At 55.6% G+C, this 68,047-nt stretch overlaps 3 protein-coding genes across 8 annotated transcripts; 1 reads left to right on the top strand and 2 right to left on the bottom strand.

Annotated features, from left to right (window-relative positions):
• The first annotated feature begins 12,079 nt into the window (after nt 1–12,079).
• Nucleotides 12,080–23,703, top strand: DBNL (drebrin like). Of its 2 annotated transcripts, none has more exons than XM_058296711.2 (13): nt 12,080–12,243; nt 16,061–16,116; nt 19,004–19,116; nt 19,605–19,679; nt 20,281–20,427; nt 20,604–20,681; nt 20,812–20,963; nt 21,087–21,135; nt 21,496–21,580; nt 22,029–22,136; nt 22,215–22,333; nt 22,610–22,715; nt 22,981–23,703. In XM_058296711.2, exons 1-13 carry the CDS (start codon nt 12,161–12,163, stop codon nt 23,118–23,120), a joined length of 1,311 nt encoding a protein of 436 aa, XP_058152694.1. In that variant the 5' UTR covers nt 12,080–12,160; the 3' UTR covers nt 23,121–23,703. The 2 variants fall into 2 exon arrangements, with proteins under 2 accessions (XP_058152694.1, XP_058152695.1); XM_058296712.2 differs by lacking the exon at nt 12,080–12,243 and adding an exon at nt 12,257–12,280 and having other exon boundaries at nt 22,981–23,260.
• A 441-nt stretch (nt 23,704–24,144) lies between these two features.
• PGAM2 (phosphoglycerate mutase 2) lies at nt 24,145–25,870 on the bottom strand. The gene is made up of 3 exons (XM_004461789.5): nt 25,402–25,870; nt 25,154–25,334; nt 24,145–24,348 (listed from the first exon to the last, which is right to left on the bottom strand). Exons 1-3 carry the CDS (start codon nt 25,813–25,815, stop codon nt 24,182–24,184), a joined length of 762 nt encoding a protein of 253 aa, XP_004461846.1. The 5' UTR covers nt 25,816–25,870; the 3' UTR covers nt 24,145–24,181.
• A 1,927-nt stretch (nt 25,871–27,797) lies between these two features.
• Nucleotides 27,798–40,179, bottom strand: POLM (DNA polymerase mu). 5 transcript variants are annotated; one of them, XR_011648777.1, is made up of 13 exons: nt 39,832–40,137; nt 37,521–37,704; nt 36,806–36,904; nt 36,527–36,697; nt 35,908–35,979; nt 34,323–34,443; nt 33,252–33,384; nt 33,030–33,132; nt 32,658–32,894; nt 32,505–32,588; nt 32,086–32,319; nt 29,257–29,348; nt 27,798–28,659 (listed from the first exon to the last, which is right to left on the bottom strand). XR_011648777.1 is itself a non-coding variant. In XM_058296707.2 (11 exons), exons 1-11 carry the CDS (start codon nt 40,026–40,028, stop codon nt 32,233–32,235), a joined length of 1,488 nt encoding a protein of 495 aa, XP_058152690.1. In that variant the 5' UTR covers nt 40,029–40,179; the 3' UTR covers nt 32,032–32,232. The 5 variants fall into 5 exon arrangements, 4 of the variants coding, with proteins under 4 accessions (XP_058152690.1, XP_071071157.1, XP_071071158.1 ...); XM_058296707.2 differs by lacking the exons at nt 27,798–28,659; nt 29,257–29,348 and having other exon boundaries at nt 32,032–32,319; nt 39,832–40,179; XM_071215056.1 differs by lacking the exons at nt 27,798–28,659; nt 29,257–29,348; nt 32,505–32,588 and having other exon boundaries at nt 32,032–32,319.
• Nucleotides 40,180–68,047: the final 27,868 nt, after the last annotated feature.

Raw genomic sequence — 68,047 nt, 5'->3', positions numbered from 1 at the left:
CTCCCCCCACAGCAACACTCTCTCCCATCATCGTGATACATCCATTGCACCTGGTAAGTTCATCTCTGAGCATCACTGCACCCCATAGTCAATGGTCCACATCATAGCCCAGACTCTCTCACGTTCCATCCAGTGGGCCCTGGGGGGATCTACAGTGTCCCGTAATTGTCCGTGAAGCACTATCCAGGACAACTCCACGTCCCGAAAACGCCTCCACATCTCATCTCTTCCTCCCGTTCCCCACACCCAGCAGCCCCCATGGCTACCGTTCCCACATGCTATACATCTTGAAAATTTTCACCTCTCCTATCTTCAAGTTCATTGATTCTTCTGCCTCTTCAAATTTGCTGTAGGGCCCTTCTAGTGAATTTTTTTTTAAGATTTATTTTTTATTTATTTCTCTCCCCTTCCCTGCCCCCCCCCAAGTTGTCTACTCTGTGTCCTTTCACTGTATTCTTGTCAGTGGCACCCAGAATCTGTGTCTCGTTTTGTTGCATCATCTTGCTGCGTCAGCTCTATCTATGCGCAGTGCCATTCCTGAGCAGGCTGCACTTTTTTCATGCTGGGCGGCTCTCCTCACAGGACGTACTCCTTGCACGTGGGGCTCCCCTACATGGAGGACACCCCTGTGTGGCATGTCACTTTTTGCACACATCAGCATTGTGCGTGGGCTAGCTCACCACATGGGTCAGGAGGCCCTGGGTTTGAACCTTGGACCTCCCATGTGGTAGACGGATGCCCTATCCATCTGTTGAGCCAAATCCACTTTCCTCATTAATTTTTAATTTCAGTAATTATATTCTTCTTTCCAGAATTTCTGTTTGGTTCCTTTTAAATTTTCTAATTCCTCCGTCACGTATCATTTTCCTAACTTCCTTTAGTTCTTTGTCCGTGTTTTCCTTTAGTTCTGTGGCTTTTTTTAGGAAAGTTGACCTAATATCTTTGATTTGTAATTCCAGTGGTTGAGCTTCCCCAGGGGTAGATTCTTTCACTTTATTTTGTTCCTTTCAATGGGCCATCTCTTCCTGTTTCTTTGTGTGTCTGGTGATTTTTTTTGTGTGAAAGTGTGGTTTTTTGATTATTTGTATGTGTAACTCTGAAAGTCAGATTCTACCCCTTCACCAGGTTTTACTGTTTTATTTTTGGTTTTGGTATATATGTGTGTGTGTTTTATTGCTGAAGGCTGTAGTGTAGAGAGGCTCTGTCTCCAGGCACTCTTTCAACACTCAGCCCAGTTTACACCAAGCTCATAAGTTAGCCCTCAGTGAACAGTTAGATTCTTCTCAGGTCTTTCTGTGTATCTTGCCCTGGGTGTGTGCAGCAGATTTCAAAGATTCCCCAGAATACATGTTTCCTAGTTTCCCCTCCAAAAAATAAAAATGAAAAATAAATAAATTTATATATATATATATATATATATATATATATATATATATATATATATATATATATTTCCCAGCTTCTCTTCCTGTGCCCCAAGTGCTGAATTTTACATCTCATGTCTTTCTCTTTTCATGCTTCTCCCCTCCTGTAATTTCTGGATTAGGCAAAACTAATTACCCTGAGTCAGCCTTTCAGGGAGCAGGTTTGGGCAGACAGACAAACACACTAAAAAGGACCCACACTGGGAGGTCCGGGCATGGCCCGGGGGTGCAGCTATGGGGGGTGCAGCTATGGGCGGTGCACCCCTGGGCAGGCCAGGGCAAGGGGGGCCCGACAAGGGGAGGGGGCCCGGCAAGGGGAGGGGCCTGCCTCAGTCCTGCCACTTTAGGCTGGGCTGCACCTCGCTCCTCCGTGCCTTCCAGAGTCCAGGAAGGGTTCGTTCTGGGCGGTCCGGCTTGTGCGGGTGGTGTTTTGTCGGCCAGGGTGAGGAGCGTTCACCCAGGGCGCCTCCTCTTCCACCTTGCTGACATCACCTGCATGAGATCAGTTCTGGGCAGAGTTCAGGTAAGGAACCCTGGACAGGCTTGAGGCCATCGCCAAGTCTGAGCTTGGTGCAGAATCATGCCCCAGACCTGGGCTTGGCCATCCCCCGGGACTTTTCCTGTGCCTCCTTCCTTCATGTTAGAACCCTGAGGGAAACTCCGAGGAGTTTATTGAGGTCTCCTTGAGTCTGGATGGGAGAGTATTGGGAGTCCAGGAAACATTCTCATCCATGCAAGCCCAAGACCAAGAGTCCCTGTCCCAAAAGCTTGGGCCTCAAGCCCCTGCTGGTCAGGATCGCCCTTAGGGTTGTGACCAGCATCACATCCCCTGAAGGGCATCCCATTGCAGTGTCAGTCTCAGACACGGGCAGCGCAGCAGGCCTGGGGAGGGGGTTCTGCCGTTCTCCAGAGCACCCAAGTCGCTCTTTGTCCAGCATCCTAAGACCCCAGGGCGGAGGGGGCTGTCGTCCTTCCTCACCCTATGGCCACTGTGGTTCTGTGACCTCGGGTCAGTAACTTGACCTCTTTACATTTCCATATCCTAATTTATAAGGTGGAAATGAGCCTGTCGACCCAGCAGCCTCAGCACACAAGTCCCAGCTCTGGGGACTTCTCTTCACTCGTGTTCATTAGCCAAAGCTAAGCCCTTCCCGGGGCCTGGCCCCCCACCCCCACCTCCTAGAAGAGTCCATCCCTTGCGGCCAGGATTGGTGCTTGGAGCAGCATGGCGGACTGGAGGCATTTCCTATCCCCAGCACAGGAGAGCAGCTCCGCGTTCCCAGGAATTAGCTGACTGCAGAGTGACCCTCCTGCCAGGTGTCCAGAGGGACGTTGGGTGACGATTGTAAGTATTTTTTAGGGCTTCAGATTAAAGAAGCCTTTCAATGAAGACCCCCAAATGTATCAGCCCAGCCAGGTTATTTGTTTGGTTGTGTTTTAAGAAAACCAGAACCAATCCATTGTGTGTCGGCCCCCCCATTTGCTGTGAGTTGCCTTTTACTAGAGGCAGTGAGTGCAAAGGTTGGGTGGCCACCAGGCTCCCCTTCAAAATGGAGCGCCCCCCCAAAAAAAGAAAAAAAAATGGAGCACCTGCCCTCCCTGGCATCATCGGGAACCAGGGCATGGAGAGCCAGCCTGCCCTGAGGCACATTAGCTTCTGAGAAGAGCCCGCGTCCTCTAAAGCCTGGGGTGTTCCTTTAAATTAACCGGGCCCCCTGTACCTGGCCAGGGTGACTGCTCGTGTACCCCTCACCCCACCCTGTGGGCATCTTGGGCTCAGGGACGCTCACCCTTCACTATTAGGCTGCAGTGGTGCAGCTACGGGAAAATGAGCGGACCACTGGGAGGGGGGTCTCGTCAGAGGGTGGTGCCCGTGTGCCATGAGGAAAGCTGGGCCCCCAGGGCCCCGGAAAGGCCTGCATAGGCTTGTGAGAGCTGAACTTTCTCCCGGCACAGAGCGGAAACGGAGCCAGCTCGCCCAAAGCTGAAGAGCCAAGGTGGCTGTAGCTGCACTGTCCTGGCCCAACCTAGCCCAGGCCCGCCAGTGCCTGTTTCCTCGCAGAGCCTTCTTCATAGAACGTTCCCCTTACCTGTCACTTCCCATGACGTCAAGGTAAACTTGGGGTGACTGCTGAGATCGAGCTGACGCTGAGTCAACCTGGGTCTCCTGGTTGATTCCCCAAAGGGGAGCCCCACCTCCCCTAAAGGACAGCTGCTGCTGGGGCCTCGGCACAGACCCTCCTTGAGACGGCCCAGTGCCCCTGCTCCGCTCCCCTCCACAGGCCCTGAGTCACCCCCAGGGGCTCTCAGCCGCCCCCCACTGGGCGGGGCTGCCGCTGACTGGCCTCGGACAGCCCGGCGCCCACAGCGCCCGCGCCTCGCCCTCCCTGAAGTCGGGGCGTCAGAGAGGTGGGGTCTTTCCAACCGCAGACGGTGGAGCCCGGCCCGGGCCAGGCTGCGGGGTCCCTCCCTTTCCGGGCCTGATTCCTCTATACTGAAAACAGCGGCGCCTCGCCCGGCCGAGGGGCGGCTGCAGGACGGTCATCACCAGGAGGCCGTGGGGACGGCCGGGCTGCAGGGCGGCCGCACGACTGTGGCGTCTGTGCCGCCCTGGGCAGCAGCCCCACCTGGGGACCCTGCCCCGCGGGCCGGGCAGCGGGAAGCCTGAACAGCAGGGGGCGCTGGCGAGGCTGCGAGGGGCGCGCCGAGGAGGGCGCGCGCAGGTGCTGCGGGCGGCCGGGGCTTGGCAGGTGACTCGATGGCCCCAGTGCCCCCACGGGGCCCTGCCGCCCATTCCTGCCAGCGGCCTGGTGAGAACATTCACGCTTAAAAAAAAAACAACAACTTTTATTTGGAAATAATTTGAACGGAACATTCACCTCCTTTTTGACATTTTTTAAATGTCATAGCCTTTCAGAGCTGTGTAAGCGTACACAGGAAGTCAGTCTCCCTGCGGCCTCCCAGAGACCACCACTTGGCGCCACCACCCCCCCACCTCATCCTACACCGCCAGCGGGTCTTCCTGCCCTCCCTCCCTCTCCTTCTCCCTCCCTCTGCCTCTCTCTCTTTCCCTCCCTCCCCTTCACTTCCCCTCCCCCTCCCTTCCTCTTCTTTCCCTCCCTCCCCCCTCTTCTCCTCCCCCTCTCCCTCCCTCCCCCCTCTTCCTCCTCCACTCTCCTTTCTCTTCCTCCCTCCCCCCCTCTCCCTTCCTCCCCCCTCTCCCTCACTCTCTCTCCCCTCCCTCCCCCTTCTCTTCCTCCCTCCCCTCTCTCCCTCCCTCCCCTCTCTCCCCTCTCTCCCCCCTCTCTCCCTCTTCCAGCAGCTCCTGTGCTGTGAAAGGGGAGGTGGGCTTGGGGGGTAACGCCCACACGGTTCAAGGAGGGTGGTGCTGGGATCCAGATGGGCCAGACCTTTTTTAACCGTTCGCATAGAATTATTGCAGCCTTGGTGGGACGTCACAGAGACTGCGCAGAGCGCCCAGAGCCCTGCGGGGCCTCCCCACCGCTGCGCCGGGACCCCAGTGCCCCGTCAGGGTCCCGGGATGGCAGGCTCCGCGTGCTGGGCAGCCGCGCCCCCGCAAGCGCCTCCGCCTCCTCGTCTGCGTCCGCTCGGGGGTCCGTGGTGTCTCTGTGCCGTGCCGCTGGCCACGGCGGGCCGGACCCTCCTCAGCCCGGGCCGGGCAGAGCCCTCTTTCTGGCCTCGCCGTCCTGCATCCCGGGATTGGGAATCATGGCCCAGTGCGGCTGGGATCCGGAGCCCTGTCCAGCCCGTGGCTGGGGATGGGTGTGCTGGGGCGGGTGGCGGCCAGCGCTAAACCAGCTCCCCCCGCCTGGCGGGCACGGCTAGCAAGGGGTCCCCTGAAGACGCTCAAGCACCCACCCCTCCTCTGCCCCTTCACCTATCGAGAGGCAGGGTCACACCTTCAGAGAGAATCGCGGTGTCTCACAGAGCAGTAATTTCCCAGCTTATCTCCTCCATTAGGGTGTAAGCAACTGAGGACCTTCCTTAAAATAAACAGATAACAATGTTTTTACCTAATTACTGAAAGCAAATACCAAAGGCTGATGTCTGTATATGGGGCAAGGGGTCAGTTTGATACATTTTTCAATGTTGTTTTCTTTTCCTTTTTACCAGCTATTTTGCATTCAACGTGAAAATTGTAAATGTTTGAAATAAATAATTTCTAAAAGCAAAAAAAAAAAAAAAAAAAAAAAAAAATGTGGTCTTGTGTAACTGGGTAGCTTTAGGATCTTCAGCTGCTGAAGGACAGAGAAAACAGTGACATTTTAAAAGCTAAGAAGCTCTGTGAACAAACCGGATATTTATTTAAAAAGCTAAGAAATAAACTCTGAAACGAGCTGGAAATTTATTTTAACAAGGGGAGATGTAAATAAAACCTCCTTCCACAGTAGAGTGAGATGCACTGATTTATGTTGCGGCAAGAAGTTTCCAACTCTATGGGGGACTCTGGCAAGATTGCACACTCTCCCTTTCAGGACACGTTTCAGAGTGAGGCAGACACTTACTGTTGGATGCGCTTTTTTTTTTAAGATTTATTTTTATTTATTTCTCCCCCCCACTCCCCCCACCCCCCCCCCCACCCCCCCGTTGTCTGCTCTCTGTGTCCATTTGCTGTGTGTTCTTCTGTGTCCATTTGCATTCTTGCCGGCAGCACCGGGAATCTGTGTTACTTTTTGTTCCATCATCTTGCTGCGTCAGCTCTCCATGTGTGGCACCATTCCTAGACAGGCTGCACTTTTATCGCGTGGGGTGGCTCTCCTTATGGGGTGCACTCCTTGTGCGTGGGGCTCCCCTATGCAGGGGACACCCCTGCGTGGCATGGCACTCCTGTGGGGACACCCCTATGTGGCATGGCACTCCCTGCACACATCAGCACTGCACATGGGCCAGCTCACCACACGGGTCAGGAGGCCCTGGGTTTGAACCCTGGACCTCCCATGTGGTAGGCGGATGTTCTATGAGCTGAGCCAAATCCACTTCCCTGGATGGACCTTTTATGGGAAAATTACATGGAAATAGATGATCACCCTCCCATACAGGCAGCCCTCTTCCCCCGTGTTCTGAAGTAAGCGTGTACCCCGGAGACTCTGCCTGGCCCTGCTCATTAGGAAAGTCACCCCTCCTCAGGCTTCAGGGCTCGAGCTGGCTTGAGAACTAGTACACCATCACACATCTGCTCCTTAGCTGGAGAGCCTTGTTCAGAAGTGAGCTGTGACCCACGTGGGGGGCGGCGTGCTTCCGAAGGTGAGTCGCAGGCGGCAGTGGGACGCAGATCTGGAAGCCGATCGCAGGCAGCGTGTGTGTGTGTGTGTGTGTGTGTGTGTGTGTGAGGTGGGGGGGAGTGCTTCTGAGCACTCGATCCGTGAAGAGCACGTGACCCCTTGGCTTTGAGGAACGAGGCTGAGATGGTAAGCCTTTCTCAGCTTCCAGGAAGATCCGGGAGACCCAAGGACACGACAAAGAATCAAAGTCTCGTGGCAAAGGATTAAAATGCTAGAATGCTAACATCTGGCAGGCCTGGCCACGTGTGGGCGCAGTTCTGGCCCTCACCCCCTGCTTCTGTCTCCAAGGACCAGGAGGAAGTCTCTAGAAGTGGCCAGAAGGTGCCAGCAGAACTGGTCTGCTCAGCTGGCCTTGGTATCCAAAGCAGGAGACAGAGGAGACCCAGGCCCTCGCCCCTCTCCAGCCCCTTCCCCCTGTATGTCCCTTCCAGGGCTGGCTCTTCCTGTGAGCCCTGGGCCCTGCTGGTGCTGGGAAGAGCTGGGGCGCGGATCGCACCGCGAACACTGCCCCTGACAAATGGAAGGAGGTGGCTGCCAGCACCCCGAGGCAGGCAGCAGCCGGGCAGTGCGGTGAGGGGTGTGGCCGGGCCTCCCACCAGCCTGCCCTCCAGAGCTACCTGTGGGCTGAGACAGGAAGAACCTGTCTCACCAGTCCAGGCTCCAGAATCCCTCTTTCCTGGTTGACAGAAAGATCTTATTTAGAAGAATCTTCTCAAGAATCTGCAAAACTCCCTATCAGACCAGACAAAAACTTCCTGGTTTTTCCTAAAAGATGGGTTCCTTCCCTGCCTCCCCAAGTCGTCCCAGGTCCCACTGCCCGCCCTCCACATGCATATGTCTGGGGCCCAGCTCCTTGGAACAGTGCTTCCCTTGGAGCAGGGCAGGGCAGGGGGGCCTCTCCTTTGGAGGGCCTCAACAAACCTGTCCCGGTCCCTGGCTTTCAGCCCTGCCCCCAGCCTCCAGCTCATCCACGGTGGCTTGAGGTGGGGCTGGTGGCAGTTTATCTAGTCTTGTGAGTGACTTTCTCCTAGAACTGACCGAGCACAGTACTGTGTGCAAGGGGTGGGTGGGTGTGGAGAGATTATAAGCAGCTGCCTTCGGGGAGGCGTAAACCAGCCCCAGGAATCCCCGGGGGGCACCAGTCCAGGGCAGCCTGCGTTCACACCTAGCCAGGGCTTCCCCCGGAAGGCCTCTGGATGAGGGGGGCTATGGCAGGTCCCGAGGGGTGAGCGGAGAAGGAGGCCCTCGAGGACCAACGAGCTCTCAAGCAAAGGCCGGGGCTCAGGAGTAACTGCTTGGGAAGCTGCTGACGCACCTGAGAACTCCCCTGGAGGGGACTTCACCTTGGACCCAAGTCCACCCTTGCCCAAACTGGGGCTCTGTGACCTCCTGGGGGCGATGGGGCGGGGGGTGGGGGCAGGAGCAATCAGTGAAGCTGTAGGTTTGTCCTTCAGCACACTGGGGTTTGAGGAATGGTAGGACGGAGGCTTTAGTATTAAAACACGTCTGGATAATGAACTAGGAGGTACCAGGCACACAACTGGCACCTGCGACCTTTTCGCGTTAAGTCTCTGTTGCACCCTAGGACCCCAGGGAAATTTTGAGCAGTGGACACCAGCTCCAAGCTGCCTCAATCTTTGCATTTCTCCTCTACCCTGTGAAGGAAAAGGGAAGAGGAGCCGCTGGCCTGGGCCCAGCCTGGCCTCAGCTGCTCCAGGAGCAAGCATGCCCTGGCCAGGCACACGGAGCCCAGCTCCAGGAACAGGGTGGGGGCGGACATGCCGGTTGGGGCTGCGGGCAGTGGGCACGGAAGCCAGGGCTCGTCTCTGAGAGCAGCTGCCCGTTTCTCCACGCGGGTCGAATGCCAAGGAGCAGCAGACCCACGATGCCCTCTGCCTGTAATGGGAACCAACGGCCGGGTTTGTCGATCGCTGGTTACGACGTCAGGATGGAAAGCCGTGCTTTGTGGGAGCCTCAGGAGACACAGAAGCCCCATCGCCCATGTCTCCTGTTTCCTTTGGGTCCATCTCTGGTGAGCCTTGCTTGGGTTTCTGCGGCCTCCTTTCTGGGTCCGCCAAGCTACAGCGGGGAACTTGGCCCGATTCCAGGGTGGAGGCAGCAAAATGCACTTGAGAAGCCACAGACACTCATGGAAAGAGCTGTGTGAACAAGAACGACCTCTCTGAACTTTGGAAATGATGAGGGAGTCAGGAAAGGGCGTTCCTCAGGCTGCAGGAGGCAGCTCTGCCTTTCCCGCGAGCCCACAGCCCTTCAGAGTGGGGCCTTCCACCTGCAGAGTCTCAGGTCAGGGTCTCTCCTGGGAGCCCCACCTCCATCTCCCTCCCCACCATCCCGGGCATCTGCTACTTAGTTTGTTCAAACCATTAGCCAACACTTCACTCTGAAGGCTAGTTTTGTTTTGCTTTAATCTCTCAGGATGTGAAGTATTTGTTTACTAGACTCTACTTACCATGCAAGATAAACAAGTTTCCTTTTTAGGATAGAGAAAGCAATGATTCCGATTCCCGAGCTCTGCAGTAATGTGGCCACGTGGTGGCTGGAGGAAAAACTTGGAATCCTGGTGTGTTTTTCTTAAGTAAATGCTTTTCCTGCTAATTGACACTTCCATCGATGAAAGTGTCATTGGATAAGCAGGGAACTGCTCTAACTGGTCTGGCTTTGCTTCTCAGCACAGTTCCTTTTTGATGCTGTTGGTTCCTTCCACAGGGATCCTCCTTCCAGGGACAGATGCACGGTGGGCCCTCAGAGGCTGGGGGGACACTGTCCATCCAGGACTCTTGGTTCCCTGGCCTGATCTGTCGTCGAAACCCAGCAGGAAAGCATCAGGCATAAAGCAGACCCGAGTTCCCCCCAGAGGAAAAAATCATAAAAGGTTGGTGCTAATGCCAAGAGAGTGCATTAAGAGAGAAGAAAGAGTTCCAGGAAAGACCTCTGCAGACAACTCAGGGGCAGTCAACCTCAGGGTATGGCTGACAGGAAATGGAAAAACACGGAAGTGGACGGAGGGTGGGGGGTAGGCGACATGCAGCAGAGGGGGGGGTCTTTTAAAAATGCCCATCGGATCAATCCTCTCTCTTTAAAACCAGCAGGGATGCCCTGTTACACCTTAGGTACAGCCCAGGGCCCTTCTCCTGACCCACAAGCCTCCACCATGTCCCGACCTGCCCCTCCCCTCCTCCCCAGGCCCCATCCTTCAGGCCCATTAGCCTGGTCCCCACCCCAGAGCTTTAGCACTTCTTGTTCCCTCTTCCCAGAACATTCTGCTGCCTAAAGCTTTCTGTGGTTGGCTCCTTCTCCACATTCAATCTCAGTCAAGTGTGACCCTCCACGCTGCCAGGCTGAACAGCATCCCCTAAACTAGAGCAGGAAAATGGCATCCTCGTAGCCCCCATGCTCCCACCACCAGGAACCCCTCATCATTTTTTCCAGGACGCTTGGGTTTTGAGAGACTATGTTCACCAAATAAAGTGTTTATTAAGAAATAGTTTTCTTGTTTTATTTTCCTTCATTGGAGACAGTAAGTGTTCATCGGCATGCAATACACCTGGCTACATTCTGGGAGAAAGCAATGTGATTTCTGGTGAGGGTAGGGTCTCCTCAGGTTGACTAAAATGTTGAAAAGTGCTCCCAGACCTTCCAGGGTGAAAAGCATCTCAGTCTGGGGACTGGTAGCCAAGCAGATGAAGGAAACTTGTAACTGGAAGGTGTTTAAATAGGGACATTCTCAGAGAAAGGAGAGAAACAAAAACAGATGGGGAGCCAAAGAGAAGAAGGCAGAAGAACCCTAACATTGAGGACTGAACTCCCCCAGAACATGGAAACTGAGGGAAGCGTGAATGAAACCAAGAAGTCACGTTAAGGTCAGGTGAGGAAAACAGCGAGGCAGAAAAGATGTTGCTGAAGGTTACAAAAGATGTTGCTGAAGGTTACAAAAAAAAAGAGAGAGAGACTTGGGGGGGGGGGGGCCTACATTTCAGTGTTCATTTTTCGAATGTAAACATAGTAGTGAAGTCAGTGTGGAGAGGTGGGAGACCTGCACTGCCAAAGAGTTGATTCAGGATGGGGGTGGGGAGTGGCAGACTGGAGTTGCTGAAAGGGGTTGTCTTCCCAGGACCGCAGCCTTCTCCAAGTTGGGATGAGGTAACTCCTCTCACTACCAGAGGTGTCAGCAAGGCAAGCAACAGTGATGTGAAAAGAAATAGAAATAGTCACCACAAATGAACAGTGTGCGCCCTAATAAGGTCTTCAATCCCTTACCTGCAACCCATAACCCTCAAAACCTTACGATTTTGGAAAGTCATTTGGCAGCGCAACCCAACTGCTGTGACGCTGCTAAAGTCTTTAAACGTCTCACTTGGCTGATTATTCACACACATCCCTGCGGGAGTATGAAAGTGTCTGATGACCAGTTAGTCGCTGCTCCGTCCTGTGGTGGGGCTTACAGAGTACACAGGACATGCACTGTTATTAATTTCTAAGATCTGAAAGATTCTGAAACCCAAAGCATATGTGGCCTTAATGGACTGTGGATCTGTATTTTAAGGAGGTGGGGCAGGAAAGGAAGCTACAGCTGCCTTGGGCCTTGGCCAGAACAGGATAGAATCCCCATTCCCTACCACGTCTCCCTCCAGGTCCTTTGGTCATCCACAAGCATATTTGTGGGTGAGAAAAAGTGATGCTGCCGGGGGAGGGGGGCCTGGAGGAAGGGAGCCGGATGAGGTATTTCCAGGGTCTGGAAAGGCAGCGGGCGAGGCCCCCAGCAGAGCAAGCAGACTGGCTGCGGGGTGAGCACAGGCAGGATGTTTCCTCCACTGTCCGGTCCTCAACCACATTTCGGAAGGAAAAATGCAGGTGAGGCCGGACATTGTGAGCTAGGTCTGCAGCGCTGCGCTAGCACTGAGCGCCGGTTCACACGGATGCATTCACAGCTCAAACCGAGCTCGGGAGATCCCGCCTGGGAGGGACACTGGCGAATCCCGTTTCTCATAAGAGCATTAACTGCCACAAGAACTACAAAGCGGCCTGGTTCTCTGAGAGGGCTGGACTTGATCCAGCTACACCACTTCTGTCCGCAAGCATCTGCAGGTGGGAAACGCGACAGCGACGAGCACGGTCCTGAACACACCCCGCGTCAAGACGCCAAGTGCCGCGCCCTGCTTCCGGTCGTGGGGGCGGGGCAGCTGGCCGCGAGGGCGGGGCTTCCGGGGCGGGGCGGGGCTTCCCTCCGGGGACGAGGCTTCCGGCGGCGGGGTTTCCGGGGACGGGGCTTTCCGCAGAGAGGCGGGGCTTCCCTCCGGCGCCGAGGCTTCCGGCGGGGCAGGGCTTCCGGGGGCGGGGCTTCCTCCAGGGGAGGGCCGGGCCAGCGGGAGAAGGCGCAGGCGGCGGCGCGGGCTCTGCGGAGCGCGGGCTACCATGGCGGTGAACCTGAGCCGGAACGGGCCGGCGCTGCAGGAGGCCTACGTGCGGGTGGTCGCCGAGAAGTCCCCGACCGACTGGTGGGTGCTGAGGCGGCGCGGGGCGGGGCCGCCCTAGGTGAGGAGCCGGCCCCACCCGGCACCCCTTGCCTGGCCTGTGGGGAAAGAGGGTAGCCCGGCCGGCGGGAAGGTGTGGGGCCTGGGGCCGCCCCCCGGGACCCCCGAGTCGGGACCCCCGGCCTGGCTGTGCTCGCGCCGCCGCCTCGCTGGGAAGGGGGCCGCGCCGGGGTCCTTTTCCACGCGTCTTCCTGGGCTGGGCCGCCTGGCTGGGAACCCGGGGCTTGCCCTGGAGGCCCCCAGGTCGGGGGTCTGGGCCGTGGGGGGGAGGGGGTTGAGTGAGCGAGGAGACCGCCCGCCTGTTAGAGACAGGTCCTCTCCTGCCTCCGGCAGGCGGCTGCCAAGCCCAGCGTACGTGACCTCATGCACCCGGTGGTCCTGGAAGTGAGATTTGGGGATAACCCTGGCAGCCCGCACTTGGCTAGCGGCGGGTCTGCGAGCACGCAGCTGTGCCACCTTTCCCATGCGCTTAGATTGCCTTTGCTGGCTTGCTGGGGGCACTTTTCAGTGAGAAATAGGCTGAGTATGGTAGACTCAAGCGACCACCCTTGGGGAATAGAAACTGGATGCTGAGTGTTGGAACCGGGAGATTCTGGTCCAACTAATGCGTGCATAGAGGAGCCTCTTCACCCTTCCCCGGCAGGATGCCTCCAGCCGTTGTCACCCTCTGCTAATCTCAGGGCTGCTGCTTCCTCATTTCCTCTGGTTTCGCTGGTGCCTAGGCCCCACGGGCTCTCATGCAGTGCACTCTTGTAGCACCAGGGAAGTCGGTGCCTTTCCTTTCCTCCAGCCTGTCCAAAGCACCAACTTTCCAGCAGAGTCTTTGCTGATTGTCCCGACAGGGTGGGTGCCAAGGGCACCCTGGGCAGCAGGTGTGTAACAGCACTTTGCTCAGGGGGCAGGAGGGGGGGCATCTTGTAACTGGGGCTTTTCTTCCTCTTAGCAAGTTCACTCCCACATCATTCCCTCTTGATTTTTCTTTAAGGAGAGTTTCTAGATGTCAGCCCCTGCCCTGGCCTCTCTCATGCTCCCCGTTTATGTTTCTTGGAGGACGCTCAGGCCCCCTCTTGTTAGTCCACACCCCATCAGAGTCTCTCCACAGCATGTGACATTCTGACCTCCACATAGGCTCTGGTCCTTCTGTGGTCCTGCCCAGTGATGGGTGTCGCTCCACTTAAAGCTCTTGCCTGGTCACACTCACCTAGATGACCCAGGTCTTCTCCTTGGTCCCCTCCAGGCTTCTTTTCCTCCTCAGCCTTCCCAGGAACTGCCGATGGCTAGAGCATGAAGCCCTGCTCCATGCCAGGCCCCTCTTGGGGTCACCTGTGCTTCCACCCTTCCTGGACTGGTGCTCCCCCCCCCACCATTGACCTTCTGGGGTGCTGAGCCTCCTTTTTCCTCCTGGCCAGGTCCCTTCCGGGCTCACGCACCTGCCAGTGGTACCTGAGCCTCACACACTCTAGTCGTTTTCTATCCATTAGAACATTTTTCACTCAAAAAAGACCGGGCGGCAGGGGCCCACTCACTAGTTGAGAAGAATATCTGGATCACATCACTTCCCTACTTGAAACTCTCCCTGGCTTCCTGTGACACACTGATTCCCTGCCCAGCCGCAGGCCCCGCGTGTCCCGGCTCCTGCCCGCCCCAACCTCTCTCCGCCACCCCTCCTGGAACTGCGCTGCTTCGCACACTCGCACAGCGTCCTCCATCTGGCCTTGGCTCGCGCTGCCCTGACTGTCTGCAGTGTGCTTCCGCCAGGCCGCCCCCCCCCCCCCCCCCCCGAGGGCCTCCTGGCTCTCTGACCTTCCTCACACTTTCCCACCGTGGGTTTGACTTCCTTCACAACCGCACCACTGCCAAAAGCCCTTGCGTTTCTTGTCACTCCCCTCTCTTCCCTGGCTGCCTCCCAGGATCTCGTGCACAGGCCGGTATGGGCAGTGGGCGCTCAGACGAGGGGCAGACAGGGAGTACAGGAACAGCGCTAGGGACTGCCTGAGGGAGAAGACGTGGTCTGCAGTAGGCCACTCTGGAAGGTCTCCCGTGCAGGGGTGGCACGGAGCTACCCCGAAGCCTGGCGGGGCTGGTCCACTGGAGATCGCGGAGCAGCTCCACCACCGCTGCACGTTGTGGCTCTTGCTCTTGGTCCCACCCAGGCTCTTTTTCCCCTAGGTCTCGGCCTGGCTGGCTGTTCACTTGGCTCCCAGCTCACCTCCTGCCCCCCACTCTCACTTCTCATTTTGCATGTTTATTTTTGTCTCCTCCATGGGGCAGGGCCAGCAGGTGATAGTTTGCTGCTGCAGTGCCGTCACCAATAAGCTGCAGGTCTGAGGAAGTACTTTTGGAAGGAATGAATGAATTGCATGGTGTCCAGGCCAGCACACCATTGCTTTTTCATGCCACTGGCCTGTGGGAATGAGCCTCTGAATGGGAAGGTTTGGGGAGGTGGGGGAGGAGGCCAGACAGGTGAGGGGCAGGCATGGAACTTGGCACCCACACCTGCTCGCTTCCATTGGCTGGGAGCTGAGCCGAGTGGCTGTCCTTGGCCATGCCCTGCTGCCCAGACCGGTGTCCGCAGCTTCCGGTAGCCATGGCTTGGTGACCGTCAGGAGGCATGGGTTCTTGCCTCCACCAGTGCTCAGCTCGCGCCACTCTGGATGACCACCACCAGGCTCCTCTCTCTTTCTCCATGTGGTTTTCTCTGTCCTTTTTTCTCTGAGTGTTTCCCAAACCCCAGTCTGTTCTGTTTCCTCTGCTGGTAAGCAGTTTTCCTGGCAGCCTGTCTGTTCTTACCAGCGGGATCTGCCGCGGCCTGGCTATGTCTTCCCTCCCCTGGGGCATAGCTGCTATGCCCTGTGGTGTGGGCAGGGCCTTGGAGAAGAAGTGAGCAGTCAGTTTGGTCCCTGTTGTGCTGTCCCCTGGAGCTCCCGCCGTCTGCTTTGGGAGTCCTGTATTTGGAGCCTCAGGAAGCCACAGACACTGGGCAGGGCTTGCCTCTGACTTGCTGTGCCGGGGTCAGCATCTCCAGCCCTGGGCTCCCCATCGCTGCCCCCCTGGGACCCCTGGGAGAGGTGCTGCGGCTGGAGGGGTGAGGGAGGGGCTTCTTACGCCACATCTTCCTTGTAACCCTGGCCGTCGTCATCGGACCTTCAGTGGCCAGCTTCAGCTGTTTCCACGTTCCTTTAAGCACCTGAACGTTTTCCAGGTTTCCTTTGAATCATCAATCTTTAAATATGGTGCTTGTGGATAGAAGAAGGAGGTGGCCCCAGAGTCACCTCCAGTGCTTTGAAGGCTCTGCGTAGAGTCTTGCCCGCCTCGGGAAGCGGCTTGGTGAGCGCAGTTCCCGACAACTCCGCGCTGAGTCCCTGCTTGGGGTGCCCGTGGCTGTGTGCACCTGTCCGGCCAGCAAGGCCCACGCTGTCCCTTGGGGTTTACGGGAGGGCAGAGCAGATGCGTGCAAGAAGGTCAGGCAGCGCTGTGCGATGCCCTGAGTGGGTGTTTCTTCTCGGGGGCCTGGGGTGCTGGAACACGTAGGTGGCTTTGGTCTTTGCAACCACAGGTCAGGTGAGCATTTTCGGAACGTGCTCATGCCATTTCCCCCATGAAGCTTTACTGCTTAGGTTTTCTCTGTGGTCATGTGTGCTCATGATCTGGGGTTTGTCCCTCATGAGCCTGGGGGAGGCTGGGCCGTGGCGGAGCAGGATGAGTCCGGGTGCCGCATGGCTCAGCAGTTGTACCAGGTGGCGGACAGTGCTGGCGACAGAGGCCCTGTGCTCTGTTCCAGGGCCCTCTTCACCTACGAAGGCAACAGCAACGACATCCGCGTGGCCGGCACCGGGGGTGAGTGTGACCAAGGCGGGTCCCTGTGCTCCCGGTGGGCCTGGGGCAGGAGGGGGGTGGGCCAAGCACGGGGGCCGAGGGCTGGCCTGACCACAGGGCTTGGGTTGTGACCTTCCATGGTCCAGCTCAGTGGGAGCAAGAGGGCCAGGGAGGTGGCTGTTGGCCGGGTATGGCTGTCAACGTGGGCCTCTTCCAGGTAAGAGTGGGGAGTGGGCCCCAAGCCCCTCCCCTGCCAGACTCACCCGCCTTGCTCTCCCTCTCACCCTGTCTGGGCCTGGAGGCTGCAGCAAACCCGGCGAGCAGGCCAGGAGCCCCAGCCCCTTCAGCTCCTGGGCAGCACGGTAGCTGCAGCTTTCTGTATTCCGTTACATGAAACTTCTCCCTTGGCTCACCGCCACCTGGTGAGGCAGAGCCGTGCTGGTTTCTGTTCTAGTCAGGGAGGACAGATGGGGAAGTGGCCGCTGCGTGCCTAACCCTGGGCTGCAGCCACAGGGGTGCCAGTCCGTGCTGGGGGCAGGCAGCTCAGGGCATGGGGAGAATCCCTGGGCCGCCCACACTGAGTGAGGGAGCTCAGCCGTCTGTGCGCCTTGCCAGGCGACAGGTGCAGCAAAGCCACTGCTGCTCGACTGGGGTGGGGGGGATTTGTCTGGCTCTGGAGACAGATGGGGGTGGCCTCAGGTACCCGGGGCGTGGACCAGTCTGGGGACTGCAGGAGCCCTTGGGGCGAGGGGCTGGTACAGTCAGAGCTGCGTTGTTGAGGCGCAGCGTTTGGGCCGCGGTGGAGCAGGCAGGGCAAGCTGCTGGGCCCTGCCCCGAGTAGGCCCTCCTCTGGACCTGGCCTGGTGCTGCCCTCTGCCTCCAGTGCCGACCTCTTCCAGAGCAAAACACAGGGCCTCTGACCGGCCAGCCAGGTTTCCCCGAGTTGATTGTCCCCAGGCTGCCCCCTGCCCAGCAGCCTGCAGCCTCACTGTGAGCTCACTGAGGCCAGAGCCTGTGTGCCTGGCCAGAAGGAGGAAGCAGCAGCAGAAGCGCTCATGTTACCTGCGGTAGAGCCATGTAGGGCAGGTTCAAACCACAACACCCCGTGGGGGAGCAGCGAGCTCTGCCGCCAGAGGCCAGGCTCGGCCCCCCAGGTCCCGTGGGCAGAAGGATGCCTGGGCCTCCCTTTGTTCCCTTCCCCAAGAGGCTGGGTGGGGCTAGGGCAGAGGGCACAACTGGCCACCCTGGTGGGTAGTGCCAGCGGCTTCTCCAGAACCTGGCCCCCTGCCACAGGGCTGTCCTCTTTGCAGTTCTTGCACCTCACTTGGAGCCTCTGGGATGTGCTTTCTGGGCCCACCCTGACCCCTGGGCAGAGCTGGTATCCCCAAGACCCCTGGCGGCTGTGCTCAGCAGAGGCAGGGAAGCTCTGGACTGGATCACATCCCCATCAGCCCGCTCCTGCCCTTGCCTCCCCCAGCCCCACCAGCAAACAGCGTGGGGAGGGAGGCTGCCCTCACCGCTCACACATTCCGCTCTCCTGCCCTCGCTGTCCTGCCTCCAGGTCAAGCTTTGTCTACAGCCAGGGGGCGTCCAAAGAGCAGGGCCCTAGGCGAGGTGGAGAGGCTGCCCGGGCACTGGGTGGGCGTAGCCTGTGGGCCGGGCCCAAAGCCTGCACCCCCAGATGCTCCAGTGCTGGTGAGGCTGGCACCTGCCGGGACTCCCCGAAAGATGGGACCCCACCTCGCTTCCCACAGGCTGCTGTGTGAGAGCAGGCACCGCGCCAGCCACCATGCCAGGGCGGCCCCTGCTGCCCTGCACACTCTGTTGCGCCAAGAGCAAGGCCCTGGCCGCGCAGGCTGGAGGCAACACAGCCGCTCCCACTAGCCTTTCCACGCAGGGCTTGGGGCTCTGAGGAGCATGGCCCCGGAAGACCCGAGCTTGAGTTGCTGCCTCAGCATCTGCCTTCATCCCAGCCAGGGCCTCCTCGGCCCCAGGGCCTCCCGAGAGGCAGGGATAGTCACTGTCCACCAAGACCCCCGGCAGCCTGAGCAGGCAGGGGGCCTCCCGGAGGAGGTGATGTGTGTGCGAGACTGGGCTGGGAAAGTGTGAGGGTGAGGACGCCGGTGAGGAAGGTGCTGGTGGGTGGACCAGCACTGCGGGGGCGTCACGAAGGGGGCGGGGCAGTGGCCAGCAAGAGGTGGCACTATGGCCCGGGCACCGTGCACCGCTGGCTCCTGTCCTGGGGGCCTCATGAGCGCTCGCACCTCCTCCCGCGTGGTCTTCTCGGGCAGGGGTGAGAGTGGGACAGTGGTCTCCTCTGCACAGAGGGGCATGATGCTGGTGACCCAGCTGGGAGGAAGCCTCGAGGGACCCTGCCTCTAAAGACTGGAGCAGCAGCCGCAGGGTCCTGGAGCTGGAGGACCTGGCAGGGCCTGGGGTGTTTCGTGCCGTCCCCACCAGGACCCCAGGACCCCCGGACCCTCATCCCTCTCGGCGCCTGCCCAGTCAGCCGGCCAGTTGCACGCTTTGGGGCTCTCAGGAGCCTCAGGAGATGCAGGGGCATGCAGGCCCCACCCCAGAGCCTTTCCAGGCTCCCGTGAAAGGCTGGTGGCCAATTTGTAACAGAAATGACATTTGATTTTTATTTCCAGGATTAGCTGTGGGTTCAGGGGAGTAGTATTTAAATGAACACCTGTAAGGTTGTGTGTTAAACTGAAAACACACCTGAGGGGCCTGTCCGGTGTGGACTCCTGGTCCCACCATGCTCTGACGGCCAGGTCAGCGCAGGCGGGGCGGGGCTTCACAGTCTCACACCCTCTGCAGGTGACCCTGCGGGTGGCGGAGGGGGGGGGCTGCTGCAGAGCCCAGGTGGGCTGCAGGGCTCCGCCCACCATCCTGTGCTCTGCAGAGGGGGGCCTGGAGGAGCTGGTGGAGGAGCTGAGCAGCGGGAAGGTCATGTACGCCTTCTGCCGGGTGAAAGACCCCAACTCCGGCCTGCCCAAGTTCGTGCTCATCAACTGGGTACGTGGCCCCTGAGGGAGGGGAGGGCAGTCGTCTCCTGGGCCCCTAGCTTTGCCCTTGCAGGGGCAGCACACCAGGGCTACGCACAACGCAGGAGGGGCAGGGCCCTAGGTCCTCCAGGCGGGACTGGGAAGCTTGATTGGTTTTTCCTCCTTTGTGTTTTTTTTGGGACTGGGAGGACAGACTTCAGAGTAGTCAGTTCAGGAAGCCAGAGGACAGCCTGCTGCTGAGTGCAGCCAGTTCATGGTGGCCTCGAGCAGAGCTGTCCTGCTGCAGGCCAGATACTACCTGTGCAGCGGAGGTTAGGAGGTTAAGTGCCTGCAGAGAACGGTTGCCATCACGCCCTCGGTATGGTCCTGAGGGCACAGAAGGGCTGGACCTGGGCGGTGGAAGGCTGTGGGGGGCCAGGAGTGGCTTGGAGGCGCACAGCAGGGGAGGAGATAGACGCCCTGAGGGGGCGGGAGGGTCACGCTGGTCTCCTGTTGCAGACTGGCGAGGGTGTGAACGATGCGCGGAAGGGCGTGTGTGCCAACCACGTCAGCTCCATGGCCAGCTTCCTGAAGGTGAGGGGTGCGGGCCAGGCTGTGGGCCAGAGCCGCTGCATGCCCGTCTGGCGGCCGGGGGCCAGGCGACCCCGGGAGGGCTCGCTCCACACACGCCCCTTGCCATCATCTCAACACGCTGGTACCAGCTATGGAATGGTAGCGTTTTTAGTCCTCTTAATTTAAAGCAGTGTTCATCTCAAAAGACCGTTCCGTTCACACTTCACGGCAGCGCGTGCATTTCCTCAGCCCCTGCCAGTGCCTTTCAGCTGTGCCTGTTTCTCCATGGAGGGCTTGAAGCTACTGGGGTGTATAGTGATCGTGAGGGAGGCCTGGGTCTGATTCTTCTCAGGAGAGGGGCTCATTTCCAGGCACCCCTTAAAGCCCAAGCAGCAGGGGCTGGAGGCTCCTGAGCTGGCCGCCCCACGGAGGCAGGCCCTGGGATGCAGCCCCGCGCAGCAGGGCCCCGCCCTGGGCTCGTGGGGTGCACGAGGCACTTGCTCAGAGAGCCAGCATCAGGTGCTAGGAGCGGAGGAGAGCGGAGGCGCTACCCCCGAGCTGTGGGGGGCCACCTGTGCTGTGAGGAGACCCCGCCCACCCAGTGCCCCCCCCTCGCCTGCAGGGCGCTCACGTGACCATCAACGCCCGAGCGGAGGAGGACGTGGAGCCTGAGTCCATCATGCAGAAGGTGGCCAAGGCCTCGGGTGCCAACTACAACTTCCACCAGGAAAGCAGCCGTTTCCAGGACTCCGGGCCGCAGGCTCCGGTGGTGAGTGCCGGGAGCCGCAAGCAGGAGGCTGGAGCCTGGGCAGTGCCCTCAGGGCACGTGGGAGCCCCTTCTCCAGCAGCCTGCTGCCCGAGCCCTGTGCTGGGTGGGGGGGCGCTCAGAACTCGAGGTTCCTCCGCCCCTGGGCCGGGCCTCAGGCAGCGCCCCGCCCCCTGCAGGGCTCCGTCTACCAGAAGACCAACGCGGTGTCGGAGATCAAGAGGGTCGGCAAGGACAGCTTCTGGGCCAAAGCTGAGGTGAGCGCTGCCGGAGCCTCGTGCGGCTGGTCCTTAGCCCCGGGGGGGGGGGGGGGGGGGGGGGGGCGGGGAGGCCCCGCTGGGGCGCTGGGGGGGGCGGGCCCGGCCTGAGCGCCCAGTCACCCGGCAGAAGGACGAGGAGAACCGCAAGCTGGAGGAGCGGCGGCGGGCCGAGCAGGAGCGGCAGCAGGTGGAGGCGGAGCGGCGGGAGCGGGAGCTGCGGGAGGCTGCTCGCCGGGAGCAGCAGTACCGGGAGCGGGACGGCGAGGCCGGGCCCCCGAGGTGAGGCTGGGTCCCCGGGGCCAGAGCAGGTCTCCGCTGTCCTCCCTGGGTGCCCCCTCCCTGGGAAGGTGTGAGGGGCCTGTGGCCGCACCGCAGCTTTTGCCCCCACCCTTCCCCCATCAGGAAGCTTGAGCAGCCCCGAGAAGCTATTCCAAGGGCCAGAGAGGAGCAGGTAAGACTGTCCCGTTGGCAGTTGTGGCTTGGGCAAGGTCTTGCCCCCAAAGCAGGGCAGAGGCTGCCTGTAGTGTCCCAGGAGTGGGCTGTCCACATAGGGGCCTTCACCTAGCTGGGGCAGGTTTGGACCTGCGCCACATTTGGGGGCATCAGAGGGCAGTGGAGGGAAAAGCAAAGGGCAGCTGACCTCCAGTGGGCCTGGAAGAAGCCCGGTTTTTGGCTTCCTGGCCACCACGCATCTCTGGCCCCATCTCTTGGGGGAGTGAGGCAGGGCGGGCTGGAGAGGCTGCTGGCTGGGGATGGCGGGGCGAGAGCGGGTCACAGGTGCTCATGGGTGCCGGGTGGGTGTGTCCTCCAGGAGCCCACCAGTCCACACCCGAGGGAGGTCTTCAAGCAGAAGGAGAGGGCCATGTCCACCACCTCCATCACCAGTGCCCAGCCAGGTGCGTGGCCAGCCTCGATTGGGTGCACTTGGCAGCAGGGTGATAGGTTCCCCAGAGGGGGAGGAGGGGAGATTGGGTTTAGGAGTGTCCCCAGGAGAAGCTGGGACAGCGAAGGCATTTCCTGCTCTTGACCTCATTCTGCAGAGGCTGGGGGGGCGGGTAGGAGGGGGGCTGCATGCAGTCTCCAGAGAGGAGACCTCAAGTCCCAGGCACAGCTCGTAGGTAGGCTGGTGACCCGGGTCCCAAGGACTGCACCAAGCACTTCTCTGTCCATAAAGCACCCAGGGCTGCCCCTGGCCGCAGCCCATAGGCCACACTGTAGCCGGGGCCTGCTCCTGCCTACATATCCTGGGGTCCCAGAGCCAGGGGTGGTCCCCCGTGCCTGTCCTGGGGCTGACAGGCCTGTCCCTGCCCCGGGCACCCATGCGCATTTTCTGTTGCTTTGCAGGCAAGCTGAGGAGCCCATTCCTGCAGAAGCAGCTCACACAGCCGGAGACGTCCCTCACCAGGGTGCCGGCTCCCACCGCCTCAGGGCCCAGAGCAGGCACTGCGCCCGGTTGGTTCTTGGGGGCCTGGAATGGGCGGCCAGGGAGGGAAGTGGGCCGAGGCCAAGCAAACACCGTCCTGTGTTCAGGTTTCCACGCAGAGCCAGCGCCCAGCCTCCCTCAGTCTCCAGCAAGGGCAGAAGAGGAGGGGGAGACCGTCTATGAGGAGCCTCCGGAGCAGGAGAATCTCTACGAGGAGCCCCCGCCGGTTGGTTGCCAGGGCTGGGGGCTGGGGGTGGAGGGTGGGCATAGGCTGGCACGCTGACGCCTTTTCCTGAGCACTCTGCAGGATTGTTGGTTTAAAAACACGCCTGGATCTTAGGTTTTCCTGGCGCTTTGGCTTCGGGGTACCTGGGGGGCTGGGGGCTGCGCAGCTTCCGGGTGGGCTGGGCCCCTCCCAGGTTGGCTGGAGGTGGACAGCCTGGGGCTGGGACTGGGGCCATGTTGGGGTAACCGGCTCCCTGTCTCCCGCGGCCCTGCACAGGTGCAGCAGGAAGAAGCCGGCTCAGGGCATGCCGACCGCTATGTGCAGGGGCCAGCACTCGGGGGCAGCGGGCTCTGCGCCCGGGCCCTGTACGACTACCAGGCAGGTACAGCGCCGCGCCACCTCCTGCGCATACGCCGAGAGGCGGGACGTCTCTGTGGGGCGCCTGGAGTGCCCAGGGAGGAGGTCTGGGGATAGAGGGAGGCTGGGGCAGGGACGCCCACTGTGAGGGGCCCCTTTGCTGCCCATTCTGGGGCCTGGGGTCTGAGTGGACTCCCAGGCTGTCAGGGCGGGGCCCCCAGCAGGGCAGGTAGGAGGGGGCGGGACCGCGGGGCGCCCTGTGCTGCATTGGCTGGCCCTTCTGCTCGCAGCTGACGACACCGAGATCTCCTTCGACCCCGAGGACCTCATCACGGGCATCGAGGTCATCGACGAAGGCTGGTGGCGTGGCTATGGGCCCGATGGCCACTTTGGCATGTTTCCCGCCAACTACGTGGAGCTCGTCGAGTGAGGGCTGTGGCTGGGGGACTGAGGCACAGAAGAGGACCAACCCCACGGGCGAGGGTCCCCCAGAAACAGGTGCCCCGAGGAAACGAGGTCTTGGGCATCCTCTGGCTGGGCTACTTGAGCCCATTACCCCAAACGCTGCAATGACTCGGTGATTCCCCAACACGCTTCCAGTGGCCCCCGCCCCTCCAGCAGCCCGCCCCACATACCCCGCAGCTGTGGGCCAGGGGTCTGAGCAGTTGCCCAGCTGCCCGGAGCAGAGCTTATGCCTCATGAGGCCCAGCATGGCCGTGCTGGGGCAGGGGCTGTCTTCTGAGCCTGGCGGCCCTCCCTGCCCTGTGTCTCCAGTGTCACCGTGGCCCTGGCACACTGGCCCTAGCTCTGCCTTGTAGCTCACTCAATTTCGGGAAAGCGACCAAGTGCCCCGCACTGGCCACCTGACCCCACCTCACCCTGAGTCTCCAAGGAGCACACCTGCTTTGGGCTCAGAACTGCCTTTGCCCTCCCAGGGAGCAGGCTCCTTCCAGTTCTGGACCTGCATCATGCCCCAGGGGTTCCTGGAAGGCATAAACCCACACATGGCTCCACTTTGCTGCGAGTCTTTCCATCCTTAAAATGCGAGGGGTCTTCGGCTCCAGAGTGGGGGTGAGGGGCATCGTGCAGGAGCCTCCGGTCCCCTGCACCCAGGGAGACGCTAGGGACACACCTTGACATGCTGGCCACTGCTCATGTGCCCTCCAGCTGGGGGAAGGCTTGGCAGGACTGAGCTGCAGGCAGGCCCTGAGGGGTCCCTGAGCTGCCCCGGCCCTGCATCTGGGTGCTGAGTGCCCACGAGCCAGCCACCAGGGTCTCGGCCTGTTCTTGGGGGGGCTGGCCACAGAGCACCCTGGTGGGTGTAGCCAGGCAGCCCAGGTCCCGTGCGGCCCCGGCGCCCCAGCTCCTGAGCAGTGCAGAAAAGTATGCAGCCCTGGCTGCCACTGTGGCCCCAGTGAGCACGGGAGGGTGTCCCAGAAGCAGGACTGCAGCGGCAGAGTGGGCGGTACCTTTATTGCCCAGAACCCACCCTCACTTGGCCTTGCCCTGGGCAGCCACGGCTTCCATGGCCTTCCGCACGGTCTCCTCGTCACCCAGGAACCGCATGGGCTTGGTGGGTTTCAGCTTCTCGTCCAGCTCGTACACAATGGGGATCCCCGTGGGCAGGTTCAGCTCCATGATGGCCTGGTCCGACATGTCTGGGGAGGGGGCAGTGCTCACCTGAGGCCACGCAGCCTGGCCCACCCCACCCCAGCCCGCCATGGGGTGGTCAAGGCCCAGGCAGGGTGGGCAGTGCTGGGGCTCCTGACCCCAAAGCTCAGCAGGCATGTCCTAGGCTAGGAGTCAGCAGAGAGCAGGTGTCAGATGGGTGAACAGGGGACGCCAAGGAGGCGGCGGAAACCTGACCCCAGCCAGGCCCTGGCCTGGAATAGCAGCCGACCTCTGGCCTTTGCACAGGCAGCCAGTTTGCCTTGCCCAGCACCTTGAGGGCCAGGGTCCTCGGAGGATTCTCTGGGGGGGGGGGGGGAGACAGATTTATCAGGGTCGAGGACCCTGCAGACAGGTGGGGGGGTGGGGAGGTGGGCACCGCCAACCTCGGGACTGGGGACAGAGCAGGGGCTTGGGCTGTCCCCTGCCCTGCCACTCTAGTTGGGTGGACTCAGCCCTGACAGTGGTCAGCCAGCTTGTCCCTGCACCTGAGAACCGAGGCCCACCTGCCCTGGCATCCCTGCCTGGCCCCTTCATGCTGGCCTGGGCCTTGGCTGAGGGTAGGGGGGAGGCCCAGCCTCACCAGAGGTCACCAAGCTGGTCCCTCTCTGGCTAGTGCTGCCTCTGGGCCTGGGAGTCAGGCCCCGACAGTCCAGGATAGCCCACGCTGGTGGCCGGTAGTGGGGTGTACACCCTCGTGCCTGGTTCACGCACATAAGCGTCACCTGCAGACCTCCTGTCAGCCCAGCGTGCACACCCGCGGTGCCTGGGCTCACTGAGCCCGGCAGGACTCACTCTCCAGGTGCTTGACGATGCCGCGCAGGCTGTTCCCATGGGCGGCGATGAGCACCCTCTTGCCTGCCTTGATCTGCGGGGCGATCTCATCGTTCCAGAAGGGCAGGGCCCGCGCGATGGTGTCTTTGAGGCTCTCGCAGGCCGGCAGCTCCCCCGCCTTCAGGCCCGCATACCGGCGCTCCTGGGGGGCACAGCGTTTGCACCCGCAGCCCCGCCCCGCCCGCCCCGCTCCCGGGCGCCCGGCCCACCTTGCTGATGGCGTTGTAGTAGGGGTGCTTCTCGTCCATGGGGGGCGGCGGCACGTCGAAGGAGCGCCTCCAGACCTTCACCTGCTCCTCGCCGTGCTTGGCGGCCGTCTCCGCCTTGTTGAGGCCCGTGAGGCCGCCGTAGTGCCGCTCGTTGAGGCGCCAGCTGCGCACCACAGGCAGCCACATCTGGTCCGTGCCGTCCAGGATGGTCCAGAGCGTGCGGATGGCGCGCTTCAGCACCGACGTGTAGCAGATGTCGAACTCCATGCCAGCGTCCTTGATGGCTTGCGCGCCCCGGCGTGCCTCCTCTGCCCCCTTTTCGCTCAGCTCGGCGTCGAACCAGCCGCAGAAGCGGTTCTCCTGGTTCCAGGTGCTCTCGCCGTGCCGCACGATCACCAGGCGGTGGGTGGCCATGGCGGGGGCTGGGGGCTGCGGGCTCGGCCGGCGGCGCCGCCCGGCTTTTAACAGTCGCCCGCCCCGCCCCCGCCAACTGCCACCGCCTTTCACGCCCGACCGACAGCGGCAGGTGGCGGGGGTGGGGGGAGCGTGCGGGAACGGGCGTGCGCTGGCGGGGAGGGCGTGCGCCGGGGGAGCGGCGAGGGGCCCGCCTGGAATAGTTGCGTGCGCGGCAGCCGGGCCAGGGGCCCCCCTGCCCGAGGGGCCCTCCGCGGCCAGCGCCCTTCCCTGCTCCTCCAGCGCAGGCACAGGACCCCAGCCCCGCTCTGCTCCCTCGACAGGCTGCGTTGGAGTGCCCGGGGGCCCGGCTCTGCGTGGGCCCTCCTCCCGCCCCCACCCGGGGGCCTCTGCTCCAGCTCTGCCCACAGGCCGGGAAGGGGTGAGGTCATCTCCGCAGCCCCCACGGGAGGCAGAGGTGACGCTTTGCGGAGGCAGGGGTGCCGCCAGGGAGAAAGGTCAGAGTTCACGGGAAAGGGCAGAGCTGGACCTCTCAGCCCGCAGGCGCCCCGTGCGCGCTGCCCCGGAGGCGGACGTGTCCGCCCTCCACCTTGGGAAGGGCCTTATGGGGCGGCCTGGGGTGTGTGGGGAGGGGGGTGGGGCACAGGCCAGGACTCAGCTCTGAGGTTTGGGGGCGCGAGGGTCGCTGCGGCAGGGGTCACGAAGAAATCACAAGGAACCCGGAGGCCAAAACGCAAAGCCCGTGGCTGCCGTCCCCACCAGGGGTCAAGCAGGGGGTGGGAAAACCGGGGACTTGGTTTTAGTGGGGAGAAGGGTGACACCAGCGAATACCATTCCCGGCAGGGCCGAGTACTAGGAGGGACCAAGGCAGGGGCGGCGGGGGAGGGAAGGGGGTCGCGGGCGTTCGAGGGCCCCTGAGTTCAGGGAAGAGCAGTGCCACGGAGAATCCGGCAACGGCAACGCGGCAGTGCAGGGAGGAGGCGAGGCAAGGGGGCTGCGCTGCGGGTCCCTGCAGGCCCGGGGGGCGTGGTGCAGGCCAGGGGCCCACGGGGACTGGCTTGGGGGGGGGGGGCGTTTCTCGGCTGAGGCGCCACGGAGGAGCAGCTCTACGGGAGGTGTGGCAGGAGTCAGGGTGTGCTACGTGTGAAGGCCTTGCGTCAAGGTCGGGAGAGGTCAGGGCTGGGGGAGGGGCCTAGCGTCTGGAGCTTGGCTTTTCTGCTATTCATTCAACAAATACTCAGCGCACTTCCTGTGTGTCTGGGTCATTCAAGCTCAGTGAGCACCAGACAGGATAAACTAACAAAAATATGGAAAATCCAAGCTCAGACATAGCCTAATCAAATTACTGGAAATCCACTAAAGACCCAGAAACAAACCCTAAAATCAGACAGAGGAAAAGGAAACATTGCACAGAGGAGAGGAACTCTTCAAAAGAATATGGGTTTCTTGGCCGGGAAGATGTGTGGAGCGGCCCCCAGAATTCTATAGCCAGCAGTTATGAAGATGAAGGGCAATCTCAGGTGAAGGTAAACTAAAGAAAAAGCCTCCTCATCAGAACACCTGCTCTAAAAGATGCTAAAGAAAGTCCTTCAAACAGAATGGAGATGATGCCAGGGAAAACATCAGGAATGAAGGGAGAATAACAAAAGTGGTAAACGTCTGGGTAAACCTAAGAGACTATTCTTTGCCTCTGGAATTATTTAAAATATATGACATCGAATGTGAAGTTCATTGATGCGGAGGGGGCGTAAACATATGTAGATGTGCTATACCTACAACTTGACCAGAGAAAGAAGGGGGTGAGGTTTCCACGTTCCCTTTGAAGGAAGTAAAGTTATTAACCCTAAGTAGACTATAAAAAGGTAAGTATGTATATTGCAATCCTTAGAGCAACCAGGAAGAAATAAGAATACAGACTTAGAGTCAGGAAGAAAGAAGAAAGGCAAGAAACATGAAAAATAAAACAAAAAGTAACAAAATGGTAGACCTAAATTGAAACATTTTAATGGTTAACATTAATGGTCTACAACCATTGATTGTCATTGACCATTCATGGTACAACAATGGTCTATGATATGCCAATTAAGACAGATCATCAGAATGGAATTTTTTTAAAAGACCCAATTCTACGCTGTCTACAAGAAACTAATTTGCATATAATGATACATGTAGGCTAAAGTATAAAAGGTTACACCCCATTCTGTGAGGCCAGTATTATCCAGACACTAAAACCAGACAAACTACAAAAAAAATCACAGACCAGTATCTCTTAGGAATATACATACAAAAGTCCTCAACAAAATACTGCCAAATTGAATCCATCAAATAAAAAATAGTGTACATCATGTCAAGTAGGATTTATACAGGAACGCAAAGTCATTTTAACATCCAAAAATCAATAGAATAAAGGCCAACAAAATCACACAATATTCTCAACAGATGCAGAAAAATCATTGCAAATCGATGCAAAATGATACAGGCACTCTGGAAAACAACTTGGCACTTTTTAATAAAGTTAAAACATGTACTTACTGTGTGAACCAGCAGCCCCTTCCTAGGTATTTACCCTAGATAAATGAAAACATAGGCCCACACAAAAACCTGTCTACACATGTCAAAACCTGAAAACAGCCAGATGTTCAACAGGTGAATGGCTAAACCAACTGTGAAGGATGTTAAAGAAAAGCACTGGGCAGTAGTTCAAGTGGCAGGACACTTTATTCAAAATGCTGCCGCAGGGGAGAGGTCAACAGCAGTAGGTCTGAACTCTTGATGAGCCCAGAGGTAGCTGGTTGAGTAACTGCTTCCCATGTATAAGGTCCTGTGTTCAATCCCTGGAGCCTCCTTTTAAAAAAAAAAAAAAACCTAAGAAAAGACTAAAAGGAAGGGAAAGGGAGAACTGGAAAACTGCTGAGAAGGGTCTGGAAAAGATCAGGGATCAGGCAGTTTGCAGTCTATCTGAGAACAATCTGTCCTGCGGGTTAGTAGTGCCTCATCTCAGGTGAGAGCTCAGGATGGGGTCAGGGGTCCACCCAGGGATGGGGCCCAACACAGGGAAGTCCACAATGAAGTTTGGACCAGTCTCCAGGGCAGTGTTAGGATGAGTACCAGGACAAGCAGGGGTCTCTTGCAAGGATTTACAAACATTTGTAGCATATGTTTTAGTGTGTCAGGCTGCTTAAAGTAGATATCATGAAATGATTCTGCTTACAGAATAGAAATTTATTAGCTTACAGGCTTACAGTTTTAAGGCCATGAAAATGTCCACATTAAGACATATCAATGGGCCCTTAATACTGATGACTATGCTTATGAACCTGTGTGCTTGATATTTCAACTAGGCCTAGAGCTGCAGGGTGCCTAAGAGTAACCTCCAGAAAGCCTCCATGTTTTTCAAGTGTGGTCACTCTCTATGCCAAACTCAGCATGTATATGCATTACCTTCTCCCCAGCATGGGACATGACTCCTGGGGATGAGCCTTCCTGGTGCCAAGTTTTGCCACCATCATCAGTTGGTGATACTAGAAAAAGGCCTTGAATAAAAGGGGGAAATGGTAAGGACAAATGAGTTTATATGGCTAAGAGACTTCAAAATGAGTCGGGAGGTCATCAGAGGGGTTGTGCTTATGCATGTCTTAGCAGGATTCCTAGAGACAGCGAAAGTAAATACAACCCCAGGACTGGTGCTCCTGAGGGCTATAGAGACACAGGTTCTACGGTCATGACAGATGGCTCTGGAGTTCAGTGCCCTGCCAGTGGGACCTACTGTGGAATTTGTGTTCCTGAGTGTGATGGAGTTGGACTCAGATGTGACCTCTCTACATATGCCTCTTCTGTCACCTTTACTGAACCTGCGATTGGTGTTGGGGTTTGTGTGGGCTCAGGAGACTTGAATCTCTGGATGGCCCATGTGCTAGCTGGGCCCTGAGCCTTAGCAGAGTTGCAACACCTACTCTCTGGTTTGTTGGACTCAATTAGGTCAGCTGACAGGGAGGTGAGAATGGTCAATCACCACACCAGGGAACTAAGAGAGTCTACAGCTGCAAGCAGGAGAAGTGCATTCATCAGCCATGTGGGATTTGAGCCCCCTCTTGATTTAGAGGTTGAGTAGACATCGCCATCCCAGGGTCCACACAATGGAGGAATATAATATGGATTGGAGTGGACTTGCTGGTATTCTACTATAGAACTGTTGTGACTAGTAATGGAAGAAATTGTAGCATTGATGTGGAGATGGTGGCCATGAGAGTTGCTGAGGGCAGGGAGAGGGAGAAAGAGGTGTTACATGGGGCATTTTGGGGACGTGGAGTTGTCCTGAATGACATTGCAGGGACAGATGGAGGATATTGTATGTCCTGCCATAACTCACTGGATGGACTAAGGGAGAGTGTCAACTACAAAGCAAACTATGGTCCATGCAGTGTGGCAGTGCTCCAGGATATAGTCACCAAATGCAATGAATGTGCCTTACTGATAAAAGGGGATGTTGATGTGGGAGGAGCAGGGTGGGATGGGGAGTGGGGTATATGGTAACCTCATGTTTTTTAATGTAACATTTTGTGTGATCTACTTATCTTTTTTTTTTAATGACAATTTAAAAAATGGGGGGGGGGGGGGGGGGGGGAAAGTAGGGATGCCCAAAAAAAGACATCATTAAGGCAATGCTTTCTTCCCAAAACTGGTTTCAGGCGATTCCTGGCTCCTCAGTCCCATGGCAAGGCACATGGCAGTGTCTGCTGGTCTCTCCCTTCCAGGTTTTGTCAATTTCAGCTTCTTGCTTCCCTTAGTTTTTTCTCTGTTTGAATTTCATTATTACAAAGAACTCTGGTAAGAGTATTAAGACTCCTGATTGAGGTAGGCCACACCTTAACTGAAGTAGCCTCATCCAAAGACACTACTTACATCTAAATGGATTAGATTTAAGAACATGTTTTTCTGGGGTATGCACAGCTTCAAACCACCACAGCAGGGAATATTCAGCACTAAAGAAGAACTTCACATGCAGGATAATATGCATGGCACAAAGGTATTAGCTGAGGTGGAAGAGGCCAATCTCAAAAGGTTACCTATAATATAATCATGGATATGATTTTCTGGAACTGGCCAAACTGTAGGGCCAGAAAAGGAAGAGATGAGTGGGTTAGGATGGAAAAGTATGTGACCACAAAGGGCTGGCCTGAGGGGTGCTCCAGGGCGATACCTCTGTTCTGTTTCTCCTGGTGGCAGTGTTAAAACTCCTAAAACCACACCAGAAAGAGGGCCAGTTTTCTGCTTGCTAATTTTAAAACACCTTCTTTCTCATGGTAAGGGGCCTGGCTTTTGGGTCCCTAAGATACCTAGGGTGGGCCGTTCCAGGTGGGTGGCACAGCCAGACAGAAGCCCTGGGGCTGGAGTGCACCTGGGGACTTGTGCATCATTGAGGACGCTGTGGGGCCAGCCCGCCTTGGTGCGTCTGTCCCAGGAGAGGATGCTTGACTGAACCTGAGAAGTGCAGAGCTGGCCAGGTGGGCACCCAGTCACAGCGGGCACAGGACACTGAGGCTACAGCCTGCCTGGGGGCCCCTGTGGCCGAGGGAGGGGGGCTGCCACGAGGACGCTGGCTGTCACTGGGTGAGAAGGGAAGGCTTGGAGGGCTCCAGTCCAGGGAGCCCTGCCTCAAGTGGCATGGAGAACTGCCCTTGGGGGCGAAGGCAGGTGAGGGGCGCCTGGGCCAACTCGGGGCAAGGCCTCGTCCCCACCTGCCTGCCCGGCTGATCCTCCTGGAACCTTACAGCACACCGGGCCACCAGCACCCCAGCAGCCACCTTGCCACCCCAAAGCTGACAGGCATGGGGCAGAGGCTGTGCAAGCCCATCCAGGTCTGTGGCGGTGGCAGAGACGGTGCCCAGCACTCAGCACTTTGAGGTCAGTGGTGTGGGTGGCCCAACAGTTGCCCTGGACACTATGACCCAAGGCAGGTGCCACACGGGTGCCTTCTCAGGGCCAGAGCCCACCGCACGGTGAACCCACGGCCACACAGCCAAGACTCCAGGTAGGCCCAGCACAAGGCCATGCGTCCCCCAACCCTGCTTCCCACACCCCACAGCTGGCCAAGGTCAGCTGACAGGTGGGCAACGAGCACCCCAGCGACGCCCAAGCCGGAGAGCAAAAGGGCCAAAGGTGGCTCGGGCGCCCTGCGGCCCTCCCAAAGCCTCAGCCCCAGCCAGAGGCAGCACGTGCAGAAAACAGCTTCCTTTAATTCCCTGAGCTCTGTGGGTCCCGCAGGCCCACCTGGGCGTGCCTGGGGACCTGAGGTCCAGCCTCGTGGGGACAGGAGACGGGGCAGCAATGCTAGGTCTGCCTGGAGGCTCAGCCGGCAGGGGCGCGGAGGCCCTGGCACCGGGGCTGCACCCTGTGGCCTGGGAGGCGGCGCCGGGGTCAGGCGTTCCTCTGCTCCGGGGGGAGGTACTCGAGGCCCAAGTGTCTGAAGATGTCCTCCTCGGAGACCGCAGGGAAGGACCTCTCCTGCAACGGGAGTAGGGCAGGAGCCTGCTGTGGGTGCACACTGGGACCCCGCGACAGAGGGGGTGGGGACGGCAGGGGCCACAAGAGTGGGCGGGCCCCTCCGTGGGGGTGATCTTGAGGGGCCTGGGGCCAGGCTGCGGCGTCCCACCCCGGGCCGGGGGCAGCCTCCAGAACGCGGCAAGCACCTGCTCCGGGTCGGACAGTGCGTGGCTGCTCAGCCGCAGCCCCTTCTCCTTCCGGCTGAAGCGGCGCAGCTCGCGCTCGAAGTGCTGCGTGAGAAGGACAGCGCCGTCACCGCCAGCGCCGCCCCGCCTGCCCCCACCCCCGCCCCTACCTACCTTTGAGCCGGTCCAGCCAAGCAGGGCAAAGGGGAACTGGCTGATGGGGGAGACCACCAGGTCCACCCGCACGGCCCTCCAGAGGCCCTGGGCGCCCCCAACAGCAGTTTCGGGGGGCAGCGGCAAGCGGAAAATGCAGAAACTCCTCTCGAAGAGGTCTATGGTGTGGCTGCGCCTGGCCCTGTGGGCGGCGTCCCCCAGGTGGCTGCGCTGGTACAGCTGGTACAGGAGGAGGCCCTGCGGGGCAGGGGCGGGGCTGAGGGGCGGGGGCGGGGCCCGGGCCCCCACCTCCCGGCCCGCGGCCGCTGCCCCCTGCCCCCGCCCCTTCCGCCGGCACCGGCACCCGGGCGGCCTCACCCGGTCCTGCCTCACCTGGCGCTGCAGGAGGGTCAGCACTCTGGGCAGCAGCCCCGCCTCCCGGCCCTCCTGGGGGTGGGTGAGCAGGAGGTCCACGTCGTGGCCCTGCAGCTTCCCCCTGTGGGGGTAAGGCCAACGGGGACACAGCCCACCGGCACCCTCCCCAGCCCCCCGAGTCCCACTCAGGGAGGGCGTCCTGCCTTGGTCACCCCCACTGGACCGCTGGCAAGGCCTCACCTCCGAAAGCCACCGGTCAGTGTGACGGTGGCGCCGGGCAGCGCCTGCCCCACAGCTGCCTCCACCAGCCGCTGCAGGGCCTGGGCCTCCTGCTGCTGCACCGGGATGGCCAGGTCGCGGTGGTGCTGCAGCCCTGCAGGCACCGGCCTCCTCAGTCTGCAGTGCCCACCCTGGCCCCCCGAACCCCCAAGCCCCCCCCACAGAGCTCACACGGGGGCGCCGGACTCAGAGGGGCGGCGCCAGGGCGCAGGAGCAGCACGACCCTGCCTGAGAGGACACCAGCCCCTCCCCACTTCCTAAAACTCAGTGCTCATTCTGAGATCGCTGTCATTTCCACACTTGCACCCTTCCCCTAGTGTAACATCTTGCACAACTGTGGGAGTCACCCCGGATCACAGACATTAGCGCAGCCAGTGCCTCGGTTTCCCCATTGGCAAAAGGGGACCCAGCAGGGGTAGGAAGGTCCGGCTGCTTGCTAACACCTCTCCTCCTCAGACCCCTTCCCCCGTCACTCAGGAATCTGCACCTCCCAGGGAGGGGGCAAGCCCAGCGGCGTGAGCCCAGAATCAACGCCTGCTGCGCTCGTGTGGGGCCCATTGGGTGGACCTGGAGGGGTGTCGTGGTCAGCTGAGCTGCGCCCAGCTCTCCAGCGCCTCGTTTCCTGCTGGGACCCCACATGGCCACTCCCCATGGGCCCTCCTCCAAAATAGCTCTGAAATCACCCCCAGTGCCCCACCCAGCCCCAGAGGGGGTGTTGAGCGACAAAGGAAGGGCACAGGTGGCAGGGCCAGGGCAGATGGCCCCCCGGGGGCCTGGGGCAGGGGGCTCTGCTGGGTGCCTCCCACGCACTGGACTTTCAACCAGGAGCCCAAGGACTTCCAGGGTTGCCCTATTTCCCCGTCTTTAGGAGAAATTACTTGCCCAGGGCGGTAGCCCCTCCGCAGTGGCAGGTCTAAAACCTGTGTGCTGCCCCACCACGTGGGGCACCCCAGGCACACGGGGACCCCTCCCCTTGGCCCGCGCAGGGCTGCATGTACTCCCTACAGGGTGGGCCACCAGACAAGCCCTCACCCGCCTGCTGCTGCTGGGTCAGCCTCTGGGGCCGCGTTCGGAGGTCGTCCAGGGTCCGCAGCCCCTCCTGGTACCACCGGTCAGCAGTCTTCACCCCAACGCCGAACATCTGGGTGAAGAGCTGTGAGGAGCCGACGAGCGAGGTCAGAGCGCAGCTCCCCGGCAAGAGGGCCGTGCTGACGCTGACCGCCGTCTCAGGTGCGCCGCCCCGGTGGCCCTGCGCGCCCCAGCGAGCCCCGCAGCAGCTGCCGCTCAGCGGTTTAAGCAGCCTGCCCAGGGCCAGGGGGCAGCACACACAGCGCGGCCCAAGCCCACGGCCCACCAGAGCCTGCGTTTCAACCCCCGTGCTACGGAGGCGACGCGCAAGGACGCGAGGCCACGCACGCCTGCTGGCAGCAGCCAGGAGGGCAGGGGGCCTGGGGCTGGACGCAGGGCTCTGCCACCCACCTGCCCGAAGCCCACTTCCCTCTCTGGCCTCTCCCCAGACCTCACTTCGCTCTTGCCGCGATTCCGACACAACCAGAGTCATTCTGCCAAGCAGCAGAGAAGTCTCTTGACTCACAGGAAAACCCCGCGCTCCCCAGCCGTAGGTGCTGGGGCTCGCAGTAGGAACAAGGGGGCACCAGCCCCTCGTCCCTGGCAGCTGGCAGTCAGGGGCCACGACTCCTGCTGCGCAGACAGGCTGTGTGCGCAGCAGCCGAGAAGAGGACCCAAGTCTGGGAGTGCAGGGCCCGGACTCGCCCTCCCTGATGACGGCCACAGCCCCTCCGCTCTGGGGTCTGCAGCCCCCCTTTTCTTGAATTCCCTGAGCCAACAGTTTTGAGTTGGGTCACTGAGTCTTACAAACGATAACCCTGAGTTAGAAGCTTCTATGGAAACTAGCCCAATGGTATGGTTTACAAAAATAAACTTTTAACTAGTAGTACCACCTTTCCTGCAGGCAGGATGCCTGGGGGCTCGGGGCACCCAGGAGGCTGGCAGCTCTCCAGCTCCAGGTGGTCCAGCAGGGACCCACCCGCTCAGGCGCCTCAGCTCCAAGGTCGTCCCCGCCCAGGCCCGCGTCACGCCCCTCAGCCCACAGCACCGCACAGCCCCCTCCCCAGCAACGCCTGCCCCACGTTCTTGCCCACCTTCCCTTCTGGGGATACCCCCCCACCGCCTCTTATGCCCTCCAGCTACAAACCAGGGTCTAGAGGGTGTCAGCACAGTCACTGGGGCGCGTGGATGGCGCTTGCTGGGCCACGCAGCGCAGAAGCGAGCAGCAGGGAAGGCCTGCCTGCCGAGCACCAAGGAAGGGCGACGACAACAGCCGGCAAGCCAAACCGGCCCTGGGCGCCCAAGAGGCTGCGCTAGGTTCAGCCCGCTCTTTAACAGGCCAGAGCATGTCATCGAGTTGGGAACAGTCCCTTAGAAAAAGCTCAATAAGGACAGGTGGTGCTGTGATCTAGAACATTCCCTGTGCTCAAAACCAGCTCCGCCTTCCCCTTCCCCACATCTGCCTTGGGGGTCGGGGGTCAGCTGAGCTGCTCCTTCCTCACCCCCAGGGGAGGCACCGTCTGCGCGGGCCCAGCCCTGCCGCACGCACCTTCATGGCCCGGTACCTCTCGGAGCGCCGCACCTGCTCCACCTCCTCGCAGGCCCCATGCTCCAGCACCTCCTGCGGGAGGAAGCACAGAGCTGTGCCCGCGGGCGACCAGGACCAGGAAGGGGACTGGGAAGAGCAGGGGCTGCCGCTGGCGAGCCTCAGAGCCCTGGCTGCGCGGGAGCCGAGCACCAGGCGCTGGTCTCTCAGGAACGAGGGCCGCTGTGTGCCCGCCACTGCCTTACACATCCAACGGCTGCGGTTAAAAGCAAAACTGGACTCGAGCATCTCTGTGTCGCGTGCATCCTCACAGGGAATGTGCACAGGTCAGCCTGACTCCTGTGAGCCAAGGGGCCCTCAGGGCAGCTGCACTCTCCCCAGGCCTGGGCAGCCCGATGGAAAACAATGGTGCCGAGGCCAGCAAGGAGTGGCCCAGGAGCTGGGCTGTCCCAGGGCCCACGTCGCCTGCCTCCACAGCTGTGCCCTGAACCCGAGGCCCTGCCTCTTGGTCACTGGGCTCCACGGCCTCCCAGTGAAGGACCTGGGACCCTCGCCCCCACCCACTCCCCCTCACAGCAGGCCCTTCCACACTTGTGCCCTACTTGGTACGGCAAGCGCGCACCTGGACAACCCTGAAGGAGTGGTCCCCAAAGTGGGGGAGGCCCTGCAGCTGGCTCAAGGCCATGACGGGCCCAGGAAGGGCCTTGAGCACCGCGGCTGCCCTGCAGAAGGAGAGGAGGCGGCCCTCGCTGCCCTCAAAGCCTGCTGCTTCTGCCAGCGTCTCCAGCGCTTCCTGTGGGGAGGGGGCCTGGGTGAGGGGCAGGGTGGGCGCCGGCCTGCGGCCTCCACCCCCCGGGGCAGGGACGGGGCAAGGCGGGAAGGTGGGGCGGGCTGGGCTCACCGAGAGGCGGGCATTGTGGTGAGTGAGGGGTGTGGGGCGCTGGCAGGCGTAGGGCAGCATCCGGGCTGGGCTGGGGGTCCCCTGCCTGGGCTTGGCCACCTGCAGGGGGCACGCCTGGGTCACGGGAGCCTGGGCTCTCCTGGGAGGCCACCCTCAGGTGGCCCAGAGCGAGCAGGCCCCGAGAGAACAACCAAACTGCTGGGGCAGGTGGCGGGGCTGTCCCGCAGAGGGGGCCGGAGCAGCAGCAGCCGGGGTACCCACGAAGGCCACCACGGTCGTTTCTTGCTGCTGCAGGTGCCAGGGGTGGGCTACGGTCCCCCTCGGTCCACCACGCCCCATGTGCTGGCAGAGCGCATTGTCCCTGTCTCGCAGAGGCAAGGGGACGTACCCACACCTCACAGGCACAGCCATGATCTGAACGCGGGCAGCCTGACTCCTAGCGCCCGCCCACGTCCCTCCACTCCACTGTGCCCAGAAACCCGAGGAAGAGCCACAGCCATGGGCCTCGGGGCCTCCTAAGCATGGGCTCCTGCTGACTCCAGGGTCACTTCACTGGGGTCACAGTCTCATGCCTGAGCGAGGAAGAAAGGCCCGAGCATGCTGAGTGGAGCCCGGTGTGCCCAGTGGGGAGGACGGGAGCAGGCCAGGGCCCTCGGGGCTTGCTGCCACGGCCTGCAGCCTCTGTGGCCACCGCCCTGGCCCGCTCCGGGCTCACCTGCAGGTGGTGCCGCTGCTCCACGGGCACTGGCTGCCCGGCTGCCATGCTCTCTGTGAACCAGCTCACATCCAGCAGAGTGGGGCAGGTCCACCCCGGGGCCGCGGAGGCCGCGTGGCGCTCCTGCCAGGCCGCTGCCTCAGCGGCTGAGGTATGCTCCATCACCACGTGCGTCACCTCGGGGCTGGGCCAGAGAGGGGGTACCTGAGCCATCCCGTCTTTCCCACTCTGTCCCGCACCCCAGACTCTGGCCCCTGGTGACCCCTCTGCCTGGTGAGTACCTAGTCTCCAAACATCACCTCCTCCAGAAAGCCTTTCTGCTCTGTCTCCAGGCAGATGGAAACCCCCAGCCCGGGAGCTCAGCCCGATGCTGAGAAAGCGCCCCTTAGGGCGGGGCCAGGGCTTCTAAACTCCACGCTTCAGGCACCGATCCTGGCTCGGGTCTGAACGGCTGCTCTGCCACATGTGTGACCCTGGGCAAGGCGCTGCCCTCTCCTTAGTTTCCCCCTGCTGTAAAGCGACCTTCCTCACAGGGTTGTGGGAAAGACTAAGTGAGCTTAATAAGCCACAGGGCCCGGACAGTGCCTGGCACACAATGAACTGCTATGTGGCAGTAACAGCTATTGTCCTCCTTTCTGCGTGGGTCTGCCCTTGGCAATGTTTAGGAACAAATGAAAAGGTCACAGAGACACTGCAGAGAGAAAGGCCCCTGGTTTGTTTGCCTTCCCAACTTCGAACCTACGGGAACCCCAGCTACTGCCTTTGCAGCCCCTCTTCTCACTACCCTTGATGCCCTCCCAACAGGAGGTCACCGCTCACATCACTGTCAGCCTTGGAAAGGGGCGACTCCAAGGGCAGAGCCCCCCAAGAGGCCAGTCTGGCTCATAGGACAAGAGGGGCCTCACCCAAGGCTGTTAGCAAATAATAACCAGCCCTGACACCAGCACCGCCCTCTTCGAAGCCTCTGGCGTGCATTCTCTCCTTTGAGCCTCACTACCTATCCTGTGAAACATCCCTCCAAACTGCTCAAGGCACTGTTAGGCAGAGGACACTGAGGCTCAGAGGAATGTCACGTGACCATGATGCGATAGGACTGACGTGGAATCCAAAACCTTGGCAGCCCCTCCACCCCCCTCACCAGGGGCCGTGCGAGTCATTTCAGAACCCTGAGTCTCAATATCCTCGGTTGTAAAGAAGCCTCATCAAAAGAAAAGAACGACAAAAATATCAAAAGGGCAAAACAAACTGAAAGACAATGTTTCCAGTGACAAGGGGACCAATACCCTTTGTATATGTGACAGAAAACAAATAGCCTGGTATTAAAATGAGCAAGAGATAGCACTCATAAAAGGAGAGTAGAAAGAAAACTTGTTTAAAAAAACATCAGTAATTGGAGAAACGAAAAACCAACAAGATACATTGAGATGATGAGCAAAAAATTTTCAAGAAATTAGTGCCAAAAATCATTAACCAAATCAAAGGAAAACTGAAACGCTCATGTTCTGCTGGTATTAGTGAAAACTGATCATCATTTCAGAGGGCAGTTTGGCAGTATGTGGCAGTTCTACTTCACAGCATTTATTCTAAGGAATTAAGTGTCTTACAAAATGGATGTTTCTCATAGCATTGCTGATGGTGGGGAAAAACTGGAAACAAGTTTAATGTTTGATAAGAAAATTAAGTAAGCTGACACAGTGATACAGTAGGATAATATTATGCAACTCTAAAATCCTATTAGGGAGCATATTTAATGCATAAGATGTTAATACTACCTTGAGAAAAAAAGTTACTTCAAAACTGAAAAATAAATGCTGAAACCAAATTTTCCACAGTCTCAGTGCCATACTATCCAAGTTTTAAATGGAAAGGGAAACTGTGGAGTAATGAAATTTTGGTTTTACTATACCTCTTGATAGCCAGACTTTTTTTTTTTTAATTCACGACAGCCTGTTTTTAACTCTTTGCTTTCCAAAAAAAAAAAAACAAGTGTAGAGATCCAGAGAGTTCAAGGGTCTGGGGTTCAAGTCATTTGCGCTTTGTACATGTAAGCCACGTGATCAATTTTTATACCAGTAAAATAAAAATTAAAAAGGTCTCGGGGCCACGTGAGAATAAGTGAAAGTGACAGGTCGGCTGCAGAACTCCTTCCCCAGAATTTCATCCTCTTTCCACCGTCACCGCTCTCTCGCCACGCTCTAGGGCAGGTGGGGCACCCCCGCGTACCGCCCGCTGCTGGGGGACGCGGCCCCGCTGGGGGTCACGGCGGGGGCCGGGCCGCCGGGGGCTGCGGGACAGCCCCGGCCGTGCGCACCTGAAGATGTCGAGGACGCTGAAGCCTTTGGAGAGCGCCAGGCGGGTAAGGAAGGCCCGGCGGCTGCGGCCCATGCGTGGCTCGGCCAGGAAAATGGCGACGCCGGGGAAGCGCGCCGAGGGCGGCGCGGAGGAGGCGGCACCGCCCGAGGCCCCGGCCAGCGCTCGCCTCCGCCGCCTGGGGGGTACCTGGGCCATGGCCCCCAGAGAGACGGCAGGGAGCCAGACGAAAGCCGGAAGGAAGCCGGAAGGAAGCCGGAAGGACAGCGGACGGAGGCCGGAAGGAAGCCGGAAGGAAGCCGGAAGGAAAGCGGAAGGAGGCCGCGGCTTGGGGCTAAAGTAGGAGCGTGGGAGCCCCGCCCCATGCAAATGAGGCCGCTCAGCGCGTCTCTCTCGCCGGAGGCCCCGCCCCTATGCAAATAGCACCGGGGGCACGCCTCTCAGCCGAGATCCGTGAAAGCCCCGCCCCTGTCCGCTGGCGGCCGGGAATGAGGGGGCGGCCGGGAATGAGGGGGCTGCGGGGGCGGCGGGGCGCAGGGACCCCGCCTCGGCGACCCTGCGCCCGGGCAGGGGCTGTCGGTAGAATGGCTTCGGGACAGCTGGCAGGCCGTTTGGAAAGAAAGAACAAAATAAATTCCAGATGGGTCAGATAATAAGTCTAAAAAAGAAACCAAAAATGTCCTGGAAAAAAGTCGAGGGATGTTTTTGTAATCCAAGTATGGCAATAAACTTGGAAACGGTAAAGGAGAAGAATAACAGCCTTGGCCCCGTACAAATTTTAAAATATCTATCAAAAAAACCTCTGTGATGCATTTTGAAATTAATCCCTGTAAACATAAAATTGTCAACAGAAAAATTTTTTTAGCTGTCAACAGATAAATAAGAAAAAGACAATGATCCAGTAGGAAAATTGGCAGCGAATGTGAAAGAAGTACTAGTCAATAAATTTACGACCAGATGGCCTGACTCATGGACTCCTTGGGGAAGTGCAGGCTCAGATGGTCATCACCTGTTAGACAAGCAAATGTTTAAACTACGACAGCACAGGTGAAGGTGTGCTGACCTTGGCAATTTGCTGGGGGTGGGGGGGAGTGTTCTTTTTCGAAAGCAGTCTGGCAAAATGAGACCAGATCACACTCATTAATCCAGCAATTCATTTCCCATAAATTGATCTTACAGGAATAGTCATAAGAATACTCAAGGATGCTCATGATGGCAAACTGGACCCAGTCAAAAAGTCCACTGAGAGGGTTCTGGGTTATTATGGTAGGTGCAGAGAACTGGAGAGAGTGATGTCCTTGAGGTGAATAAAGTTCAAAGAAAAGCAATGGAAGAATAAACACCTAATTGGTAACATGGTATTGAGGGGAGAGGGCAGTAAAGAAAGGTCTTCTGCTATTTACTCTGGATGCTGGTATTACGCAAAACACTTAGGAGGCAGTGAATTTATGTATTACTGTGTTATTATTTTTACAGAATGAGCGAGAACTATAATATGAACAGGAAAAAATATGCTAAGTTAGTCATTAGGTTACTAAAATAATACGTAGAGTTTGATCCCAGTTTTGTAAATATATATATATATATTTTAAAATATTTATTATTATTATTATTTTTAATTACATTAAAAAAAATATATGAGGTCCCATTCAACCCCACCGCCCCCGCCCCCCACTCCCCCCACAGCAACACTCTCTCCCATCATCGTGATACATCCATTGCACCTGGTAAGTTCATCTCTGAGCATCACTGCACCCCATAGTCAATGGTCCACATCATAGCCCAGACTCTCTCACGTTCCATCCAGTGGGCCCTGGGGGGATCTACAGTGTCCCGTAATTGTACGTGAAGCACTATCCAGGACAACTCCACGTCCTGAAAACGCCTCCACATCTCATCTCTTCCTCCCGTTCCCCACACCCAGCAGCCCCCATGGCTACCGTTCCCACACCCATTCCACATTTTCTCTGTGGACATTGGGTTGGTTGTGTCCATTGCACACCTATGTCAAGTGAGGGCTTAGATTCCACATGGGTACTGGATGCACTCTTCCCGCTTCTAGTTGTAGACACTCTAGGCTCCATGTTGTGGTGGTTGACCTTCTTCAACTCCATGTTAGCTGAGTGGAGTAAGTCCAATAAGTCAAAGTGTAGGAGCTGAAGTCTGTTGAGGCTCTGGGCCTGGGTGTCATATTATCAGTCCAGAGATTCAAATCCCCTACATATATCTTAAACCCAGCACCAACTACAATTCCAATAAAGTAGCATGCAAGTCTTGTGAAAAGAGATCCCCTCTGAGTCCATTTCCATCACGCAGCAACACCAGCTCCAAAGAAGGGCCATCTGTCATGGCAGTGAACCCCTTCTGCCATGACCATAGAACCCGTGGGTCTCTTTATCCCTCAAAAGAACCAATACCTGGGGTTGTATCTTCCTTATCTGTCTCTTAGACTCTGTTCAGTTGTACCTAGGGGTATTCCTTCTGACAACCTCCAGACTCTTTTTTAGAGACTCACAGCCTTATAATCTCATTTCTCCTTTCCATTTCCCCCTTACATTAGGTCAAACCGCTTCCCGAAGTCATGTTATTATATGTAGATAGGTATATTCTGCTGTTCCGCATTGAATCTTTAATTCAAGGTCATTTTCTAGTTGCTTCTTCAGCTGGTATGTGGTAGTGATCCCTCGGTGCCAGGGAGGCTCATCCCTGGGTGTCGTGTCCCACGCTGGGGGGAATGCATCACATCTACACGTGTAAATATATTATATATGTAATATATGCCTATTTTGACGTAATACTTTTGGAAAAATAAATCAGGAAAAATTCTTTTGCAGACTGTTAAATCATTCTTGGGAAGGGGCGTCTAAAATATCTTTACTTTACACGTGGAATAATTTGCTAATGCCTGGATTTCAAATAACGTGCAGGGGTTCCTTTCGAATTAAGAATAAAGACATGTTTGAAAATCGAAACTGCGCAGCAGTCCTGCAGGGTGATGACTGCCCACCCACCGTTCAGGTGGGGACTGTGTGCCCACCCACTCCAAACCCCTTCCCTGGTCCTGCAGCCACTCGGTGGGGAGGGGGAGGCTCAGAGCAGCGAAGCCGTGTGCTGGGAGTCGCCTCCGCGCAGGGCTTGCTCCCCACAGGGCCATGGGGCGATGGGGAGGGGGCTCTGGTTAAGCCTCGCGCAGGAGGCCCTGGACTGGAGTGGGCCCTGGGCCGCCCAGGGGGGACGCAAGCGGGCGGGAGGTGGCAGCGTGGGAGGGATGGGAGGGGCAGGGGCAACCTCCGCTCACGGCTCCTTAGGTCAGTGGTTCTCAAAGTGGGGTCTCCGCCTGCAGCAGGAGCAGCCCCGGGAACGCGGCGGCCACGCAGAGTCTCCCGGAAACTGGGGCCTGCGGCTCCCTGTGGTTCAGCAAGGTGATTCTGCCGCAGCTCGAGTTCAGAAACCCCTTCCTTAGGTGATTTCTGTAGGGTCGGTGCAAGATGGGTGGTGGTCCTCTGCCCAGGGGGTAGGGGTGGGGCTGAGGGAGGGGAGAAGCCTGCAGGAGAGGCCGGGCTGGTTCCCGGCAGAGCCACGAAAGCACGGCTGTGACTCTGGGGGTCAGGAGGCCCGTCAGCAAACGTTTGCCCTCAGCAGGTGTGGGGGTTTGGAGCTGTGGGCCCCAGAAACCCGTGTTCTTAATTCCATCCCTCCCTGTGGGTGTGAGCCCACTGTAAGTTGAAGCTTTGGCTGAGGCTGCTTCAGTTAGGGGCGGCCCAGCTCAATCAGGAGGGGTCTTAATCCTTCTCTTTCTGGAGTCCTTTGTAAGCAGAGTGAAATTCAGAGAGGAGAGAGAGAGCATGTGCCACGGCAAGTAAGAAGCTGAACAACAACGGAGCTGGAAGAGAAGGGAGAGGAGAGGCCACCACGTGCACGGCCATGAGGCAAAGGAGCCCAGGACTGAGGAGCGCCGGCAGCCAGCCCAGAACGCCACAGGCTGCTGGGAGGAGGCATCTCCCTGACGACACCCTAATTCAGACTTCTATTTTAGTCCCCAAACCGTGAGCTAATAAAATCCCATTGCTTAAGTCTATCGGTTACACAGACTTTGCTTGGGCAGCCAAGGAAACTGAAACAGAAGGGGTCCCCTCGGCCCATGGCTCCTTGCTCCAGGGTTGCCCAGCCCTCAGTGGACAGGAGCCGGGGCCTCTGAGATGGCTCTTGACCCGATGTGCAGTCAGGGGTCCAGCCCTCCTGGCCACCCAGACCCTCTCCTCCCTGGAATGGGCTTCTCTCCTTAGGGCGGGGCCAGAGCTGCGCCCACTCCCCAGCTCGTTGCATCCAGCGCTGTCTTCTAAACCCCAGAGCTCTCTGGGCCCAGAGTCAAAAAGGCAGGGGAGTGGACATAGCTCAGTGGTTGAGCACCTGCTTCCCACATCCAAGGTCCCAGGTTCCATCCCTGGTACCTCCTAAAAATAAAAGGCAGATGTGGGGACATGGTGGGAGGGGAAGAGGGGTGAGGCCAAGCCTGGAAGCAGGGAGCAGGAAGGGGAGGTCACAATTTATTGAGCACCCACCCACCGTGTGCCAGAACTTTCCACCCATTGTTTCATGTCATCTTGCAGTAGGATGAACAGATGCAATGGACCAAGGAGAATAAGATGGAATCAGGTTTCACTCTAAAGAACAGCCTTCTCCTGTCTGGGGAAGACGGGAGCTAAATCTTCAGCCCATGTCCTTTTTTGTTTTCTTTTTAATGTTATCACAGTAACATGTATGTAACACAGCATTTGCCATTTTAGCCACTTTTACATGTACAACTCGGTAGCATTAATTACCTTCAAAATGCTGTGCTACTCCAAGTCCTTTTTCATTTTCTTAAACTTTCTATTTGGAAAGAATCTCAAACTTATAGGTTACGAAAATAATACAAAACCCAAACAAGGGCGGCGGACTTGGCCCAGTGGTTAGGGCATCCGTCTACCACATAGGAAGTCCGCGGTTCAAACCCCAGGCCTCCTTGACCCATGTAGACCTGGCCCATGCGCAGTGCTGATGCGTGCAAGGAGTGCCCTGCCATGCAGGGGTGTCCCCCGCGTAGGGGAGCCCCACGCGCAAGGAGTGCACCCATAAGGAGAGCCGCCCAGCGCGAAAGAAAGTGCAGCCTGCCCAGGAATGGCGCCGCACACACGGAGAGCTGACACAACAAGATGACACAACAAAAAGAAACAGAGTCCCGTGCCGCTGACAACAGAAGTGGACAAAGAAGAAGACGCACCAAATAGACACAGAGAACAGACAACCAGGGTGAAGGGGGGAAGGGGGGGGAAGGGGAGAGAAATAAATATAAATAAATCTTTAAAAAAAAAAAAGATGTTGTTATTAATATATACTCTGGATATTAAACTTTAAAAAAAAAAAAAAACCCAGGCAAAACTCCAACCTACTCCCGCAGGGATGCCAAGCTCCTTCAGTTTTAACATCGTGCGTGTTTGCCGCATCATTCTCTATGCATCCATCGCTGTCTGCCTGGCCCTGCATCCATCTGTCTATCTTTCTATCCATCCTGTTCTCGTTTTTGGCAACACTTGAGTGTAGGTTGTGTACATCATGCTCTTGAAACTTAACACTGCCAGATACATTTTCCATGAACAAGGATATCCACTGACGGCTGTACCCTAAGTGCAGGTCTGAGTCCTTTTGCGACTGGGTTGTTCCAAGGGCCCTGGGACTCTCTGAGGTGGGTCACCAGGTCTCTCTCCCGGGCCAGGCCCTGAGCCCGAGAGGCTGGGCCTGTGTCAAGGCAGGAGGGGGGCCGGGTGAGGCAACGCCATGGGCTCTCTCCTCTCCTCCCCGCGGCTCCAGTCCTTCCCACCCTTGGCTCGCTCCTTTCGCTTCTGCCTGTGGAGTCTGTGGGCCCACAAAGGCCCCTGCTAGGCGGGCAGGGCTGGCCCTGAGAGGCAGAGCTGGCGATTCCTGGCAGAAGCTGGTCTGCAGCCTGCCCACCCCACCAGGAGGGCAGCAGGCATCTGTCCTGGGGGTGGGAGCAGCAGCTCACAGCCTGGTGCCAAGCTGGCCCAGCAGATTTTCCACAGCCGGAGCCAAAGAAAGGGCTGGAGGGAGGCTGCAGGGGTGTCCATGCCAGGGCACAGCACTGCCCCTGGTCTCCCAGTTTGGGGGACATCCATGGAGGGGATCCCAGCCCCTTGCCTGCCCCGCTGCGGCCGACTGGTCCAGAGCAGGCCTCTGCCCACAAGGAGGCCGATCGGAGCCCCGGCCTGGCAGGGGTTGAGTCTGGACGTGGGAGAGACAGTTCCCCTGAGGGGCCCTGCTGGAAGTGGGAGGAAATGAAGGGGCAGGGAGCAGGGCGGCCGGGGGCGCCTCGGCCTTCCCCCGGGGGCCACCCACGGGATCACATTTGCAGAAGCGAGGGTCCGCCAGCCCCAACCCAAAGCAGAGCGATCGCAGGCCTTTGATTTAGGCTGTCTCTGTGGGAGGGCCCGCGCGGAGGAGCTTCTGGGGCAGTCTGCGCTGCGCACGTTCCTCCCGGCTGCGGTGGCGCCGAGCCGGCCCTCCTGACTCCAAGCCCCGCGCGTGGACGCCGCAGCCCCTCCTGCCTCCCGCGACTTCCGGGCCTGCTTCCACGAGAGTGGTTCCCCCTGGCTGGAAATACAAGCTACGCTGGGCCGGGGGTTACCCCAGATTCCCCCTTTGCTCAGGCTGTGGGCGGGGACGGGGGGAGCGCTTTCACTCACCTCTCCCCTCGAGGTTCCCTGACTTGCACGCCCCCCTCTGCCCTCCAGCAAGGGAACCCTCTGAATTCTAGCTGTGGGTTCGGGCAAGGGTTGGGACTAGGGTTAGGGCAGGGGGCGTGGCCGCAGGCCCAGGGACAGGGCTCTGGGGGGTGACGAGCTGGGAATTCCTGCGTGCGCTTCCACCGCGCAGCGCCAGGTGGCAGGTCCAAGCGTGGCCGGGGAGCCCAGCCGCCCGCCTGCATCTAGACCGGGGGTCCGCGAGCTGTGCCTTAGGAGCCACGGCTCTTACTTTACCCTGCACGGACAAATGGGCGGGGCTGTGCGCCAATAAAACTTTATTTGCAAGAACAGGCGGCTGGATACGGTTGATTGACATGCGGAGGTGGATGCGGTGATGGTACCACGTTACAGTGAGTATAATTAGCACGGCTGCTTTACAACTGGAAGCCGAAAGGGGTAGTCTAGGCTGGTAAACGCCAGGAGAATGAAAGCTAGAGGATCCACCTGGGACCGTGCAGCGCAGTGAACTCGGCGGTGGATGAGGAGCGTGGCCGGTAGTGCAGAGACAGGAATGTCCTTCCCGAGCTAGAACAAGTGTGCGTCGCCATTACAAGGCGTGAAGGGTACGGTGACACGTGGGAAAACACAGCTAATGTAATTTACGGACTATAGTTAACACTATATTGCAGTATTTTTTCGTGAATGGCAACGAAGGTACTATATCAATGCTAAGGGCCAAAAAGGGGGTGTAAGGGGGTGTAGGAGTTTTGTTTTTTTTTTTGGAGTAGTGAGAACGTTCTAAAATTGTTTGTGGTGATGGCAGCACAATGCTGTGGTTATACTGAGAACCGCTGAGTACACACTGTGGATGTCTTGTACAAGGCCAGGGACTGTAAACACAGCAAATCCTGCAGTGGGTGAGGGAATGTGCTTAACAGAACAAATATAAGAATTATATTTGAATATATCATAATATAATGATATATTATAGTAAGAATTATATTTGTTCTGTTATAATTCTTATATTTGTACTTATATATTGTGCCATTATATTCTCAGGAATTATAACAGATTTACAATACTATTACAAGGTGTCAACGAGAGGGGGCGTATGGGAAAATACACCTAATGTAAGCTGCAAAACGAAAAACAAAACAAAACCCAAGCAGCTAACAAGAATACAAGCAGACACAGAAGAACACACAGCGAATGGACACAGAGAGCAGACAACTGCAGGAGGGGGCGGAGAAGGGGAGAGAGAAAAAAAAATGACAAAAAAACCCCCAAGCAGCTGGCTGTGGCCCAGAGGCTGTAGTTTGCTGAGCCCTTAACTAGACTGTGTGTGAGGGAAGTCAGCATCTCTCTGCTTTGCTCTACCATATTTTGCAATCTCTTTGTTACAGCCATTAGCCCACACCTAGACAGAGGGACAGGCTGGGTGTGACCTTGAGGCAGGTCTGGGTCAAGGCCTCTCCTGGGCTACCCCTGAGGACCCCAGGTGCTCCACTATCTCTCCCAGTCTGTCACTGCCCCCACCCCTCTGTGATGGTTAGGCTTTTTGTCAACTCAGCCAGATAATTGTGCCCAGTTGTTTGGTCCAGCAAGCACTGGGCTAATTGTAATACGAGGGCATTTATGGACTTTAGTCACCATGGACTTAACTGCAGAGGTAAACCATAGATAGCTGGTCATAATTACATCAATTAGGGAGGTGGCCATTAGCAATGAGTGACGCTTTATCCAATCAGTTGAATTCCTTAAAAGGGGAAGTGATTCCAGCATTGAGAGAGAATTTCTTGGCTCGTCTTTGGACGGCCACTGTCTCCCAGAACTCGTCAAGAACCTTCCTTGGACTTTCATTGGATTCCCTGGTTGCAGCCTGCCTGCGGAACCTGGACTTGTGCATCTCACAGCTGCATGAGAGACTGTTATAGAATCACATACTATTGACAGATATCTCTTGTTAATTCTGTTTCTCTAGAGAACCCTGACTAACACAGCTTGGTACCAGGAGTGGTTCTTGAGGAACAGAGTCTTAACATGGGGTGTCTGAGGTGGTTCTGGGAGTTTCTCAATTGTCTTTCTACCCTAATTGGACTCAAGGGTACTGACGACTCCCTTTCCAGTAACGAAGAGGCTGCTAACAGTCCACGGCAGGAGATGGCAATCAAGATCCTCAAAATAGCATCACTAGATACCCCTACTTTCATGCTTATAAGAAGCAAAGATCTGGGTGAGAGTGTTTTCAACACCTTAACAGAGTTTTGTGGCGTCAAAAGGTGTAATGATGTTGGCTGGCTCCTCCTAGAGACTCTGAATACTGTTAGCAAAGAAAAAGATGAGTTGAAAGCTTCAAATTTGAAACTTAAACACCAAATGGATGATGCAAAAGTTTCTAATTATTCTCTGAAAGAAAATCTTGTCTCCTGTAGCCACAGGCTCAAAATATCTGAGAACCAAACTTAGAATCTCATTGTACGAGTAGCAGAGTTACAAAGGAAACTAAAATCTCAACCCTGCAGGGTTTCTGCAGTTAAAGTGAAAGCATTGATGGAAAGGAGTGGAACCCAGAGAATTGGCATGGAGACATATGGAATGATGATGATATTGATGGAGACATTGGAACCCTGAGTTCTGCTGAGACTTTACCAGATAAGCCTGCCATGGCCTGCCCTGTCCAGGCCACACCTTGTCAACCTTGTATCATCCAGCCTCCAGTCTGCCCCAGGGAGTCTGAAACAACTTCCAGTACTGAGATGGGTACCAGCCAAACTGAAGCCTGCCCTGCCCAGTCTCAGGCCTGCCCCAGGGAGTCTGGACCTCCTCCCAGCCCTGAGGCACGTACCAGCCTGACTCCAGCATGCACTGCCAAGCCTCCAGTCTGCCCTGAGGAAACTGCCTTCCAACCCCTGCCTACAGAGATTAATCCAGTCTCACCAGAAGAAAATACAAGGGAATGCCCTGAGGTCAATAGCTTGTGAGGCATTTCTAGTCCTTCTCCTTACCCACCCCCACCACCCCTCTTCTCTTCTAGACCTATTACTAGACTCGAATCACAACAAGCCCCCAAAGGTGAAATACAAAGTGTGAGCCATGAGGAAGTAAGGTATACTCAGAAAGAACTGCATGAGTTTTCCAACTTATATAAACAGAAATCAGGGGAATATGTGTGGGAATGGATACTAAGGGTATGAGATAATGGTGGAAGGAATATAAAGTTGGATCAAGCTGAATTTATAATAATGGGTCCACTAAGCAGAAACTCTGGATTTAACGCTGTAGCTCAAGGGGTTAGAAAAGCTCTAACAGTTTGTTTGGGTGGCTGACTGAAACATGGGCCAAAAGATGGCCTAGCATGTCTGAGGATGAGATGCCCGAGTTGCCCTGGTATTCAATAGAAGAGGGAATTCAAAGGCATATGGAGATTGGAATGCTAGAATGGATTTACCACTTGAGAGCTGCCCAGCCACCCCAGGAATGTCCAGAGGACACACCTTTGACCAGGACTGTGAGGAATAAATTTGCAAGACAACTCCATCTTCCCTGAAGGGCTCCGGGATTGCTGTTCTCTCTAGTACAGATATTATTGTAGGGAGGGCAGTGATGGAATGAAAAACTTTAACATTATGGGGATGATTGGATGTCAGTCTGGTAAAAGTCAAGTACTGCAGTTAATCCCAAAGTCAAAGTGGTCGTGGTTACTGCAGTGAAAGGCAGATTCAAAAAAGCACTCAAATCATCTGAGTCGTGTAGAGTTATGGTGTTGGCTAATACATCATGGGATACTTAGCGGTGAAATAGAAGGGCAGTCTGCTAAATTTCTTCTGGATCTGTATAAACAGAAGAGTTCTAGATCGAGTGAGCAGAACCCTAACTGAAATTACAGATGCAGAGAATCACAACTCCTTAATCAATTCCCAGACTTGAGATGGTTTACAGACCCAGAGCCCCTTGAGTGAGGAGGAGGCCAGGTCTCCTTGGGGAAGGCTCCTGATAAATTGCCCAAAATTTACAATGTTAATCTTCCTCTCACCTTTCCTCAAGGCAATATACAGCGTTTTACTAGTGTAACTGGGCATTGGGGAAAAGGAAATGATCAGACATTTCGAGGATCATTAGGTACTGGCTCAGAAGTGACATTAATTCAAGGAGAACCAAAATGTCACTGTGGTCCACCAGTCAGAGTAGGGGCTTTGGAGGTCAGGTGATTAATGGAGTTTTAGCTTAAACCCGTCTCACACAGTTGGTTCAGTGGGTCCCTGGACCCATTCTGTGGTTATTTCTCCAGTTCCAGAATGCATAACTGGAATAGACATGCTCAGTAACTGGCGGAATCCACACATTGGATCCCTGACTTGTGGAGTGCGGGCTATTGTGACTGGAAAGGCCAAGTGGAAGCCACTAGAACTGCCCCTACCTAGCAAAATAGTGAACCAAAAGCAATATCAGATTCCTAGAGGGACTACAGAAATTACTGCCACCATCAAGAATTCGAAGGATGCAGGGGTGGTGATTCCCACCACATCCCCATTCAACTCTCCTATTTGGCCTGTACAGAGAACAGATGGATCTTGGAGGATGACAGCAGATTATCCTAAACTTAGCCAGGAAGTGACTCCAATTGCAGCTGCTGTCCCAGATGTGGTATCATTGCTTGACCAAATCAACACATCCCCTGGTTCCTGGTATGCAGCAGCTGATTTGGCAAATGCTTTTTCCTCAATTGCTATTAGTGAGGACCACCAGAAACAGTTTGCTTTCAGCTGGCAAGGCCAGCAGTATACCTTCACTGTCCTGCCTCAGGGGTATATCAACTCTCAAGCCCTATGTCATAATATTGTCTGCAGGGATCTTGATCATCTCTCCCTTCCACATGACATCACACTAGTCCATTATATTGATGATATCATGCTGATAGGACCTAGTGAGCAAGAAGTAGCAAAGACTCTGGACTCTTTGGTAAGGCATTTGCATGAGAGAATGGAAGATAATTCCAACTAAAATACAAGATCCCTCCACCTCAGTGAAATTTCTAGGTGTCCACTGGCATGGGGCATGTTGAGATATCCCTTCTAAAGTGAAGGATAAGCTGTTGCATCTGGCCCCTCCTATGGTCAAAAAAGAGGAACAATGCTTAGTCGGTCTCTTTAGATTTTAGAGACAACACATTCTCATTTGGGCGTGCTGCTCTGGCCCATTTACTGGATGACCTGAAAAACTGCTAGTTTTGATGGGGGACTGGAACAAGAAGAGGTTCTGTGTCAGGTCCAGGCTGCTGTGCAAGCTTCACTACCACTTGGGCCATATGATCCACCAGATCCAATTGTGCTAGAAGTTTCAGTGGCAAATAGAGATGCTGTCTGGAGCTTTTGGCAGGCCCCTATTGGAGAATCACAACACAGATCCTTAGGATTTTGGAGCAAAGCCTTGCCATCTTCTGCAGATAACTACTGCCCTTTTGAGAAACAGCTTTTGGTCGCTACTGGACCTTAGTGGAGACTGAACACTTAACCTTGGGCCATCAAGTTGCCATGAGACCTGAGTTGTCTGTCATGAGCTGGGTAGTCTGACCCACCAAACCATAAAGTTGGGCGTGCACAGCAGCACTCCATAGTAAAGTGGAAGTGGTATATTCGAGATAGGGCTCGGGTGAGTCCTGAAGGTATGAGTAAGTCACATGAGGAAGTGGCCCAAATGCCCATGGTCACCACTGCCATGTTACCTTCTTTCCCACTCCACAGCTTTGGCCTCTTGGGGAGTCCTTACAATCAGTTGACTGAGGAAGAGAAAACTCGGGCCTGGTTTACAGATGGTTCTGCGCGATATGCAGGTACCACCCAAAAGTAGACAGCTGCAGCACTCCAATCCCTTTCTGGGACATCCCTGAAGGACAGTGGTAAGGGCAAATCCTCCCAGTGGGCAGAACTTTAAGCAGTGTGCCTGGTTGTTCATTTTGCTTGGAAGAAGAAATGGCCAGAGGTGCATTTGTATGCTGATTCATGGGCTGTTGCCAGTGGTTTGTTTGGATGGTCAGGGATTTGGAAGGAACATGATTGGAAAATTGGTGACAAAGAGGTCTGGGGAAGAGTTATGTGGATTGGACTTTCTGAGTGGGCAAAAAACGTGAAAATTTTTGTGTTCCACGTGACTGCTTGGCAGAGGGTAACTTCAGCAGAGGAAGATTTTAATAATCAAGTGGATAAGATGACCCACTCTGTGGCTAATGCTCAGCCTCTTTCCCCAGTCACTCCTGTCATTGCCCAATGGGCTCATGAACAAAGTGGTCATGGAGGTAGGGATGGAGGTTATGCTTGGACCCAGCAACACGGACTTCCCCTTACCAAGGTTGACTTGGCTGTAGCCACTGCTGAGTGCCCAATCTGCCAGCAGCAGAGACCCACACTTAGTCTCCAATATGGCACCATTCCTCAAGGTGACCAGCCTGCTACCTGGTGGCAGGTTGACTGCATTGAACCACTCCTGCCATGGAAGGAGCAGTGATTTGTTTCAACTGGAATAGACACATACTCTGGATACGGGTTTTCATTTCCTGCACTCAATGCTTCTTCCAAAACTACCATCTGTGGACTTACCGAATGGCTTATCTACTGCCATGACATTCCACACAGCATTGCTTCCAATCAGGGAACCCACTTCACAGCAAATGATGTGAGGGAATGGGCACAGGGCCATGGAATTCACTGGTCTTACCATGTTCCCCATCACCCTGAAGCAGCTGGATTGATAGAACGGTGGAATGGCCTTTTGAAGACTCAATTATGGTGCCAACTAGGTGGCAATACCTTGTAGGGTTGAGGCAGTGTTTCCAGGAGGCTGTGTATGCTTTAAATCAGCATCCACTCTATGCTGCTGTTTCTCCCATAACCAGGATCCATGGGTCCAGGAATCAAGGGGTGGAAATGGGAGTGGCACCCCTCACTATTACCCCTAGTGACCCACTAGGAAAATTTTTGCTTCCTGTCCCTGCAACCTCAAACTCTGCTGGTCTACAGGTTTTAGTCCCAAAAGGAGGAGTGCTGTCACCAGGGAACACAATGATTCCATTGAACTGGAAGTTAAAACTGCCACCTGGCCACTTTGGGCTCCTCTTACCTCTGAATCAGCAGTCAAAGAAGGGGATTACTGTACCGGCTGGGGTGATTGATCCTGACTATCAAGGGGAAATAGGGCTGCCTCTATATAATGGGGGTAAAGAAGAGTTTGTCTGGAATACAGGAGATCCTCTGGGGCATCTCCTAGTACTGCCATGTCCTGTGATTAAAGTCAAGGAAAACTGCAACAACCCAATCCAAGCAGGACTAACAATGGCCCAGAATCTTCAGGAATGAAAGTTTGGATCACCCTACCAGGCAAAGAACCACCGCCAGTCGAAGTGCTTGTTGAGGGTAATGGAAACATGGAATGGGTAGTGGAAGAAGGTAGTGATAAATATGAACTATTACCATGTGGCCAGCTACAGAAACAAGGACTATAATGGTCATGAATCTTTCTTCCTTGTTTCATGGTGATGATGATTATATATGTACACAAAATTAATTTCTTTGTCTTCTTCCCAAACTTTCCCCTTATCATATAACAAGTTGTATCCATTTCATGTCATATTTGAGTATGTCAAGTTTGAGGGTGAGTATTACCCAAGAACTTGCACCCTATTCTGTATGGAATTAATGTGCTTCCGGTTGTATACAGGAGAGTTGAATGTTGTTAGGTGGGAATATATATGTGTTTATTGTTTTTACTTAGAGACTAAGTATGGTTTAAGGTAATGTGTATGGTTGCTGAGTTGACAAGGGGTGGACTGTGATGGTTAGACTACAGTGTCAACTGGGCCAGGTAATTGTGAACAATTATTTGGTCGAGCAAGCCTGGGCTAACTGTAACACAAGGGCATTTATGGACTTTAGTCACCATTGACTTTCCTGCAGTGGTAAATCATAGAGAGCTGGTTATAACTGCATCGATCAGGGAGATTGCCATCAGCAGTGAGTGATACTTAACCCAATCAGCTGAATGTCTTAAAAGGGGAAGTGATTCCAGCATTGAGAGAATTTCCCAGCTCGTCTTTGGACAGCCAGCATTTCCCAGAACTCGTCAAGAACCTTCACTGGACTTCCACTGGAGCTCCTGGCTGCATCCTGCCTGTGGAACCTGGACTTGTGCATCTCCATGGCTGAGTGAGAGACTCTTATGGAATCACACACTAGGTCTGATGAGTCTCTACTCGCAGATCTCCTGATCCCAGCTCTCTCTTTCTTTCTCTTTGTTTCATTCTCCTTTAGAAAAGAAAAAAAATAAGAATCACACACTCTTGACAGGTATCTCTTGTTGATTCTGTTTCTGTAGAGAACCCTGACCAGTACGCCCTCTCTTCTCCCTCCAGCCGTCCCTGCAGTCTCCAGGCCCAGTGCTGAGGGAGGCGGGCCCTTCTGCCTCCTCAAGGCCTCCCACATCCACTCGGGCTGCCGGTCACAGCCGAAGCCCTCTCCTGGTCCCGTGGCATCCTCCACCGCCTGTCGGCAAACCTGGGCTCCCTCGGGGAGCTTGGAAGGCCCAACTGGAATGAAGTGCCTAAACACGTGGCAACTGTGTGCACACGTGCATGCAAGGGATTTCAACCAGTGACCCAGGGACAGACTGCCTGCCCCCCGTGGACAGAGGCAGGATGGCCATTGGCTTAAAAATGGGTGGCCTCTTAGTGGCCAGTGCAACACATCCACGAGAGCCTCAAGGGGCTGAAGGAGCAGCGGTGGGGCCTGGCCATGTCTTTCCCTTCAGGTCAGAGGGGTTGCCACGTGAGGGAGGGCCCCTGCCCTGCAGGGCCAAGGCCAGGCCCACCCAGCGCGGCCGGCTCGGCGGGGAGGGGTCAGGGACAGGGTGTCTTCCTTTTGCCTCTGAGCTTGAGCGTTGGTTCTGGGCTGCCAAGTGTACTGGGTATGAGTGTGTGCGGGGGTGTGATGTGTGTGAGTGAGCATGTGCACGTGTATTAGTGTGTGTGTGAGTGTTTTAGTTTGTGTAAGGGTATGAGTGTGAGTATACAAGTGTGAGAATGTGCAGGGTGTGTATGAGTGTGTAAGTGTGTGTATGAGAGTATGAGGAATACAGTCTGAGTATGTGTGTGGGTGTGGTGTGTGAGTATGAGAGTGTGAAAGTGTGTAAGAGTGTGTCAGTGTGTTGTGTGTGAGTGTGGATATGCGTGTGTGACAGTGTATACAAGTGTATTAGTGTGTGAGAGTGTGAGTGTGTATGTGTGAAAGAGTGTGAGTATGAGAGTGTATGGGAATGCATTCTTGAGTAAGTGTGCAAATCTGAACGTGTATGTGTGGGGTGGGGTGTGTGTATGAATGAGCATGGGAAAGTGTGAGTAACAGTTCGCATGCTTGTGTGTTGTGTGAAAGTGTGAGTATGCATGAGTGAGTGTGTCCCTGTGCGTGTGTGAAAGTGTGTCCACGTGTGAGTGTGTGAATGAGTATGAGAGTGTGAGAGAATGTGTGAGCTAGTGTTTGTGTGTGTGTATGAGTGCGTGTGTGCATCCAGCGGGTGTCCCTGAGTGAGCGGAACGAGTGGTCAGCCACAGCCTCTGGGGACCTCACAGGGAGCGTTTGCCCAAAGCCCGGGCCCTCTACTGGCACGACCTGCACGCGGAGGAGGCGGCCGAGACGCCCCGGCTGGAGGGGCTGGTGCTGGGCGGGCGAGGGGCAGGGCAGAGCCCGGGGCAGGGCAGGTCTGTGCGCCCTCGGGTTCCTGGCCCGGCAGCAGCGGGGAGCTCGCGGGCAAAGAGCCACACACACTCCTCCTGACGCCGGCACGGACATCCAATGTAACCGGCCGGGGCTGCGGGACATGGGCGTTTCTAAAACTCCACAGTGGCCCTGGTGTGTGGCCCACAGGGCACAACTGCCGACAGTCTTACACGGAGAGACACGAAACCAGACCAGCCAAGGGAGGGGTAAACCCACACTGCCCGCGCAGTGCAGACTGCAGCCCAGAAAGGAGGCTTTAGGGTCCCCTTCAGGGTCTCCAGAACTGGAATCAGCCCAAGCGCTGCATCGGAGATGGCCTAAGCAACCTGTGCTACCTGTGCCAGGGAACCACGGCGGCTGACCCGGCCGGAAGCTTGGACAAAAATGCTACGCTGGGGAAACGGACTTTGGCCCAGTGGTTAGGGCGTCCGTCTACCATATGGGAGGTCCGCGGTTCAAACCCCGGGCCTCCTTGACCCGTGTGGAGCTGGCCATGCGCAGTGCTGATGCGCGCAAGGAGTGCCGTGCCACGCAAGGGTGTCCCCCGCGTGGGGAAGCCCCACGCGCAAGGAGTGCGCCCGTGAGGAAAGCCGCCCAGCGTGAAAGAAAGTGCAGCCTGCCCAGGAATGGCGCCGCCCACACTTCCTGTGCCGCTGACGACAACAGAAGCGGACAAAGAAACAAGACGCAGCAAATAGACACCAAGAACAGACAACCAGGGGAGGGAGGGAAAATAAATAAATAAATAAATCTTTAAAAAAAAAAAAATGCTACGCTGAGTGGAGGTGACCAGGTAATGGCCAGGTGGGTGGGACTCTGCAACGCAAAACTATGGGACAGAAAACAGAGGAGGGGGCTGGGGGCTGGGGGCTGGGGGCTGGGGGCTGGGGGCTGGGGCACAGGGGCGGTGGGAGTTTTGGGGTGAGCAAACTGTCCTCTTGCTTGATTGTGGTGACCAATCAAGGTGGATTTTGCTATGGGACAATTAAACCTCAATAAACTTGACAGAAAAGATTCTGGAGGTGGCAGATTTGGCCCAGTGGTTACCACATGGGAGGGCTGTGGTTCAAACCCCGGGCCTCCTTGACCCGTGTGGAGCTGGCCCATGTGCAGTGCTGATGCGCGCAAGGAGTGCCGCGCCATGCAGGGGTGTCCCCGCGTAGGGGAGCCCCACGCGCAAGGAGTGCGCCCCGTAAGGAGAGCCACCCAGCGCGAAAGAAATTGCAGCCTGCCCAGGAATGGCGCCGCACACAGGGAGAGCTGACACACAAGATGACGCAATAAAAAGAAACACAGATTCCCATGCCACTGACAACAAGAGAAGCGGACAAAGAAGATGCAGCAAATAGACACAGAGAGCAGACAACTGGGGCGGGGGGTAGGGGGTGGGGAGAGAAATAAATAAATAAATAAATCTTAAAAAAAAAGATTCTGGACATGTTAGCTGATAGAATCAGATAACTGTGTGCATAATGTGAGGCCATGTTTGTAAAAGCAAATGTTTCCACATGTCAGTCATGTAGAAAATAGTCTGCTAATGAAGCCAGCTAGTAAGACAGGAAATCAATAGACAGTTCTGGAAACTGGTGTATTAGTCAAGGTTCTCTAGGGAAACAGAATCAGCAAGGGATGTCTGTCGATAGTAAGAGATTTATCAGAATCTCTCACGTAGCCGTGGGGATGCACAAGTCCAGGTTCCACAGGCAGGCTGCAGCAGGAGCTCAGATGAAACTTCAGTGAAGATTCTTGACGAGTTCTGGGAGATGTTGGCTCTCCAATGATGAGCTGGGGAATTCTCTCTCAATGCTGGAATCGTTTCCCTTTTACGGGGATTCAGCTGATAGGGTTAAGTGGCACTCATTGCTGATGGCAATCTCCCTGATAGATGCAGTTATAACCAGCTCTCTGTGATTTACCACTGCAGTGAAGTCCATGGTGACTAAAGTCCACACATGTCCCTGAACTACCGTCAGCCCAGTGCTCCCCCAGCCAAACAACTGGGCACAACCACCTGGCCCAGTTGACACAATAGCCGAACCATCACAGTCCACCCTTGTCAACTCGGCAACCATACACATTATCTTAAAACTATACTTAGTCTCTAAGTAAAAACAATAACACACATGCATATATATATATATATATATATCTGCCTAACAATGTTCAACTCTCCTGCGTACAACCAGAAACGCATTAATTCCATACAGAATAGGGTACGAGTTCTTGACATCCTCAAATGAAATGAATACAACTTATATGATAAAGGGAAAATTGGGGGAAGAAGACAAAGAAATTCACTTTCTGTACATATACAATCATCAACATAATTAAACAAGGAAGAAAGATTCATGACCATTATAGTCCTTGTTTCTGTAGCTGGTCACATGGTCATAGTTCATATTTATCACTACCTTCCTCCACTACCCATTCCATGTTTCCATTACCCTCAGCAAGCACTTCAGCTAGCCGTGGTTCTTTGCCAGGTGGGGTGACCCAAACTTTCATTCCTGAAGATTCTGGGCCATTGTTAGTCCTGCTTGGATTGGGTTGTTGCAGTTTTCCAATGACTTTAATCATAGGACATGGCAGTACTAGGAGATGCCCCAGAGGATCTCCTGTGTTCCAGGCAAACTCTTTACCCCCATTATGGAGATGCAGTCCTATTTCCCCTTGATAGTCAGGATCGATCACCCTAGCCAGTACAGTAATCCCCTTCTTTGGCTGTTAATTCAGAGGTAAGAGGAGCCCAAAGTGGCCAGGTGGCAGTTTTAACTTCCAGTTCAATGGAATCTTAGTTGTGTTCCCTGGTGACAGCACTCCTCCTTTTGGGACTAAAACCTGTAGACCAGCAGAGTTTGAGGTTGCAGGGACAGGAAGCAAAAATTTTCCTAGTGGGTCACTAGGGGTAATAGTGAGGGGTGCCACTCCCATTTCCACCCCTTGATTCCTGGACCCATGGATCCTGGTTATGGGAGAAACAGCAGCATAGAGTGGATGCTGATTTAAAGCATACACAGCCTCCTGGAGACACTGCCCCAGCACTGCAAGGTATTGCCACCTAGGTGGCACTGTAATTGAGTCTTCAAAAGGCCATTCCACTGTTCTATCAATCCAGCTGTTTCAGGGTGATGGGGAACATGGTAAGACCAGTGAATTCCATGGGCATGTGCCCATTCTCACACATATTCCCCTGATATCTGTCTATATACATTGGGAAACTCATGCACTTCTTTTTGAGTATACCTTACTTCCTCATGGCTCACACTTTGTATTTCACCTTTGGGGGCTTGTTGTGATTCGAGTCTAGTAATAGGTCTTGAAGACAAGAGAGGTGGTGGGGGTAGGTAAGGAGAAGGACTAGAAATGCCTTGTAAGCTACTGACCTCAGGGCATTCCCTTGCATTTTCTTCTGGTGAGACTAGATTAATTTCTTCAGGCAGGGGTTGGAAGGCAGTTTCCTCAGGGCAGACTGAAGACTGGGCAGTGCATGCTGGAGTTTGACTGGTACATGCCTCAGGGCTGGGAGGAGGTCCAGACTCCCTGGGGCAGGCATGAGCCTGGGCAGGGCAGGCTTCAGTTTGGCTGGTACCCATCTCAGGGCTGGAAGTTGTTTCAGACTCCCTGGGGCAGGCTGGAGGCTGGATGATCCAAGGTTGACAAGGTGTGGCCTGGACAGGGCAGGCCATGGCAGGCTTATCTGGTAAGGTCTCAGCAGAACTCAGGGTTCCAATGTCTCCATCAATATCATCATCATCCCATATGTCTCCATCCCAATTCTCTGGATTCTACTCTTTTCCAATCAATGCCTTCCCATTAACTGCTGAAACCCTGCAGGGTTGAGATTTTAGTTTCCCTTGTAACTCTGCTAATTGTACAATGAGAGTCTGAGTTTGGTTCTCAGATATTTCGAGCCTGTGGCTACAGGAGACAAGGTTTTCTTTCAGGGAATAATCAGAAACTTTTGCATCATCCGTTTGGTGTTTAAGTTTCAAATTTGAAACTTTCAACTAATCTCTTTCTTTGGTAACAGTATCCATAGTATCTAGGAGGAGCCAACCAACTTCGTTATACCGTTTGAATTCACAAAACTCTGTTTAGGTGTTGAAAACACTCTCATCCAGATCCTTGCTTCTTACCCGCGTGGAAGGAGGGGAATCCAGTGATGCTATTTTGTGGATCTCGATTGCCAACTCGTGCCACAGACTGTTAGCAGCCTCTTCGTTATTGGAAAGAGTCGCCAGTAACCTTGAGTCCAATTACAGAAGAGAGCCAATTGCAAAACTCCCAGAACCACCTCAGACACCCCATGTGTAAGACTGTTCCTCAAGAGCCACTCCCAGTACCAAGCTGTATTCGTCAGGGTTCTCTAGGGAAACATAATCAGCAAGGGATATCTGTCAATAGAGGTTTATCAGAGTCTCTCATGCAACTGTGGAGATGCACAAGTCCAGGTTCCTCAGGCAGGCTGCAGCCAGGAGCTCCAATGCAAGTCCAGTGAAGAGTCTTGACGAGTTCTGGGAGATGCTGGCTGTCTGAAGAGAAGCTGGGATATTCTCTCTCAATGCTGGAATCGCTTCCCCTTTTAAGGGACTCAACTGATTGGGTTAAGTGTCACTCACTGCTGATGGCAATCTCCCTGATTGATGCAGCTATAACCAGCTCTCTATGATTTACCTCTGCAATAAAGTCAGTGGTGACTAAAGTCCACAAATGTCCCTGAACTACAATCAGTCCAGTGTTTCCCCAAGCAAACAACTGGGCACAACTACCTGGCTGCATTGACACAATAGCCGAACCATTACACCGGGCAAGAAATCCACGTAGATATCAAGAACCCTAAGAGGGCTGCTGGAAGACCCTCTCCAATTCTGCCATCCAGTACAGGATTTCCTCCAGAAGCCAGGAGAAGCCCCCAGTATTTCCCAAGGACTTTATCATTGGGCCCTTGAGGGGGATTGATGGGAGTGTAATCAATCCAAACAGCAAACAGCTGGGACTCCTCCCCTGCCATTAGCTAAGGGGTGGGATAATAGTTCAAACAGCAAGCGCGAGGCCTGAACTTTTTCTCTTCTCATGGCCTGAGCGCTCTTTCGCCTGTGGACTCCTGTCCCTGCCCTCTGCGCCCTGCTCTTGCCGTTTTCCCTCTGCCGTGATGGCCACACAAGTGCAACCTGGGCATTTATAATCTGTAATGGGGAACTGCAGTCTGTAAATCAGCCCGCTTGACCACTCTTCAGCCCCTTCCTCTCTACCTGGGACCCATGATCTGTATTTTCCTCCGTTTCTTGTCTCTCCCTGCCTGAATACATTACTGGCCTAACTTACCTGACATGCTCTTGAAATTCATTTCTACAGCATCGCCAAGAATCTAGACAAGATCTGGTAACACTAGGATGGCTTTGAAAGTATTTGCAGAGTTATGGGTGATTTAAAATGTGTGCATTTTCATGCATGTTTTCTAAAATGTCTACAAAGGACGTAGATTACTTGGAAGGAAGGCAGGCAGGAAAATGAGTTTCACCCTCATCTTGTCCCAGGTCCCCGTGAGGGAGGAGAGAGCCCGAGAGTTCCCACTGCCCCGGCTCGGAGTCCGGTGATTCTCCCTGTGCGCTCCCTGCCCCCCTTGCCCACAAACCTGGCCCTGGAGCAGGTGCTGTCTGCAAGCCCAGGGAGGTTTCGTGAGCTGGGGGAGGGGTCCCTGCCTCTGGGTCAGCTGCCCACAGCCTCTGCCCAGCCCCTTCTGCCACTTCACCCCCAGCCGGGGACGGGGCGGGAGTCGGCAGCGCCGCTGGCCAGTTATGGGCCGGGGGCCTCTCCCCTCTCCGTGGACCCCCAGGAAGCAGACACCCTGGCCTACTGCCCTGGGTGAGCTGTTTCCAAGAAAACTGGCCCAGGAATTCCCAGACGCCTAAATCCCCAGTCCCTGCCCCACCCCCATGCTGGGACCACCCCCAGAAGGAGGTGCGCAGAGACCTCCTGGCTGAGCCCAGCCCTGCAGCGCTGATGGGCCCTCGCTGCCCGGCGACTCCGGGGCTATCCCTTGCACTTTGGATTATTGCTTTGGATAAAGCTTGACTTTTTCCAAGCTGTGCCTCCTCAGGCTGCCTCCCATCCACATGTCCAGCTCTGAGGGGTCCCGGGGGATGGCTCTGCAGTGCGCACGCCGCTCCTGAGACCTCCCCGGGGAGTGCCACCTGTGAAGCTCACGGTGGAGCTCCTCGCCCTGTCCTCCAGCTTCTCCAGAAGGGCTGCACTGCCGGGACCCTCTGCCTGGCTCTGGGGTCTGCCCTCTATTTCTCTCTCACTCTCTCTCTCTCTATATTTTTTTTCCTTTCTTTTTAATCCCGCCCATGGCTCTTTTGCTTGCTGTCTGCTTTCTGTGTCCGTTCACTGCGTGTTCTTCTGTGTCTGTATTTTATTATTTTAATTTATTTACCCACCCCCCCCTTGTGACTTGCTTCCTGTCTGCTCTCTGTGTCCATTCGCTGCGTGCTCTTCCGCGTTTTTCCTTGTCTCCCTTGTGTCACTTTGCCGAGTTGGCTCTCCATGGCGCTTGCGGGACGGGTGGCACGCTGCAGTGCGTGGGCCAGCCTGCCTTCACAAGGAGGCCCCAGGATGCGAACCAGGGCCTCCCATATGGTAGACGGGAGCCCAGCTGATTGAGCCACGGCCGCCTCCTCTGTGTGTGTGTATGTATATATATACTTAAAAATTTTTTTTTAATTTTCTATTTGCGCCCCCTGCCCTGCTGTTGTTGCTGTCTGTGTCCATTCCCTGTGTGATCTTCTGTGTCTATTTCTCTTTTTGTCTTCTCTTCTCATTTTCTCCTTCTAGAATTAACCAGGATTTGATCCTGGGGCCCTCCGATGTGGAGAGAGGTTCCCTGTCACTTGCACCACTTCAGTTTCTGGTTTCCGTTGTGCCTTGCCTTGACTCTCCCCTTCATCTCTCTTTTGTTGTGTCATCATCTTGCTGTGTGACTTGCTGCGTGGGCACTTGGCTAACCACATTGGCATGCTTCTTTGTTTTACCAGAAGGCCCCAGGAATTGAAGCCAGGTCCTCCCATTATGGTATGTGGAATCCCAATCACTTGAGCCACATCCACTTCCCTCTCTCTATTTCTTGATTGTGGTCCTTCCACAGGCTGTCAGCCAACACTTCAACAGCATTGAGTCCAGCTGCTGATGTAGAATGGTCTGGCCATGGTGCTGGGTGGGGAGGGCTGCTGTCCCTGGTGCTTCCATATCGTTAGCACCCCATTGCTAACCTGGCCCTTCTCTGAGCTATTCCGCCCCACTGCCTGTGAGCTTGGTGTGACAGTTTGAATTTGGTGAATCCCTAAAAAAAGATTATGTTTTTAAACAAATCAATTTCCGTGGGCATGCGACCCTTTGATTGCATTAGATTTGGCTAAGGGACCTTGATTAGATCCCTTTTAATTGGACTACATCAGTGAGGTGTGACTCAGGTGGGGTCTTCACCCTCTTACTGGAGTCTTATGTAAGTGGAGACTCACAGGGAAAGAAGACACACAGAAAAGGGAGCTCTGCCATTTTGACCCAGCCAGAGAGAGAGGAGTCTAGGATGCTAGCAGCCGAAGCCAAGGCATGACACTCCCAATAAGCTGGGCCAACGGAGAAGCTCAAGACTGAGGAGATGAGCCATATGTCTGAATGCCCACAGCTGGACTCAGGGAGAAAGCGGGGCAGCCAAGGCTGAGAGGAGGCCCAGAAAGAAACAAGCCCCATGCTGCTCACTCACAGCTGAGCTCCAGGAAATGGTAGAATCTGGACGGGAAGGCAGGGACCTCAGCAGAGACCGGCCGCCATCTTGCTTCACCACGTGGCAGGACTCCAGGGTCACCAGTAGCTGACCTGGGTGAGAAGGCAGCTCTGATGGTGCCTTCATGTGGACGTTTCATGGCCTTGGAATTGTAAGCTTTTACCCTAATAAATTTCCTGTTATAAAAGCCAACCTATTTCTCCTACTTGGCACCAGCAGCCCTGTGGCAAACTAAGACACTTGGGTTGGCTGATGTACTTGTTTTCTAGAGCTGCCAAAACAAACTACCATCACCTTGGCAGCTTGAAACTACAGACATTTATTCTTTCACAGTTCTGGAGTTCAGAAGTCTGAAATAAAAATGGTGGCTCCCTCTGAAGCCACTAGGGGAGGATCTTTTCTTGTCCCTCCAGGATTCTGGTAGCTCCGGTACCCCTTGGCTTGCAGCTGCACCTCTCTGATCTACATCTCCATAACCCATGGCTTCTGCCTTCTGGGACAACGCGTCTTCTCATAAGGCACCTGTCATTGGCTGTAAGGCCCACCCTAAATGTGGAACCAACTTCTACAATGGTGCCTCATGGGGACAGGATGCAGAGCACAAAAGAAACTTTCAGCAAATGACCCTTTATTGTACCAAATAGAGCCCAAACACCACCTCCTTAACACTAAGCGCAAGGGGTCCAAAAGAGGAAGAGAAGTCCCATCATGGCTGGTCTTCTCGGGTGGCCAAAAACGTGTCTGCATGTACTGGGGAAGAGAGGCTGCTTTGAGTGTGGTTTTTATCCACCTCAGGGGAAGGGGTCCTGCCACTGAGAATTCCTGGTTGGGTTTTTTTTTTTTTTTTTTTAAAGATTTATTTATTTATTTAATTTCCCCCCTCCCCTGGTTGTCTGTTCTTGGTGTCTATTTGCTGCGTCTTGTTTCTTTGTCCGCTTCTGTTGTCGTCAGCGGCACGGGAAGTGTGGGCGGCGCCATTCCTGGGCAGGCTGCTCTTTCTTTTCACGCTGGGCGGCTTTCCTCACGGGCGCACTCCTTGCGCGTGGGGCTCCCCCACGCGGGGACACCCTTGCGTGGCAGGGCACTCCTTGCGCGCATCAGCACTGCGCATGGCCAGCTCCACACGGGTCAAGGAGGCCCGGGGTTTGAACCGCGGACCTCCCATATGGTAGACGGACGCCCTAACCACTGGGCCAAAGTCCGTTTCCCACCTGGTTGGGTTTTTTAAGGCGATACCAGGGATTGCACCCGGGACCTTCCTTGTACTTGCGAAGCAGGTGCTCAACCACTGAGCTACACCTGCTCCCTGAGAATTCCTGTTTTGATAAGATTTGGGGCTGCTTGTTCCCAGCTTTGGGATTTAAGGTCTGGCAGGGCCTTTTCATTAGACTAAACAACTCCTCCGGGTTGCCGAATGGTGCACAATAGAAAAGGAAGAGGGTAGCGGGAGCCAGAGGATGGCCTTAGCATGTGTCTCTGACTTCCCGAGAGAGGGGGGTGGGTAGGTGCGGTATGGGTGGTAGCTCTTAGCAGGTGTCTGTGACTTCCTGTGGGGGTGAGAAGCTGGATGGACCCCTGAAAAGTATGTTCTGTGTGCTAGTCCATTCCTGTGGATCTAAACCTTTTGATTAGGTTTCTTCAGTTACAGCATGGCCTGGGCTGGGTCTTAATCCTCTTACTGGAGTCCTTTATAACTTGGATGAGTACGGAGAGAGAGAAAGCCACAAAGCAAGAAGCTGAAAGTAACAAAATCTTGAAAAGAAAGGAGAGACCAGCAGATGCCACCATGTGCCTTGCCATGTGGTAGGGGAGTCCAGGATTGCCAGTGGCCAGTCTATGGAGAGAAGCATTGCCTGATAATGCCCTGATTTGGACTTATTTCCCAGCCTCAAAACCGTAAGTTTGCAGGTTAATAAATTCCCACTGTTCATAGCCAACCCATTTTATGGTATCCGCTTGAAGACTGAACACTTTGCAAACACCTAAATCAAGGGTGGTCTCTTCTCACCATCCCTACTTAGCTTTATCTACAAAGACCCTTCTTTCAAATAAAGGTCATTCTGAGGTTCTAAGTGGATATGTCTTTGGGGGCCACTATTTAGCTGTAAAACCATGGGTTCAGCTTTGACCCAGAGTTCAAGGCTGGACTCCTCTAATGAGCTCTGTGGCCTGGTGCACATGGCCCCATCTCGGACATGCCATTCCCTTGATGGTATAGGTACTCATGGCAGAGCCTAGCATTAAGGTTTTGACAGGATTAGATGAGACTATACCTTGCTCAGGGCCTGGCGTATTAGATAATAAAAATAGATGTTTTATTTTTGAGGAACCACTACTGCCTTTTATTTACTTTGTGTGTGTGTGTGTGTTGTAGATTTTTTAAAAAATGATTTATTTTATTGATTTCTACCCCCTCTTCATTGTCCTCTCTCTGTGTCCATTTGCTGTGTGTTCTTCTGTGTCTGCTTATCTTCTCTTTAGGCAGCACTGGGAAGTGATCCTGGGACCTCCCGGAGTAGCAGACAGGCAGTCATTCTCTTGTGCCACCTCAGCTGCGTAATCTGCTGTCTCTTATTATATTGTCTCTGTGTCTCTTTTTGTTGCATCACCTTGCTACACCAGCTCTCTGTGTGGGCCGGCACTCCTGTGTGGACCAGCTCTCACACAGGCCAGCTCTCCACACGGGCCAACTTGCCTTCACCAGGAGGCTCTGGGAACTGAACCCTGGACCTCTTATATGGTAGATGGGAGCCCAATCACTTGAGCCACATCTGCTTCCCCACTACTGCCTTTTAAAGGGGGGAATGAGTCCTGGCTCACAGAAATCCCTTTGCTTGCTGGATGGGTTTTGTATAAGAAGGAGTGGGTGGAACATTTCCTAGCTCATTTTATGAGGCCACCATCACCCTGGTACCAAAGCTAGATAAGGACATCACAAGAAAAGAAAATTACAGATCAACGTCCCTTATGAATATACATGCAAAAATTCTCAACAAGGGGAACAGATGTGCCTTAAGCAGTTGAGTGCCTGTCTCCTACATGGGAGGTCCTGGGTTGTGCTCCCAGTGCCTCCAAAAGAAAAGAACAAACAGACAATGAGCAAAAAAACAGCAGACAACAAGCAAAAAACAACAAGCAGACAACAAGCACACACACACACATACAAAAACAAGTAAAAACAATGAGCAAACAGATGAGGAAGCCATCTCCCCCTCAGTTGGGGGGGGGGGGTCAGCATTCTTCACAAAATACTGGAAAACTGAATCCAACAGCATATTAAAGGATTATACACCATGACCAAGTGGAATTTATCCCAGGAATGCAAGTGTGGTTCAACATAAGGAAATAAGTTAGTGGAGCAGGTGTAGCTCAGCAGTTGCGCATGTGCTTCACATGTATGAGGTCCCAGGTTCAATCCCTGGTACCTCCTTTAAAAAAAAGAAAAGTAGTTAATGCAATATACCACACTAACAGAATGAAGGAAAAAACACCTGATCATCCCAACTGACATAGAAAAGGCATTTGAAAAAATTCAGCACCTTTTCTTGATAAAAATATTCAGAAAACTAGGTATAGAAGGGAACTTCCTCAATGTAATAAAGGGTACATATGAAAAACACACAGCTACCGTCATATCAATAGTGAAAGACTGAAAGCTTTCCCCTTAAGATCAGGAACAAGATAAGAATGTTTTCTTTCACCACTGCTCCTCAACATTCAACTGAAAGTGCTAGCCAGAGCAATTGGGCAAGAAAAAGAAATAAAAGTAATCTGAATTGGAAAGTAAGAAGTAAAACTACCAATATTTGAAGACTATTGATCCCATATTAATTCCAAAGAATCCACAAGAAAGGTACTAGAGCTAATAAACAAATCCAGCAAAGTTCTGAGGTACAAGATCAATGCGCAAAAATTGTGTTTCTATATACCAGC

Source organism: Dasypus novemcinctus, chromosome 5 (genome assembly GCF_030445035.2).
Source record: "Dasypus novemcinctus isolate mDasNov1 chromosome 5, mDasNov1.1.hap2, whole genome shotgun sequence".
Classification (NCBI taxonomy): Eukaryota; Metazoa; Chordata; class Mammalia; order Cingulata; family Dasypodidae; genus Dasypus; species Dasypus novemcinctus.
The sequence above is the reverse complement of the archived record's forward strand: the minus strand, read 5'-3'. Positions and strand labels throughout refer to the sequence as shown.

Coding starts and splice junctions, on each gene's coding strand:
- DBNL (XM_058296711.2), top strand. CDS start 12,161: ATGGCGGTGAACCTGAGCCGGAACGGGCCGGCGCTGCAGGAGGCCTAC. Junction 22,137..22,214: donor CAGAGCAGGCACTGCGCCCG/GTTGGTTCTTGG, acceptor TCCTGTGTTCAG/GTTTCCACGCAGAGCCAGCG. Junction 22,334..22,609: donor TCTACGAGGAGCCCCCGCCG/GTTGGTTGCCAG, acceptor GGCCCTGCACAG/GTGCAGCAGGAAGAAGCCGG.
- PGAM2 (XM_004461789.5), bottom strand. CDS start 25,815: ATGGCCACCCACCGCCTGGTGATCGTGCGGCACGGCGAGAGCACCTGG. Junction 25,335..25,401: donor ACTACAACGCCATCAGCAAG/GTGGGCCGGGCG, acceptor TGTGCCCCCCAG/GAGCGCCGGTATGCGGGCCT. Junction 24,349..25,153: donor CATCGTCAAGCACCTGGAGA/GTGAGTCCTGCC, acceptor CCCCCTCCCCAG/ACATGTCGGACCAGGCCATC.
- POLM (XM_058296707.2), bottom strand. CDS start 40,028: ATGGCCCAGGTACCCCCCAGGCGGCGGAGGCGAGCGCTGGCCGGGGCC. Junction 36,698..36,805: donor ACCACAATGCCCGCCTCTCG/GTGAGCCCAGCC, acceptor CCCTCCCCACAG/GAAGCGCTGGAGACGCTGGC. Junction 33,133..33,251: donor CTGACCGGTGGCTTTCGGAG/GTGAGGCCTTGC, acceptor TTACCCCCACAG/GGGGAAGCTGCAGGGCCACG.